Source organism: Phaseolus vulgaris, chromosome 2 (genome assembly GCF_051622355.1).
Source record: "Phaseolus vulgaris cultivar YP4 chromosome 2, ASM5162235v1, whole genome shotgun sequence".
NCBI lineage: Eukaryota > Viridiplantae > Streptophyta > Magnoliopsida > Fabales > Fabaceae > Phaseolus > Phaseolus vulgaris.
Window position 1 is genome coordinate 38,493,307 of NC_143499.1, and position 72,089 is coordinate 38,565,395.

The 72,089-nt window shown below is 30.4% G+C and overlaps 4 protein-coding genes across 4 annotated transcripts; 1 reads left to right on the top strand and 3 right to left on the bottom strand.

The window, feature by feature from the left end:
* Nucleotides 1-28,966: 28,966 nt before the first annotated feature.
* On the bottom strand, nt 28,967-32,639 carry LOC137809456 (uncharacterized). The gene is made up of 2 exons (XM_068610565.2): nt 31,059-32,639; nt 28,967-29,101 (listed from the first exon to the last, which is right to left on the bottom strand). Exons 1-2 carry the CDS (start codon nt 32,637-32,639, stop codon nt 28,967-28,969), a joined length of 1,716 nt encoding a protein of 571 aa, XP_068466666.2.
* A 102-nt stretch (nt 32,640-32,741) lies between these two features.
* LOC137809457 (uncharacterized) lies at nt 32,742-34,882 on the bottom strand. Its single transcript, XM_068610566.1, has 5 exons — nt 34,688-34,882; nt 34,368-34,551; nt 34,192-34,293; nt 33,362-34,104; nt 32,742-33,143 (listed from the first exon to the last, which is right to left on the bottom strand). The coding sequence occupies exons 1-5, from the start codon at nt 34,880-34,882 to the stop codon at nt 32,742-32,744; spliced, it is 1,626 nt and encodes a 541-aa protein (XP_068466667.1).
* Nucleotides 34,883-39,299: 4,417 nt separating this feature from the next.
* On the bottom strand, nt 39,300-40,755 carry LOC150029158 (uncharacterized). Its single transcript, XM_090298765.1, has one exon. The coding sequence runs from the start codon at nt 40,681-40,683 to the stop codon at nt 39,649-39,651; it is 1,035 nt and encodes a 344-aa protein (XP_090154891.1). The 5' UTR covers nt 40,684-40,755; the 3' UTR covers nt 39,300-39,648.
* Nucleotides 40,756-65,727: 24,972 nt separating this feature from the next.
* On the top strand, nt 65,728-66,933 carry LOC150029159 (uncharacterized). The gene has a single exon (XM_090298766.1). It carries the CDS (start codon nt 65,802-65,804, stop codon nt 66,582-66,584), a length of 783 nt encoding a protein of 260 aa, XP_090154892.1. The 5' UTR covers nt 65,728-65,801; the 3' UTR covers nt 66,585-66,933.
* Nucleotides 66,934-72,089: the final 5,156 nt, after the last annotated feature.

Consider the following 72,089-nt stretch of genomic DNA (forward strand, 5'->3'; position numbering starts at 1 on the left):
ATTATTTATTTTCACAAATGTTGATTCCATATTAAGTATTAGGTTGTTGGCTCCTCAAACAACCACTAGTACGGAAAGTTAATTAACGATGCTTAAAAAGATTATATAAAGACTATTATTATAAATTAGTTTTTTATAACGACGAATCTAGAATCGTCACTATAAAACACATTAATGACACTTAAAAACCGTCATTATTTTGCAAAGTGATTTTTAAAAAAAAATAGATTTTTAACGATGGTTCTAGTTGGGAACCGTCGTTATAAATACTTTTTAACGATGATTCAAGTGGGGAACCATCGTTATAAGTGTAATTTTTTTAAAAAAAATAATATTATTATATTTATTATACTCTAATCCTGCATAAAATATCAAATTTATAGAATAATATTGCATGTAATATCATAATATAAATAGAAAAGTCTACAAAAGTTCTATAAATATATGAATTTTTTTTGTCATTCTAACATGTTATACATGGTTACCTAAGTGCATCCAAGTGAATTTCTTTGCATTTTCACTTGCACTTCTCCTCCCACTCAACATGTTATATTCAGAATAAATACTGAAATAATAATATTTCATGTTAGAACACACACATAACATTATGTAATGTAATGTATGAGTAATAAATTTGTGAATGTAATATAATAATAATGGTTTGATAAATCTCTAATTTATACTAGAAAAATCAGACAAAATTTCAAAATTTTCTAACAAGTGTAAGTATGAGAGCTAAAACCTCAAAATACTTAAATAATACTTATAAATAAATAAAAAAAAGAGTAAAACGATGGATTTTTTGAATTTTAGTGGACCCCAATCCCCTTCGAATATTGGTCACGCGATTTGTTACCTCGTTTCGAGCATTTACGTGTCTTCATTTGACTTCTCTATCAAAAGTTATGATTATTACACTAGTGCAAAAAGAAGAAAAAGATACGCTTTATTTAGTTCGGCTTTTGCGCTACCCGCTTTCGGAAAAAATGCAGTGGCATTTTTTAAATTATTTTGATTTACGAATGCGGCTATTTGAATAACTGCATTCATAAATCAAAGCACTTGATTTACGAATGCGGCTATTTGTATAACCGCACTTGTAAATCAAAGCGCTTGATTTACGAATGCGGCTATTTGTATAGCTGCACTTGTAAATCAAAGCGCTTGATTTACGAATGCGGCTATTTGTATAGCCACATTTGTAAATCAAAATTCTTTGATTTACGAATGCGGTTTTACCTTTAGCCGCATTCGTAAATCCTTTTTTACCCTAAATTTTGAAGCGCGCCACACACAATTTCAAACTTTCTTTCTCGTCTTTGCCTTCGTTTCGCGTTCGCACTCTGAGTTCGTCTCCTTCTGCTGCATTTGCATTCCATTTGTGCAATGTAAGTTTCTTGAACTCTCTTTCTTCCTCTTCATCTTCACAAATATATGCATAAATGTTTTCGTTTTTCTTATATATGTTTTTTCCTTGCATTGGTGGTCTCGAAGCACTGTTTCGTTGACTGACATTCGTTTTTCTTACATTGTTTGGTTTCTTGCATTGCTCAGTACTCTTTCATTGTCTTCGTGGTTTCTTGTGGATTTTTTGGTTTGCTCCGTTGCTGCTTTCCTGTCCGCTGTCGCTTCTGCTGCCACCACCGTTGTTGGTGCTCCCGTGACTCTTCGTCAACGTTGCCTTCACACAAGATTGACGATGTTTTAAAATTATTAATTTTTTTTTAATGATTTGGCATATACAAGTTCGATTAAAGCAAATAACCGCACTTGTAAATGGTATTTATAAATGCGGCTATATAACCGCATTTATATTTCTTGATTTACAAGTGCGTGTTGATCAAATGCGGCTATAAAGCCGCATTTATAAATTCGAAATAGCCGCATTTGTTTTATGTTTCTGCACTAGTGTTAAATGTTATGCTAATTTTTGCCGACTCCAAATTTATCACTCTTCTATTCAATTTTAGGACTCCTCCATCAACTATCCAGTAAGTGAAGTTACCACAAACCCTAATACTAACTAATCAACACATACATGCAAATATTTATTATCAAATTAATTACAAATTTTAGGGTTTAGGGAGGCAACGTGCACCAGTCCTGGCAGTGTGTGTGTGGTGGAGGTTTTTGCGGCGTGTGTAGGAGAGGAGGAGAGATGCGCGCAGGGGTTTTCAAGCGGCACTGGTAGTGACAAGAAGGAACAGTGCCAGTGGCGATGGAGAGAAGGAGCGAGCAGTGGGAGAAGGATCCTGGCAGTGAGGTGCACGTGAAGAACTTAGGGCGCCCGAAGGGGGTTGGTCGAAGTGCTGTAACGCGCGAAGGAAGCTAACAACTAGTGGTGCACGAAAGGCAGTGCGATACGGTGGTCGCAAGCTGACGGCTGTTTGTGGTGCTCAATGTCGTGGTGCGATGGTGCGAGGAAGGATGACGATGAAGCTGGCACGAGCAAGATGAAATGGCGATGGCGCGACCAAGATGAAGGCGGCGCTAGCGTGGGAGGGGGACCTTTGGTTGGAAGTAGATGGCAATGAAGAAAAGAGTGAAGACGAAGAATGAAGTAAGTGAAGAAATATGTTAAAGAGTGTGCTTGCGGAAATAAAAAAAAAACACCAAAAGAACGACAATTCACACACAGATTGTCGCAATTTTTACTTTAATGCATATATAACGATGATTCGTGTAGGAAATCGTTGTTATTTTTCACATTTTTTTAATATAACAACGATTCGTTGGAGAACCATCGTTAAAATTACAATGTAATTACCTGTTTTTTAAACGATAATCTTATTATAATCTAATCCACTTTATATAGTATCATAGTATTAATAATTTGTACTAGTGAACAGTACTTTATTACCATTTACTGATCTGTTTGATATTGACATGGGGTTGCCTTGGTTAACTATAAGCATTACAACTCATAATTACTTCACCATAGAGTAGTGTGGTGCCTTTATTCCATATTAATCTTGGATTGCCAAACACGTAACAAAGCATATTGATAATTAATTGAATATTCAATAATATTAAGCACATATGTATATGTTTATAATTAATTTCCATAAAATGCTTGGTTAATTCTTTTTAATAGAATATTCTTTTTTAAATTTATTTTCCTCATAAAACTAGAATATAAAACTTAATACAAAAACATGCAAATAATATCAGTTTACCAACGTTGATAATTCATTTCATTATTTTACGTTTTGGAGAAAAAAAAATATTGATTTAGAAAACCAACAAGTGCAATAAATATTTATTGAGAGAGTACTCTTAATAAATATTCCATTAAGAGGGAGTTTAGCATATATATATATATATATATATATATATAAAGTAATATTTAATTGATTAATTTGTGTATAAAAGGGAAGGTGGAAGAGTGTGGAATATGCAGAGTTTGTGAAGTGTAATAATAAGTAAAACTTAGAATTGAAGGAGGTATTGCCATGGGTTCCGACTGTAATAGATGGATATTTTGTGGTTTGTGATTGCTATTTCGTTCTCAGGCCTGATGGAGAGAGCAGTAGCAGCACGACATCTCATGCAGACTCCTACTCTCCCACCACTGCCACAACTTCCACCCAGTCTCCAATCAACCCTACTCTCAGCCCTACTCCCAGGCGTACTCCCACCACTCATACCCCTAAACTAAAGGATACTCTACTTTCCGTTCAACTCTCCCTCTCATCACCTTCTTTCCTTCATATCTAATAAATCATTGGGGGCAATGTAATAAATAATATATATTTCACTCTTACTTTATCTTCTATTCTCTTTCTTTTCTCTTCCACATGCTTTTTTTCTTTTCTCCAATTCCACTCTACCTCTCTATCTTCTGCTTTACCTTCATCTGCTATTTTTAACATTTCCCAACTTAATTTACCATGCAACCATTTATTAGTAACGTCAACACACTAAATTATATTGTTTCATCCTATTATTCTACCGTAGAAAAAATAAAACAAGTTCACCCAAAATATGTTAGAATAGTATACTGTAGGATGTCGATATTGTATGTGGAAGCATGATAATTTCAACCAAAGATTATGTTACATTGCTTGAAGGAAACCACTATATATAGTGGTTGTAGGAGACAACAACAATAAAAACAATTAATGATAAATAATCTCCCTTTAATAATAATTAATTGTCAACGATAAGTAACCTCCTCATTATTAAAAAAAACTGAAAAGGTCAGTCATAACCCAAATATGCAATATAAAATTGAATGATTAATAGTTTACGTTTTAACGTAAACTAACCATAATTAAATATAGGAAAATAAAAATGATTATAAAATATTGAGAATTTTAAGCTAACTTATATTTACTAATATCTATTAAGAAGATATTAAAATTACAAAATTTATATTTCTTAAAATTTTATTTTTTAAAATAATTTAATTCATTTTATGCAGATATAATTAATTTAACTCTTACATAATTTAATTAATTTTTTTATTTATATTAATCAAGGTTTATAATCACTGCTATCAGAAAAAACAACAACGGATGTTTACTTATCTTATCAATAGAGAAATTTGTATTACAGTAAAATCTATCCATCGGTAAAACTGCTTTATCTGCGTGATATTAATTTTGTCTTTCATCATTACTTACATTAAAAAAAATTATAAAATAAAAATTAATTTAAAAAAAAAAAATTTGTTAATCTATTTCCGAATATTAAATGGGAAGCTAACCACCAGACAAGTTATATTACAAATTTTATTATAATTATTATTAATATAATTTATATTTATTATTATTAATAATAATTATATTAATAAAAATAAAAATTATATTAATAATAATAAAAATTATATTAATAATAATAAAAAATATATTAATAATAATAAAAATTATATTAATAATAATAAAAAATATATTAATAATAATAAAAATTATATTAATAATAATAAAAAATATATTAATAATAATAAAAAATATATTAATAATAAAAAAATTATATTAATAATAATAAAAATTATATTAATAATAATAAAATTTATATTAATAATAATAAAATTTATATTAATCATAATAAAATTTATATTAATAATAATAAAATTATATTAATAATAATAAAAATTATATTAATAATAATAAAAATTATATTAATAATAATAAAAATTATATTAATAATTATTATTATAATAATAATAATATTAATTATATTAATAATAATAATATAAATTATATTCATATTATTAATATTATATTCATATTATTAATATTAATATTATATTCATATTGTTCATATTAATAATATTATTAATATTAATAATAATAATAAGTATAATAAAAATCATAATAATATTAAATAATTTGTCTCGTGTAGTGGTTAAAGTTTCTTTGGTCATTGAAGGAACTTGATTTCGAATCTCATCCCCTTATCTGTCATTTACATACGAAAAAATTCGTATGCAATACCTGTTTGCATACAGAATTTAATTCGTGCTTCATGGCGCCAAAATTACATACGGATTTAATAATCCGTATATAATTCGCGTTTTTCTTGTAGTGTGGATAGACTACCGACAAAAACTAATCTAGCAAGGATAGGAGTGGTAGTTAGCACAAATATTTGTGTGTTATGCCACGAAGCGGAAAAATCTTCTCAACATTTGTTCATCGAATGTGCCTTTGCACAACGTGTGTGGTGCTTATGCTTTAGATGGATAGGCATTCTTTCCGTTCAACATAAGGTTGTGGATTGTCACTTTGAGCACTTTCACTTACCATTTTTTAGTACCAAACAAAATCAGGTGTGGAAAGGTTTGTGAGCGGCAGTCGTAAGGAGTATATGGGAGCAACGAAATGAGGTGATTTTTAAGCAAGGGATCCCGAATGTGGAAGAGATTTTCCAAAAAACGCAACTTAAGTCATGGTTTTGGTTGAAATATAGGGCACAAGCTTTCTGTTATTCTTTCTCGGATTGGATTTTGAATCCTATATTATGCATTAAAAGTTATGTTTAAAAAGGTAAAGAACCTTAAAGTGCTCAGTTTGGATCCGAGTGAATACTATTCACTCGGATTGAAAGGCACTGATTTGTAAAAAAAAAATCACGTTTGTTTCAGTTCATTTGTGAAGAGAGAAAGGCGTTGATTTGCGGGAGAAGAGGAAAGTGGCTCCCTGCAACAATGCGAAGAAAGGCAATGAATTGTGAATAAGTTAGATAATATAATATAATAATAATAATAAACTAATATATTTATATAATAATAATATAAATGTATTTATATAATAAATAATAATAAATTAATAATAATATTAACAATAATTTTTTATTTTTTATTTATAAAAACAATTTTTTATATGTATCTATAATAAAAATAAAATATTAAATATTAAATAAATTAAAGCAATAAAAATATTTAATAATATTATTAATAAATATAAATACTAATAATTAATAATAATAATAAAATTATTTATAAAAAATAAAAATAAGTATACAAAATTTTAATTACTAAAAATTATTTTTCCTTCTTAAAGATTAGAATAAATTTACTTTTAATATTTTAAAAATTTAAAAATCTCCTAACATACATCACATCACTCACCAATCACATCACTCACCAACTTCAATAAACTTTCTTCACAAATCCACTCTATATATACCTTAATCCAAACAACTTAACTTTCCTCACACTTTCCTCTCAAATCACTTCAAATCCACTCCCTTAAATCCTCTCCTTTCTCCTCCCTAATCCAAACACACCCTAATGCTCCGTTTGCTTCAGGGTGTTTACTATTCACGCGGATGGATTTGGAAGAACCATTCTTGTTTGTATCTAATGATTTGTGGTGAAATGGAAGCGTGGAAAGGTGAAGAAACTCAAAAAGGCTTTCTTCACTCCATAGACATGAATTGCAGAGAAATCCAACTAAGACCCGCTAAATTACATAATTACCCTGTCAAAAAAATATTCAATAATTAATTATATTATAAAATACAAATATTAAATATTTATAATAAAAATAAAATGTTATATATATTTATAAAATTAATAATAATATTATTAATTAAAATAAGGATAATAAATATAAATTAAAATATATATAATAATAATTTTATTTGAATCAAATATTTAATAATATAATTAATAATAATAAAATTAGATATTATTATTTAATAAAAATAAATATTATTATTTAATAAAAATAAATATTATTATTTAATAAAAATAAATATTATTATTTAATAAAAATTAAACTTATAACAGTAATAATAATATTATTATTATAAAAAAAAATAATTTTGTTTTATTATTATTATTTAATTGTTTTTAAAAATCAGGATAAATTTGTAAATTTACCTTTTGTACATTTTATAAAAAATAAAAATTTTCTTATAACCATCACATCACTCACAAACTTTAATAAACTTTCTTCACAAATCCACTCTAACATACCTTAATCCAAACAACGTCACTTTCTTCACACTTTCCTCTTAAATCACTACAAATTCACTCCCCAATCCAAACACACCCTAAAGGATATTGTTGAGGTTGTTTTGGAAGGCAGTTTAGGAATGTGGAGGTGGAAAACAAAATGGCAGTTTTGGGTTGTGCAGATGGGGGTGATTGTAGGTCTGATATGATATTTGTAGGTATGCAGAGGTAATAGAAGGTGCCAGCAGGTCTGTGATGCTGGTGTAGCGTAGTTGCTAGAAAGGTGCAGAAAAGTGGGAGGTAGGTTTATAGGATTATGGTTCGCTCAACTAGGTATGCAAAGCTTGAAATTTGTGTTGTTAGGAGTGGAAGGATCCTGTTCTGGTTTCAGCTTTTCTTCTCTTCTTTGTGTAAATAGAAAGATGATCATCCTAGGTATCTCTGTCTTATGAACCCAAAGGAGAATAGTCATAAATGCAATCGTAAAGTGCAGCTCAACGACTTAGATGTTCAGGTGAGCATAGAGTTGAAAGGTCAACTGCAACATATGGATGTTGTTCTGGCGCAGGCTTAGTCGAGAAACAATGTTTATACGTGAGATTGAGTGATCAAGCAACCGAGACCTAAAAAAGTAGCAGGAAGATTGAAAGAGCAAGTTGAAGGGTAGGTCGACCAACCGATAGGAAGGAGGAAGACAAAGTTACTCAATAGTTCTCTAGGTCCATCTCCCTACCAGAATTAGAATACGGTAGCATGGATTAATAATATCTTTATAAATAGATTATAATAGGAATTTTGTCAGTGTATAAAATCACTACTAGAAAAATTAAATTTATCTACATAAGAATTTCGTAGGTAACAGCCAAAATCCGTAGGTAAATCAGTATTACCTATTGATAACCCACAAAACAAAATTCGTATATAATCTGAGTGTAGGTAATTTACCTATGGACAGTCTGCGTCCATGGGTAACGAAAACTGTACTTACCCACCAACTCCAGTTCGTAATGTGTCATAGGTAATTTAACTTTATTTTTAAATTTTTAATTATTATTTGAATCTTCATTTTTTTATTTTAACCATTACACCAGTCAAGTTTTGTTGTGATACTATGATTATTATTATATTTATTAGTATGATTATCAATATTAATATAATTAATAATATAAAAACTAATAACATTATTAATTATTATAATAATTTTATTAATATTATTAAATAATATTAATATTATTAATATTATTATACATTATTAATATCATTAAATATTATTAAATATTATTAATATTATTAATATTATTAAATATTATTAATATTATATCTAATTTTAACAATTTAACTTTATAATTGTTAGTTTTATTAACTTTCACAAAGTTATATAAAAATCTAATTCCATAACAAATTCAAGACAATATACAATAATCCTTGTACTAAAAAAATATTAACCTGTATCAACTCTTACAACTTAAGAGGATATATAATTTTATCAACTTTTAATCATTAAGTACAACAAAATTATTAGAGCAATCCAGATACAACACAAAATAAAACAAAGAAAGATGTTATTGCTCACAACAACAAAAGTAGTCTCAAGATCAATACAATTAAACAATCTTTAGTTTCAAATCTTTGTAGTACAAAAGTGGGTTTAAGAAAATATTTAAGATTTGTAGAAAAAAAATTCTTTGCATACTTGTTAATTCGTGTATGAAAACATAGAGTAAAATGATACATTTAAAGATTTGAAGTTACAGATTGAAAATAACATTTGAGACATTTAATCAATTATATTAAGTATTAATCGATTATTCTTTACAAACTAATTGAAAACAATTTTTGCTTTAATTGATTAAATCAACTATTCTTTTAATTTTAAAACACATTTTATTGATTCTGAAATATTAATTAGTTATTATACAAAGAACTCTCAAAACATTAAAATTGGTTATTTGATTTAATAAATTATTAACGAGATAATCGATTATCATGTTCTGAATCTCACCAATAAATGTTTAATCAATTAAACAAGAATGTTATTAATTATTTTTTTCTAAAAACCTTTGACAATTTTTCCATTTTTAAAAATAATTTAACTTATTTTAAAACTATTGTGTGTCCATCTTAAGAATACATTTGTGTGAGAGACTTCTTTTGGACACATCTTCATTCTTCATCATAAAAAATTATCTTTTTTTTGGAGCTTGAGCAAGTCTTCAAGTCTAATAATTCCCCTTTTTTTATGAGGACTCACTTGATGTGAAGTTGGGTTCCTAAACCCTTTAGATATATACATGTACATGAATAGGGGATTCAGGGAGGTAGTAAAAAATTGTTGGGATAGTCTAGGTATATATGGAAATGAAACCTAACTTCGAAAAGAAAAGTTGAAATCACTTAAGGAAATAAGTATATGGAATAAAGAAGTATTGGAACACTTACATATAAATATGGAGGGATTTCTACTGAAAATTAGAGAGCTAGACATAAAGAAAGAACAATTTGGATTGGATGAAGATGATATGACCCAAAGAAAGAAATTGTTTGTTGAACTTAAAAGTATAAAGTTTAAAATTGAAATGCTTGTAAAGCAGAAATCTAGAGCAAATTGGTTGCATGATGGTGACATGAACACGCAAACGCAATATTTATATAAGATAGTAAAATGACACTAAAAAAATTATGAAATATTTTAAGAAAAAAAAATAGTAACTATAGTGACTAAACTAGAAATCAATTTAAAAATTATTTAAAAATAATAGAAATTAATTTAGAAACTAAATATTTTTAGTCTATAATTTAATTATTATAATAATTAATTATTTTTTTCTTTCTAAAAATTGATTTTTATTTATGATTTTTTTTAATGTTGAGATGAAATAAAAATATGTTGAAAGGAATGTAGGTGTTGATTGGAGTGAAGAACCGTGTAGGGTTAAAGGGGAAGTACTCAGATTTTATGAGGATAGGTTTTCAACCTCTCAAGAAGGTTTGAAAACCTATATAAAGTTGTTGCCAAAATTCTCTTTATTTTATTTTTTTAATCATGAGTTTTAACTTAATCACACATTATATTTTTTTTATTGGTTCATTATGTTCTTTTTTTTACATTAATCTTACATTAAAAAAAACATAAGAATCGAGATAATAATAATAATAATACTTTTTTATTATTAACCTTATTTATATTAGTGAAGTATTAATTAAATTATATATGTAACGATAACCTTGCTATATATGCATATAATAGATTCATTTATCTTCAAAAAGTTAAAAGTTAAAAAATATTAATCTTATCTTAAAATACCATCGTTGAAAAAGGTAAACAAATTCTAATAAAACAAAAAGGAAAAAAAAAGTTTTGTAAGTATTGATGAAAGAGTCAAAAATTAATATTACAGTGAAAATAATTATCAGTTTTATTTTTGTTGCAATACGTCCAAAAAATTCTTTAACTTTTATGAAATTATTTTGTATAAAGCTTTTACCCATCACGACTTGACTTACCATGGAATACATCTTACGGTATTACTAATTTACCTACAAATCACTAAGTAAATATCCGTTGTTTCTTAGTAGTGATTATAAGTCTTGATTAATATTAATTAAATTATGCAACAGTCAAGTTAATTATAAGTAAATGAAATGAATTCATGTGGAAGAGAAAGGAAAGAGCATATGAGATACATTGAAAGTAGGAGTGAAATATATATTATTTATTAGATTGCACTAATGATTTATTAAGAATAGCAGATAGTGCGTGTGCAGTGTTAACAAAAGTTTATTAAAGATGAAGAAAAGAAGGTGATGAGAGGATAAGGGCATAAGTATCCTTTAGTTTATGGGGTAGTGGTGGTTGAAGAGGGCGGTGGTGGAGAACACTGGGGCAGGAAGGGGATGAGGTCGCAAGTAAAAGAGAGTGGTAATGACTGATGTTGAATATTATTAGAAGATGACAAAGGACCACTCTCCTCCATCACATGTCTTCCTGCTAATGCTCCATTCATCATCCCTGATAACCAAATACCAATCACAAAACACAAAACCATCAATCTCTCACACCTACAACCCATCTTTATGCTTCCTTCAATTCCAATTTTTACTTTTGATTGATTACACTTCACAACTTCTGCATATTCCAAACACTTCCACCTTCCCTTTTATACACACATTAATCAATCAAATATTACTCTGTAGGTTTCTTTAATCAATTACTCATTTATATCTATTATAATATATATAACATTCTCATCAAACATAATAAACTCCCTCTTAATGGAATACCAATTACGAGTATTCTTTCAATCAATGCTTAATGCAGATGTTGATACTGTCTCTATCTCTTTCCATATATGTCTTCCAATAGTTTCTCATGATAACGGTGTTATAATAATAAAAACACATGATTATGAATCATAAAGGTAACAATATTATAGTTAAGATTCACTTTTGATACAATCAATAGTAAATTTAAGGGTTTAATATATTTTTTTTTTTTATACTTTGACGGGATATTGATTTTTGTCTCTAGATATTCTAAATACTTGTATAATAAAAAAACTATTGGAATGAAGGTTGGTAAAATTTGTTTTACTTAACAAATGTATTTTCAATTTAAATTAAAATGTTAATTTATTATCAATATTAATTTTACCAAACAAATGTATTTTCAATTTAAATTAAAATGTTAATTTATTATCAATATTATAATATTATAATACATTCAATATATAAATTTGTTTGTTAAAAAAAAATATTATTAAAAATTTATTCTAATAGTTTTTTACTATAAGTATTTAGAAGTATAAAATTTAGATTATGATAAAAGACGAAAGACATATTTAATCCTAATTTCAATAAAAAAGATTACATTGATTTGTTTTATAAATTGAGATAAACATTAATTTTTTTACCTTACACTTGAACATTCTTCTTTATCAATATTTGAATAATCTTTCCAATATGTTCCAGTAATAGTGACAGAAGAAAAAAATATGTTTAAGTGCAAGAAAATTTAAATCTTATTTATTTTATAAAATTATAGATTGAATCGAAGGGTGATGTTTTAATTAGAATTATTTTAGCTTATAACATTTTTTTCATTATAATGTTTAAGATCCTTATCTACTAGATAGAAAGATGGAAAATACAGTAAATTATTAAATGGATGGAAATATAGGTTTACGGCAAATAATAATAATAACAGAAAACTGAGAATCATCATCGATATCACCAAATTAGAATCAACATTTGCATAACTTATGTATTTATCAATTTTTAAAATTCTAAGATACTGAAACAGATATATATAAGAGGTCTGATCATATGCACCAGGTGCACAGATTAACAAAATTAATAAAAAAAATCCAAATAAGAATTGTTTATTTGAAATATGGTGGCTCTAGAGTGTTAATCTCAAGTAAAAATTTCCTTACATAAATTAAGATTCATGCATTTTAATCATTTATTCCTCCAGAAGCTGAGTAGTTTAATTTTAAGAAGTTGTTATGCTAAGTTGCTTAACCGATGCGTATTGAGCAATGACGTTAAATAACATTGCTTAATTTTTTTAATTAACATTAACTAATTTTAAATAATTTCATTGAAAAGAATATTATAAGTAACTAGTCATTTTTTTTAAAATATTAATTTTTACATTTTAGCAAGACTTTAAATAATTTTTTGGTTTATGTGAATTTTGTATAGTTGTTTTCTAGCTAATATATGTTGTTGTGTCCGACTCTCGAGAAGTAGAAGCAACCCCAAAATAGGCTAAGGAGTTTTAGATGATTAGGTATTAGATATTGAAGTGGTAGATACCATTAGAGGTATGTTTGAGGGTTATGGACAAAGCATAACTTCTTTTAATAGAATTAGAATATCTTTAAAATATTTTTATTATTTTTACTATAAGAAAATTATTAAATAAAAACTAATTTTAGAAATAAAAAATAATTAATTATTATATTGACTAAATTGGATATTATTTTAGAAAGTAAAAAAATTATTAATTTTTATACTAGTTTCTATTATTGATAAATAGTTTTTACATTGGTATTTAGTTAGCTACTAAGATTTTTGCTACCAAATTTAAAATCTAAATATTTGGTAGTTAAAACCTTAGTAGCCAACTAGATACCAATTTAGAAACTATTTATCAATAATAGAAATTAATTTAAAAATCAATAATTTTTTTAGTATCTAATTTAGTCAATATAACAACTAATTTTTTAATGTATAAAATTGGTTTCTATTTAATGATTGTCTAGACGTGTATATATTTTTTCCTTGATAAAAAAATAACATTTACATAAATACCTAATTTGATCTTGATACTTTCAAAATATGTTAAAAAAACCTTTTTAAATAGTGTAAAATTAACTTGAAAAAAAAAATAGGTAAAATTTAAAATACTATAAAAAAATAAGAAAAAGAGAGATGAAATTAAAAAAATATTTTTATTATAGAAAATATATGTACTGCCTTTTAACAATCCTTTAACACTCTTATTTCATGCTCTCATCACATGTATATTCTTTTTTCCACTAATACACTTTCCACCCAGAGAAAGATCTTTGTATCTTTTAGTAAGGCTCAACTCATTCTTTAATTGAGAAATCTGACATTTAAGTGAAAAAGAAGCAAGCTGCATGTTAGATATTTCACAACAATTCATATTTTTTTATAAGGTTAATTAAGACTTAAAATTAAGATTGTTTCAAGTCATTTAAAATTTATACTGTTGAATTTATAGTGCATATGTTATACTATTAAAAATCTCACATCGACTAGAAATAAAGATAATTTATAATATATAAGTGAGTAGAAACATCACTTTATATATTAATTTTATAAAATTAAATTAAACTTAAAATTTACTTTATTACTCTATTGTATAAGGAGATTATTTGAATTGTATTTATAATAGCCCTTCCTAATTACATCAAAATGGCAAAAGTCAGTATCCACTAATAACCTCTGAAGCTTTTGTTGAAAGCAAAGGCGTTAGCAAAGAAAAGGAAAGATTGGAAGGGGAGTGGAGGAGCAATTCTGAAATCAATAAATAGAGTTAAAGGTCACACCAAGAATTTTAGAAATGTTTTTAAAAATTTGAAGAAGGCAACAAAGGTCAAGAGCAAATGTAGGGAATGAGCAGTGGTGCAATGCAAAAAGACTTCTTTGGGACTGCTTCTGGTGTGGAGATCATCTATAAAACTAAAGGTACGATACTGTGGATGTAGCATGTTTTTTTGTGGCTACATTGTAAAATGTTTTATGGGAAACTGAATTCCGAATTAGGTTTTGTATTTTTCTTATTTTTAGTTTAAAAAGTAATTAAAGGAAGAAAAATTAGGAAAAGAAGTCATATATTAATAATTTTAAATGAAATAATTAAAAGAAGTTTTTTGGAATAAAAGTGTAAAAATGTAAAAATTTAAATTTTTAAAAAAAATAGAGAGAAGTAGTAACACTTAGTAATACACTCTTTTTTTGGAAGTTCGTGTTGTTGTCCAGGGATTCGGAAGGGGTGATACAGAAAGCTCTCGAAGAGAACAAGGAGTGGTTTGCAGATGTTTTTGAGTCAGTAGTCCCCTGGGATGACAACTTTGTGGTGGAGGACAAGATTGTGTGGGTGAGTTCTGGAGGAATACCTTTAAAGTTCTGGAGCAAACAATGTTTTGAACAAGTAGCTGCTCTCATAGGTCTCTAATAGAAGTTTATGCTGCTACCTTGGAGCAAGAGGTGCTTGAGTACGCAAGGCTACGAGTGAAGGTTCCGGTGGTCGGAGAATTACGCACGATGCAGAATGTGCGGTTCAACGAAACTCTGTGTAAGCTTGTTATTGAGGAGGAGACTCCCAGCTCGAGAGCTTGCGTTTGTGATCCTCAACATAAGTGGGGGGTGATGCATGGAAGGGAGTCTGATGCAGAGTCGGAGGAGAGGTTCAGAGAAGAATTTTTTGAGTCAGAAGGCTTCGACTATGGCGATCAGAATGAGGTGAGGGTGAATGCAGGTGAAGAGAAATCAATGTTTTTCCCGAAAGAGGGAGGCACAACCGTAAGAGGAGGCGCGTGCGTTGGAACCTCATCTGACGGTAGGGTTCGAGGTGTGGCGGTAGGGAATCAAGGTGTGGAGAAAGTCTCACTAAAATGGAGGGGTACGTAACTGCATGCGAAAAGAAAGCTTGGCGAGGGTATCTTTTAAGACAGTGTCAGTGCAGAAGGAGGCTAGTATGCATGTAGAAGGATTCATGGGTACGAGAAATAAGGAGGTTGACCTAATGGGTAATGGGCCTCTAAAGGCCCAGTAGAGAGAAGGGAGTACGTTTAGTGTTTTTTCTGATTTAGGCCCAAGGGAGGTGGAAGTTGATTAGCTCCAAGCAAATACTCTACCACTACAAGAAAATATGGAATTATATAAACCCTAAACCCTAAACATTATATACCGATCCTATTCCGGATGTAAAGAGACATTACTATAGACGAATTAATATTAAAAAAAAACTACAATATATGAGATTCAAAGCCAAATTCCTTCGGTTACCAAATAAACATTAACCAATACACCACACAAATTCTTTTATCATATTAAGATTTTTATTATACTTATTATTATTATTAATATAAATAATATTAATATTATTCATAAAAATATAAATAAAAACAATAAAAAAATTGAAAAATATATTAGAAAATATTATTGTGTTAAATATAAATAAATTTATTAATTATACTAAATAATATTAACCATATTTAATAATATTAATAATATTTATAATATTAAAATATTATTATTATTAATATCATTTATATTATTAATATTATTCATAATATAAATATTATTAAATATTGTTAATATTATTTAATATAGTTAATAAATTTATTTATATTTAATACAATAATATTTTCTATTATATTTTTTACTTTTTTATTTTTTTTATTTATATTTTTATTAATAATATTTCTAATATTTTTAATATTTATATTATGAATAATATTAATAATAATAAGTATAATAAAAATTGTAATATGACAAAAGAACTTATTTGGTGTAGTGGTTTCTGTGTAGTGGTTAAAGTTTTTCTGGTCACCTAATTTATTCTTTTTAGGATTGATTATGACTGACTTTATAAAAAAACTTATAGAAAAAAATGTTTTAAAAAGACAATTTTTTTAATAATATATAGAATTAAACTGTTATAACGATACACCTTTTATATTTTATGGATTAAATATTTTGTTTCTAAAATTTTCAAGCGTTACATTGTTGATAAATTAAAAATCATATTTTTACAAATTTATAATCATTTATTGAGTTGTATACCGATTTACTAAATTCAACCCAACTATTTATGATGATTTTGGTTTTGATTGAAATTTAGTAAAAAAAAACAACAGACTAGATTCATTCAAAACTAATTCAAACTATTTTAATGATCAAATTTCGAGTTTCATAAAACTCAACCCAAACTCTACTCATAAAGATTGCATATATATGTAATTTTAAATTTCTTTTATATAATTGTAGATGTTAAAACTATTAAATATATTACATTAGATTTTATTTTTATGTAATTTTAAAATACGAATTCACAAAATATTTTAATTATTTTACAAAAAAAGTGATATAAAAAGAAAATGCACTATATAGATTCAATAGATGAAATTAACAGGTGAATAAAAAAATGTTCTTTTCATGAGAATGTGACACTTTTTTTATTCAATGATTCTTAATTTTTTTTTATTATATATAGCATATAGCTTATAGGTTAGTGTGATCCCTTTTTTGCCATTTATTTTTTTAAGTGGACCTAGCCTTCAATAAACAGAAAGTTATTACCCTATTTGGACCATTGTGTTTAACGCACTGGTTGGGTATTTTTACCAAAGAAAACAACAAAGTAATTTATTACTTATTGTTCTTGTTTACTACGCGTTTGGCAGTCCAACATTGCCGTGGTGAGTGGGAATGAAACCAGCATTATTATTGTTAATTAATTATTAGTTTTGATTTTGGTCCTAATTACCCAAAGCCACACATTCCATGTCAACAAACTTCATTTTTACATCTTTACAAAAGTATTTTAAGCAAAAAATGGTGGGTGGGCGGGAGCTTACTTAGAGTACTACCTTTTTAATAAATTTTAAAACTAAAAGGGGAAGATTTGGTATGAAATTATAAACATAAATTAATAATATTAAAAGCGTAAAGAAAACAAATATCAAATATTAAAATTTGAATTAGAAAAACAAAAATTTAAATGAAGCTATAATCTCATCTTCGGTGGAAGTTATTTGTTGGAAAACAAATTGAGACTAAGCTAAATCAAGAAGGATGGTGAATTGATTTTTAAAAATATATTGAGGAATTAAAATTGATAAAGATTTTACCCAAAATACAAAAACATGAAGAATAATATACAAATATTAAAAAATATTAGAAAGATTACACAGTTTTATATCAAAACAAATCTTATATCAAGTTTTAGTTATTCAACTTTAAAATAGCTAGAATCTACTATCTTTATATTTCAATTACAACACATGTGAAACATATACAAGACAATAATAGAAAAATGATAGTTTGCTAACTTTGGAGTTGTATACAATCCTTGATGTGATAAGTTTAGAAATAAATATATATAGTAAAGGGTAATTTTGTAATTAAATGATATAAAAAAGTATTAAAATAATAGTATCGAGAGTTGTAATGTGATTGTATAAAAAATTGGAGTTGTTCATATATCATTGCCCAAAAAACAAGTAAATCAACTCCTAAACACACTCAATGAGTGTGTACCCTTGGATCACACAAAGAGAAATAAAAAAAAACAAATCTTAAAAAACCTTCAAAAGTGTAGCAATTCAATCCTTGAAAACTTAAGAGGAATCAATATGGGATTAACCCAACAAATTTATCATGTCACTATAGAAGCAACTAAAAGTGAAGTTTCAACATTAACACACAACTGTATTGAATTCTTTGAGAAAACCATTCGGGCTAGAAGATTTCTTGAAGGATTCTTGGAATAAAGAGATAAGAATTCAATTTTTTATCACTATAAACATTTAAGAACGCATTTTGTAATGTTTAAAAAAAATAATCAAAGGTTCAATTTATAAAGTTTTTGAAATGTTGTTTAAAAACTGATTCTAATATATTTACTCAATTATCTTAAGTTGTTAATTGATTTCTCTCATAAATAAGAAAGTGAATTTTATTGAAATACGCTCTTTGTTTTAACAGATTATGTTATCATTTAATCAATTTCTCGTTCTTCATAATTTTTTTAAAAGCTTAAAAATTAGTCAACTATTAAGCTTGTTAATAAATTATTCTTACGAATAATTTTGTTTCTAATATGTTTTTATCCATTATCAAATTTGATAATCAATTATTTTGTTCTTATTGACCTAGAGATACATTAAGAAAAAAATTAATCGATTACATAAAAATTTAATTGATTAATTAAAATTTTATTTAAAATATTTTAATCTTTAAAAATATGTTTTTTTCTATGATTAAGATTGTGTATAAAACCGAAACATTTATGATTTACTTTGTATGCAAAACTCACAAACATATGCTATGAAAGTTATAACAAGGAATACATTTTCAACACCATCCTCTTCTAACATTATTATCAAAATCGACTTATTTCTTAGCTCTTCTTAGAATATGACCAAACTTTATTCTTAAAATCCATAATTATTATTGGTTGAAATATACTTAATTTTTTATTAAACATAGGTTTACACTTTTCAACTTGTCAGTTCATTCTGATTCGTCGGCTTGGTCGCTAATCCAACATTTATGAGACAGGTTGTGACTAACTAACCCATTGATCATTTCTGTAATTAAAAATAAAAACAAAAATAGTTTAAAATATTAATTTTTTGTATTGTATCATTTGAAAGATAAAAATATATAATATTCTTAAAAGTTAAATCATTAACACTTATAAATTAAAATATAATTATTAATTATTTCGGTACATCCAATAGTTTTATATCGCTTAATAGTTGAGATTAAAAACAATTTAAATAAAACTTCTCTACTTAATCATCTGATACGTCCTTTGAAGACAATATCACAAATATAACGATTAACTACCATCTCAAAAGATTTGAGGTTGAAATATGAATTATAATAGATTAATTTAAGATAAGTATTCTTTTAATTTATCTTACTATATACATTAATTAAATAATTAAAAACTTAGAAAATATTTTTATAGTTAAATATACGTTATATATATTGACGAGTTGTCGGCCCACTCTAAGACTTTGTTTGGATTAGAGGGTGTGGGGGAGTGGAAAGTTGAGAGTGTGAAGGAGTGGAAGTGTGAAGAAAATGTGAAGAAAGTTGAGGGTGTTTGGATTGAGGTATGTTAGAGTGGATGTGTGAAGAAAGTTTATGAAATATGTGAGTGATGTGATTGTTGTAAAGATATTTTGAATTATTTTTAATATTGTAAATTATAAGATTACAAATTTATCCTTATGTATATAAAAAAGAAAAAAAAATTGTGTATATTTTAGTTAATTAAAATAATATGTAAAATTATAATATAAAAATAAAATAAATAAATAAAATTAAAAATTTAAATATAATTATATTATTTTTCATTTTATTAATTTAAAATTAATTTTGTTAGTTAAATTAATGTATTTAGATAGTTTTAATATTATTTATGATTATTTAATGTATATTATTTTAAATTATGTTATTATATATTATATATTAAACAAAATCAAAATTAATAACATAAATAAATGTATTCCATGTTCAATTTCAGAGGCTTCAACAAACTGGAGGTGCATAGCAAAATGTGAAAATGTGAGGGTAAATTAGTATTTCACCTGCTGCTTACATGGACTTTCCTCCTCTCCCCCATCCATCTTCGCATCCCATAGAGGATCCCAAAATTAACCTTTCCACAAATCCGCGCTTCCAATTCTTCGCACATCTGCGGATGCAAACACGCTTGATTTCTAACTTCTTCGCTCTCCTACCCTTCCATCTGCGGATCCAAACACAGCCTAAGGGTCAGTGAGAGCATTCAAGCAGTCTAATTTTGGATCTTAATACATCCCCCACCCTATTTTTAGCATATCAAATATCAACTGAATCAAAACATGTCAAACTAGCTCATTTCACCATTTTTAATAAAATAAATTAATTTGAGATTTTAATAAGTTTTAATATCTAATTTCTCCCTCTTCCCTCCAAAACTTAAGACAAGTTCATTTATTATCTTTCTTAAAGAAATATACTCTTACCATTAGTAATTAACTCTTCGAGAGAGTTGAATATACTCAACAAACACTTAAACTCAGTTTAATTAAAGTAGACTAGGTTATTTACTTACACAAACATTGTGGCTTACCATTACCATTAATTAAAGAAGAGTAAATGATAGTTATGATTCAACCAAAAAACATTTTTTTTGGTTTCGGTTTTATTTGTGTCTATATATATATATAGATATGTTACAAAAGTAGTTGAACAGTAAAGTAGAACAATAATTTGATTTAACAAATTTTATAAAATAAATAAAATTAAAATATTCTTGTGATTTTGTGATAGTTAAGAATTGGTAAATTTTAAGAATAAATAGAATAATAATGCAAATTTTACAATTTCATATTGTACGTTAAATGCAAATATTACAAGAACATACTTTGTGATAATTTTTAATTTTTAAAATGTAAATAAAAGAGAAACAAATTTTCCAGCTTTTCAATAGCCAGTAAATACTTTCTATTTTCTAGCCAAAAATTTCAGAATTAGATTAAAGTTTTTCTTTATACGCACAACTTTTAGCTGTTAGAAATAGGTAATTGTACACCAGTGCTTTTCTGTCTTCATTTATATAGTTTATTATAAGAAACTATTATGACAAGTCTACGAATGATTTTGATAAATTACAAATAAATATAAAAAAACATTTTTTTTTATCAGCAAAAAGGATTAAATAACAAGAACCACTCAAGGGGTAGTTCAACCTTATACATACCTAAAAACTATGAGACAATTTTTCTGGTCTCTCAAACCAACAAAATAGAGAGAGAAACAAATCTACAACTAAAAACCCATACAGCTCGTTCATTTTCAAGACTAACCCGTACCAATTCAAAACTAACCTGTACAAATTCAAATCTAACCCGTACAAACTCAAAACCAAACCCAATACAATCTCTTTGCAACCACAACAAGGGCAAAAAGAACAACTAAGAACAACAAATAACCCAACCGAAGGAGTAACTCTTATAAAAGCTCACTTTATTGAAAACATACCAGCCTTAGGATCAATGCACCAGTAAGTAAACCTAGCAAAGTTTTAGAAGTTACCCAAAACCAAGCCTTTAATTGTGCCAAAGTGAACACTTCCGAAGGATCGATCACCCCTCCTTGGAAAATATGTTTATTCCTGTGCTTCCATAATTCACTAACTACAGCTATACAAACACAATTCAAAACTACATTAACCTGGACAGGAGCATTTAGCAAAATAAAATGCAAGAAGTGAGTTGTTGGGACAACATGGTCAACCGACGCAATCCCTAACCATGTATAGCACTGATTCCAAACTAACCAAGCTATCCTTAACCATGTATAGCACTGATTCCAGACTAACTACATGTATAGCTTCCGAAGGATCGATCACCCCTCCTTGGAAAATATGTTTATTCCTGTGCTTCCATAATTCACTAACTACAGCTATACAAACACAATTCAAAACTACATTAACCTGGACAGGAGCATTTAGCAAAATAAAATGCAAGAAGTGAGTTGTTGGGACAACATGGTCAACCGACGCAATCCCTAACCATGTATAGCACTGATTCCAAACTAACCAAGCTATCCTTAACCATGTATAGCACTGATTCCAGACTAACCAAGCTATCCTGCAGTCAAAAACATGTGTTTTGTCGACTCCACAACCATCCTGCAAAAACTACATAGATTGGTATCCACCAAAACCCCACGTCTCTCCAAGTTAGCTTTTGTGGCAATCGAATTAATCAACACGATCATCTGTGTTGAGGGCACTTTTTCCCTCAACAGGGCCTCTTAAAAGATCATAGGCAGATTTTACCGAGAAACCACTATCCTTACCAGCCTTCCAAACTCGACTATCTGCAGAATTCAAGATAGGGGTCTTTCCATGCACTTCTTGTAACAGCTGGACTTCCTGGCATATTTCCCGATCAAACAGACCTCTCCTCCAAATTAACTTCCACTCCCATCTATCATTAACCCACTCCCCACAAGACTGTAAACTACCTTCTTTATTACCACAAAGATAACAATCTTGGGAATTTACTTCTCAAATCTTCGTTGCCCACCCAAACATCTTTCCAAAACAAAATATCCTTCCCGTCTCCCACTCTCCACTCGCAACAATTCTCATTTACCCCAATCCTCCATCCCCAAACCCCCTTCAAGTCTCTCCACCAGCTGGAATCCTTAGCATTACTCCTTTGTTCTTGCAAATTTCTCCAGCCTCCGTATTTAGATTCAAGAATTTCTTTCCACAGACCATCCTTCTCAGTCTCCAGACGCCAAATCCACTTTCCCAGCAGTGCTGCATTGAAAAACCTTAAATTCAAAATTCCAAGACCACCAGCTTCTCTAGGCTCGCACACCTTTCTCCACGAGACCCACGCTACTTTCCTTCCTTCATCTTCCCATCCCCACAAAAACCTTCTCTGTACCTTTTCAAACTCCTTTAAGACAGCAACAGGCAGTTTGTACATGGATAAATAAAACAACGGAATGACAGAAAACACCGACTTAATAAGACACACTCTCCCAATATAAAAAAACATTATGAACAACTAAATTATAAAAATTATGCTGCCGCTAAAAGAAATAAAAATAGAAAATAAAGAAGTAATTGTTGCTCTCTTTAAAATAACAAAAGAAAAATAGAAAAATATTAAAGATGTGTAAAATATGCATTATCAATTGAATTACAAAAACTAACTACTGCATCATATTGATGCGCGTAAAATATTCATTATTGTCAGTTGAATTACAGAAACTAATTATTCTATCAGGTTGATGATAATAAAAAAATACTTAAAAAAATAAATTTGAAGAGAAGAACAAAATCGTTAATAAAACTATTTAAATTTTCAAAAGCATAATTAAAAAGATTTTAAAATAGGTAAAATGTTAATGCCTCCTTAACAAAATAAATAAAAATTTGATTAGATAATAATACAAAGTGGACTTTAAGCCGTTGAGGTTTGCACCCACCCTCACGCCGAGATTTCCAACTCCTGCATGAGATTATATATTATGGGTGGTCCGATAGAGGGTGGTCTGATAAACCCAACAAATACTCGCTAGGATCCCATAAAACCAACTCATAGGGTTGAGGTTTACACCCACTTATATACAATTAAATGTCCTTATCTCTAGTCGATGTGAGATCTCCAACAGATAAAAATATCAAAAGTAAATACTATAAAAAAAAAGTGTCTAAAAAAGTCAGAGGAAAAAGATAAATTAGAAGAGTTATTTGAAAATAATTTATATAAAATAACTAAGGGAAAAAACTAGCCTAATCTTATAATAATCACATTACTTTTAACCACACAATTTATAGAAGATCAACCTTTTTCAACATTTAGTTTGAAGAATGGGATCAAAGAATAAACTATAAAATTAATTACTGTAGGCTTCCTCGAAAGAGAGTGAGACACTTATTTAAGTTTTAATAAATATATATTGTGTTAAACTAGAGGAAAGTTAGATACTCATAATGAAAGAAACCTTAGTTATAGCAATATTATATAACTTTATCAGATAAATATGATTTAAGAATTTAAAAAACAAATAATCAAAATACTATTAATAGAGTTGTCTGAAGGAGAAAAAGGTATTAAAATTCTTAATATAACAAGCTCTAACGAAGAATTGGAATCATGACCATTGAAGAAAATTATATATAGTGTATTGGTATAATATAAACAGAAACAAAATTAACTTTAGAAATGATAAATAAAATAGAAAATGAAAGAAAAAAATATAAATATTTATCTAGGATAAAAGACATGATATTAAGTAGCGAAGGAACTAGATATTAAAATTTAAAAGATATGATTTTGCTAAAATAGTTATAAAATAGTTGAACAACAAGAAAGAAACTAACCATATAGATTTACGTAGAAAAGTACAATATTTAAAAGAAGAAATAAAATAATGAAATTGAATTAAAAGAATAAAATAAAATAAAACAATGCAAAACTAATAAAATTAGAAGAATAAAAGGGTAAGGTATATGTTTCTTCTTCAGGTTCTTACCCTTTTTCATGTTCTTCTTGTTTCTGATGTTTGTATTAGCCAATTTTGTAGTTTTTAATGCTCAACAGATACACATCTCACTACCTACCCTCCAGTACCTTGCCCTTCCGAATCTTTTATATTATGTCTTTTATCTTAGATAAATAGTTATATTTTTCTTTCATTTTCTATTTTATTTATCATTTCTAAAGTTAATTTTATTTCTGTTTATAATTTTTTGTCAGCAAAAAATAAATTAAATTTAAAAAATTCATATGCAAACCAAACCTACATTCCAAAACCAAAATAAATCAGTTATGAACGATAAAAAGAGACCAAAAATTGACTACCGATAACTCCTTCCGAATCTTTTATATTATGTCTTTTATCTTAGATAAATAGTTATATTTTTCTTTCATTTTCTATTTTATTTATCATTTCTAAAGTTAATTTTATTTCTGTTTATAATTTTTTGTCAGCAAAAAATAAATTAAATTTAAAAAATTCATATGCAAACCAAACCTACATTCCAAAACCAAAATAAATCAGTTATGAACGATAAAAAGAGACCAAAAATTGACTACCGATAACTCCTTCCACGGTTAACCAAAACGAAAATACATCAAACGAATTATTTACATACAAATTATCTACATACAAATTTCTTTTTAATTAAAAAAAAAAATCCTCCATATTAATTACATGTGAATTTTTCTCCATGGAAAATTATTGATGAGTAAATGTGTAGGTAATCTATAGTTTTCATACCTACAAATAATATTTTCATAGATAAACATATTCATGATATTACATACGTCATCTGACCGTAGATAATACGACCAGTTATTATCTACAGATTATTCATACATAATGTTTCCCACACAAAATATTGTATGTAAATTTACCTACACCCCATTTACACATGAATTTATTTTCGTATTTGGCAATAGTATCCAATTTATAACAAATTTGAGATTTTACCTACAAATTTCTTTCATCCGTAAAAATGAATTATTTTAGGAACTAATTGAAGAAAATAAGAGAAGGCAAAAGGTTGTAGCAATTTACTCAATCATATATATAATTATATAATAAAATTACAATTACTGGAAGCTATAAAATAGAAATACTAATAGGATTGTAAATTAACCACTAATGCAATATAACGGTAAAATAGTTTAAGGGTAACAAAATCTGAATTAATAACCAACGTCTTCCCTTAATTTTTTGATTTGGAACAACCTTCCCAATTTAAACAATGATATTGTTTTTCTCAATCGCCATCAATTCTTCATTCATAGCCTTTTGCATTTGGGGTGTTGAATGACATCTGCAAGTCTTACAGGTTATTCTGCAAGAAAAGCAAAGTGAACTAAATCTCCATTATCATCAACTTCATCATCAAGATTTACTTCGCAATCTTGAAGGTGTACAGGTTGTCGTTGTTGCCTTCTTGGTCGCCCCATTATAGTTGCAATTGGAGCTGCAACTTCAGGTTGAATTACAGCTTCAGGTTGAACTACAACTTCAGGTTGAACTGTAGGTGCTTCAAGAGTGACTCCATCTTCCACATCATCGTTCAAAACGTAAATATATCATTTTTTCGAATCCATTTCAGTTGTTGCATTCCATTGACATTCCTCATCTTCGACAAATGTAACATCACGACTAATAATCACCTTCTTTGTCATTGGATTGTACAGTTTGTATCCTCCATGCTTATATCTAATGAAAATGGTCTTCACTGCCTTATCATCCAACTTCGATCTTGCTGCCTTGGGAACACGAGCATAAGTAATTGACCCAAATACCTTCAAGTGTTGCACATTGGGTTTGAATCCACTCCATGCCTCAATCGGAGTTGTGTTAGGAACACTCAGAGTGGGTGATCTGTTTATCAAATATACCTTACATGTAACGGCCTCAGCCCAAAAATAATTTGACATACCTTTCGCTTTAAGCATGCTCCTCGCCATGTCCATGATTGTTCTATTCTTTCTCTCGGCAGCTCCATTGTGTTGAGGTGTGCAGGGACAAGTTATGTTATGTTGCAACCCAAGTTCTTCACAGTGCTTCTTGAACTCATTAGACTTGTACTCACCTCCTCCATCACTACGCACCATCTTTATTTGTCTACCACTCTCTCTTTCAACAAATGCTTTAAATATTTTAAAGCAGTGGAATACCTCATCCTTGCTTTTCAATACATAAATCTAGGTTTTCCTTGAAAAATCATCAATAAAAGTTAAAAAATACTTATTACCTCCAACTGATGATATGTTCATCGGGCCACAAACATCTGTATGAACAAGCTCCAAAGAAAATTTTGCACGCTAAGACTCTTTAACAAATGGTATCCTGTGATTCTTTCCAAAAATGCAAGCCCCACACAATTGATCAGGGTGATGAATATGGGGTAAACCATTCACTAAATTTCTTTTGAAAAGATTTTCCAAACTCTGAAAATTTAAGTGCCCAAAGCGTAAATGCCACAACCACGATTCATTATTCACTATTGCATTCAAGCACTTGAAATTACCCATATGAATATCTACTGAAAACATGCGGTTTTTTGATAAAAAGGTTTTAAGAATCAAATTACATTTTTTATCAAAAATTGAGAATTTATTTTCAACTATGTGCATCACGTAACCCTTTTCGCCCAGTTGTCCCACACTCAACAGATTACTTTTTATGTCAGGTACATAGAAAACATCATAGATGTACCTGTGATCACCATTCTTCAATGTAATAAGAATTCGCCCTTTTCCAATCACTGGAACAAACCTGCCATCACCGAATTTCACTTTTGTACGAAATGAGTCATCCAAATATGCAAACAGCTCCTTATGACCACACATATGATTCGTGCAACCTGTATCTAAATACCAAGTTTAGTTGTTTGGAGTTTCATTTGATGTGGTTGTCATTAATACTTCATGATCCTCTTCATCTTGTTCGTGATTACCATCTTCTTGAGCACAATTGGAAGCATAATTATCACCTTTTGATCTGCACTCATTCGCATAATGGCCATGTATATGGCAATTATAACACTCAACATTTGATTTATTATAAATGTCTCCTCGTCCTCCGCGACCACGTTCCCCGCGCCAAGCGCCTCCATGATTCTGGTCACCACGACCTTTGCTGAAATAGCTACCATGTTTATGATATGAGCTATCAATTGAGGCTTGTGCTTCTAAAGCTGCTCAATTGGTTTTTCGATCTTATTGTCATTCATCCGTTGCTCATGCGTTCGTAGAGAACCGGACAATAACCTTACTGTCATTTTTGAAATGTCATTGGCCTCTTCAATTGCGGCAACAACATGTTCAAATCTTGGAGTTAAAGATCTCAAAAAAATTTCCAACTTTGCTTGCTCCAAATGTGTTTCACCATTGCTCTTCATCTGATTTGTCAAGGCAAGAACTTTGTTTATATAGACATCAATAGTCTTTGTGGTTTCCATCTACAACAATTCATATTGGCGTCTTAGGGTTTGAAGATGCACCCTTTTGATCTTATCATCACCTTTATAATTGGTTGACAAAATTGTCCAAGCCTCACTGGCAGTTGTTGTTCCTTCTATATGCTCAAACGTCTCGTCAGTCATCCCTTGATGGATGAGATACAAAGCCTTATTGTCCTTCTTCTTCTGATCACGGTGCGCTACTCATTGCGCCTCATTTGGATTAGCAGCTAATGCAGACACTCCACTCTCAACGACATCCCATAACCCATGATAATCAAACAAAACTCTCATTTGCACACACCACCAATTGTAATATTTTCCATCAAGGATAGGGACTGATAATTGGGTAGAGTTCATGATAACATACTAGCTCTGATACCAGTTGTAAGAACTAATTGAAGGAAATAAGAGAAGGCAAAAGGTTGTAGCAACTGATTGAACGTAATTGCACAAAATTGCAAAACTGATCTTATTCATTTTGATTTACTTAATCATATATATAATATATATAATAAAATTACAATTACTGGAAGCTATAAAATAAGAATAATAACAGACCTGTAAATTGACCATTAATGCAATATAATGGTAAAATAGTTTAAGGGTAATAAAATCTGAATTAATAACCAACATTTTTTAGTGTGCATTAAAAGCTTCAAAGAAAAGTGCCTTTGAGGTGGGCTTTGACCTCCATGGGCGTCCTCCATTTGAGCCTCTACCTTTTCTTGATCTTGGTGATTGGCCTCCATGTCCACTTGAGCTTGATCTCCATCAAGTATGGTAATAGGCATCTATAAAAGCAACATCACTGGGATTTGCTTCTCAAAAAAATGTATGCGTAATACCTTTTGTGATACTATTCCACCATTAACTTGGATCTTCATCAAATGTGATTTCTTTTGTTTCAGACCCCTCAACTTCCTTATCTAAAGTAAAAACATAAAAAATCATTACATTCCAATAATACTAAATACCTAGTCAATTTGTTGACAAAAAAAAAACCTAGTATCATCATATAACCATAAATCTTCCTAGTTTCTCACCTCTTGTCACTAAATGTTAGTGATTTATATAAGATGCATAGTAAGCTTCCCAATCTTAGCACATAAGGTTTGAAGGGTCCAAATAGAACAATGAGAAATGTACAAGAAATGAGATGTAACAAATGAATATAAGGGCAAAATTAAGAATACAACCTAGTTTTCTCGAGTTTTCATAAATGAAGATACAAAGTTCTGGGCAGGTTTCATGAGGTTGAAGGTAGGGGAAGGAGGATCGGCGACGGTATTAACCTAAAAGCTAACCCAACGACTGGAGGCAGAGCTGACGATGGAAGCATCAGACTCGTTGCACTCAAGGATGGTGGAAGTGGCGACATGTTGGTAGCGCGAGAGATTGGAGGGGGCAGAAGGAGGGTTGGGAGAGGGAATTGAAGTTGGGGTGACAGGTGCTATTGAATATCTTGAGAGGGGGAAGGTTGGCGGGGATTGACGAATGGGATGAGAAAAGAAGGGGGTATGGGCGTGGTTGCATAGGTTTCACGATTATAGAGTGAGGGTTTGTGTGAGGGTTTCGAAAGAGAAGAAATGATAGGGTTTCATAGGGTTCAAAGATTTGTCAAATACAATGTTTTAGGGGAGAAATTACACTACAAGAAAAATTGGAATTACATATAGCCAAAATCTGTATGTAAGGCTCAAAATCCGTATGTAAAACAGGTTTACATAGGGATTACATACGGGCAAAAATCCGCATGTAAAACTGTCGTAGGTAAGCGTTACATACGGATCCAGAAAAAAAAAATAAAAAAAATCAGCGTTACATACGGATCCAGAAAAAAAAATAAAAAAAAAAAATCAGCGTTACATACGGATCTAGAAAAAAAAAATCAGTGTTACATACGGATCCAGAAAAAAAAATTAAAAAAAATCTTTATCATTATCTTTTTTAAATATTTATTATTATTATTATTATTGGAAGTCATTTACACTTCAGAGACTAAGGAAGCATTAACCACTAGACCAAACAAGTTCTTTGGTCATATTACCATTTTTATTATACTTATTATTATTAATACAATTTATACATATTATTATTAATACAATTTATACATATTATTATTATTATTAATATAGTTTATATTATTATTATTAATAAAACTTATAAATATTATTATTAATATAATTTATACATATTATTATTAATATAATTTATACATATTATTAATATAATTTAAACTTATTATTATTAATATAATTTATACAATTTATAATAATATAAATTATATTCATTATATTAATATTATATTCAATATTCATATTCTTAATATTATATTCATATTATTAACACTAGCGGAAACACAGGCGCGTCGCGCCTGTGTATCCGCATTTTTTATTTTTTTCATTTATATGTATTTATATTTAATATTCAAATTAAAATTAAAAATTAAAAAATATTATTATTTGTACACTTATTTATAACACTATAAATTTATAGTACATTGAATGAAAAAATGTCATTATCATCATCATTATGCAAAATCATTATACCTTGATGTCAATTGGCTTAATCAATGCGAGTGATTGATCATCCTTCTAATTGTTCCAGTCTTTACAAATTTTGTTTCCTATGAAAGAATGTCAATTATGAATTAATTGAAAAATACACACACATATATATGCAATATACATATATTGATAATTACCTGTTTGTGTAGATAAATGTGTGAATGCTTTGTTTTGATATCTTCATTCAACTGTAAGGGCTCCTTGTATATTATGTTAACTTGGATATATATATATATATATATATAAGAAATAATGTCAGTAGAATAATCACCTATACTTATATTTATGCGTCACACATAAATAAAACGAACAATACCTGATTTTGTGATAATAAAATATCTTTATAAACAACATTTTTGGTAAAATTTCCATCTTCTCCTTCAAGGTATCCTTCTTTAATAAGAATTTTTGTTGAAGCTTGAGAAACACCTCTTGATAGTGCAACATATAATTGACCATGACTAAAAACGTGTCGTGGAAGGTAAATTCCAACATTAGGTATAGTTTGCCCCTGTGATTTATTTATAGTAATGGCAAAACTTAATTTCACAGGAAATTGTTTCCTAATAAGCACAAATGGGAGACCTGCACTTTCTGTTGTTTTATGTTTAATTCTTGGTAAGAAAGATCTTTTTCTAGCATGTTGACCTATCAAGATTTCAACATCCAACATGTTCATGTAGAACCCACGACACAATAATCTCGTCCCATTACATAACCCAGATTTAGGGTCTATGTTTCGCAACAACATTAATGGTGAACCTGGAGCAATGGAGTGCAAGTACTCTTGTTGATATAGACTATGTGTGTCTCCTTCAACTTCATCAAATGACAATAGATTATGTTGTTCTCCTGGAAAATGATCAATAATCATGTTATTAAGTATTTCAACATCTTCATTTTTGGGAGTCAATATGGCTCTCTGAACCATATAAGATGCATCCCATGTATGAAATTGCAATTGGGGAAATGTTTCTTGTATAAGTTTTTGAATTGAACTTTCTCCTTCCCATGGTATTGCTAGTTCATGGGGTATTTTCACCATATCATCAAGAATTGTAGGTTCAATACCATCTCCAATGCGCATGAGGTATTCTGCAAAATTGTGATCTTGCAATGATCGCATGTTTTGTTGTAAATGCAATACCTTTGTGTTACTCCATAAAGGAGACTTAACAATACATGCAGAAATCATTTGTGCCTTTGTACCTTTTTGGACAACTGGTAGTACCTGGCGAAAATCTCCTCCTAATATCATCACTTTCCCCCCAAATGGAGCATCACAATCTAGAATGTCCTTTAATGATCTATCTAATGCCTCTAAAGCATATCTATTGGTCATTGGTGCTTCATCCCAAATAATTGCTGTTGTTTCTCTTAGTAACTTTGCAAGATCAGATTGTTTGCTTATTGAACAAAAGGAACCAACTACTACATTAATAGGTATCTTAAATCGAGAATGTGCAATTCGACCACCAGGTAATAATGTTGCAGCTATACCAGAGGAGGCTGTCACTAAAATAATTTTTCCTTTACTTTTATAATATGCAATTAATGTACGATAAAGGAATGTTTTACCGGTTCCTCCTGGTCCGTCCACAAAAAATACTTGACTTTGCTTACAATGAATTACATCTAAAATGGTATTGAAAGCAATCAACTGATCAATATTCAATCTGTGTACATTGTCAACATCTTCATTAGGTATTTGTATTGATAACTCTTCTTGTATAATTCTTGGTACTGAAGTATTTTCAAATGCATCCAATGTTAATGCTGGTAAATCAAAATTATTGATTGTTTTACCATGCTGAATAAGAAGATCATTCAAATCCCTCAATAGCATATTAATGTTGATGCCCATAGAAGTGCTTCTTGAAGTATAATCTTCTGCCATAAAGATATAAAACTCATTCCAAAGACTTCGAACATCAGTTGGTTCACAAAAAATTAATATGGTCACAAACAACCTCCTTAAAGCATAAGGCATCTGTAAACTTCATGCTTCGACTAAGCATTCATGAATGCTATTATCACTTTCTAAAAATCCCCATTTTTCAGCTGCTTTTTTAAATGTGGGGCAATATGTTTGATTCGGTGATAATAGGTATTCCCAACTGGTTGGCCCTCTTATATGGGATAACAAAATACGCAAGAAGAATTTTTCTCCTTCTGAAGGAGATACAGTATAAATTCGACCAATAACTTTCTTCCTTGACCTTCTTGGGTACCATTCTTTTTGTCTGTTATGCCAACAATAATGTTGTGTAATTTCTCTATACAAATAACTTCTAGAATGTGGATCTCGAAAATTTAGTGAAAAGAATTCTGTGAGCATGGTTTTGGAAGTGTTGTCATCATTTAATACATCACTTATGTTTTGATGCTTATAGAAGCACACCTGAAATAGAAAGTAAAAAACAGAGATGATGAATTGAAATATTGCACCACTTTGATCTCTTCATCTTCTCTCTCTAAAACTACAGAAGGACAAATAGATAAAATAAAAACCAACAAAGAAAGTTTCAAATCTGAGGTGCAACTTCAGTTTACATGAATTTATACTATACATTACGAAAACATTTATTTCTTTTATAGAAAAATAAAATAGAAGCGCACCTGATGACGATTTGGTAAATGAATTTGTAATCTTTCTACACTTGGATTCATTCGATAAAGTGTAAATCTGAATATTTTCCATAAAGCCTCCGGAGCACAAATCCATCTAGCATCAATATATTGTTGAACTTCATCTACAATTGATCCTCTATGAACCTCCATTGCTACTCGATCTGGACCTTTGTAGACATACTTGTATAAATATTTAATACTTTTGATGCTACTGCACACCTCAACATTTATATGACAATCATATTTTAACAACAACCAAGGGTTATAAGGAACCACCCATCTGTTGTCAACAGTCACATTTCTATTTATAGATACTGGTGCATTGAAACGTTTTTTGTATTGTGGATATGAATCATTACCTTGACGTGTTTCTTCCAAGAACTCTTTAGGATATTTTTTCTTGCATTGATTTTGCTTCATACATGGTGATCTTGGATTAAGAGTTCCGCAAGGCCCGTGTATCATTTGTTTCAGTACAGATTCGTGCAACTGTGGCTCTTCTTCACTCTTTGGTATTTTTGCTCTAACAATGCTATCATAATCTTCTGGATCACGTAATTTATCATTATCTTGTAAGATAAGTAACATATGCACATGGGGTAGTCCATGTTTTTGAAATTCAATCACATACATGTAACTTTTAACTTTTCCAAGAACTCCTTTATCAATCACATCTTCCTTCAATTGTTCAAATTTTGCTCGAAATATTCTTGTGAGCAAGTCAGGACGATCTTATGGAGTTTGAAAATGTTTAAGCTCTGAAGAAATTTCACTCCAAGAAGGATTGCATGTCATTGTAAGGAAAATATCAGGTTTACCATCATGAGCAACAATTGCCATGCCATCTTCATATCGTTGTGTCAAGTCTCGACGACTACCAATAAATGATGATGGTAATATTGTCCTCTGTCCAACATTTCCTTGAATAAAAAAATAGTATGAGTTTTGATATATTTAAATGTAATAGATGTAGTATGTTACATACATTATGTACCTGTGTGAGTTTGTCCTTCATGCAAAGCATCTTGCAAACCTTGATACACTTCAGCACGAATATTATTTTGATGATTTCGAATCCATCGTAACCTTCCTGCTTCAATCTTCACATAGTTGTCTACAACATATTGTTGTAAAAGTCGTCCTGCTTGTAATATTGTAGAGTGATCATTGGGACGAATCTACATTGAAGTAATGATGTATGTGTATTAATTTTATAACACAACATTGGTATGTAAATTGTTGGAAATGATATATATATATATATATATATATATATATATATATATATATATATATAATTATGTTGGAAGTTACCTGAACCATGTAGCTATAATATTCTCGGCATGAGATATTTTGGCCAGTATGATTTTTTGTGTTGAGATCCCAACCATATGTTCCAAAAGGAAATAATAGTGGATATTGTAAAGGGTCATAATATCCCACAGTTTCTTGAATGTTTATTAAGTTCCCATCATGACTTACAACTTTAATGTCTCGTCCACGTGCCATTGATTCTGTGTCTCCAGTAACAATTATTGCTGCTACTTGAGATGCAGTTGGAAGAATATATTGTGGTTGATTGACAGGACACTCTTTAATGAGTAAAGTACATTCATGTATATTTTGTTCTTGAGCAAGTTGTTTGAATACATGCACAAAAGGATTGCACCGATGTAGTATTTGTTGCAACTTATTAACAATAGTTTGATGGAGATGAGGACTTTCCAACATCCTATTTTGTAATTCATGTTCAGTGTCATAAATGTACAATTGCAAAAAAACGTGGCCTAGACCCCTCATTTGAAAACTAAAATATAAATCAAAACTAAAAGTAAAACAAATTATGAAAATACTTTCATAAACAATTAAAAAACATCAAATAATAGTATTATAGTACACATCAAAAGCAAGTGTTACTAATTTTAATGACAAATCACTAATGGAAAACAAACATACAACAAGAATTATAGTTGACCTTTTTTATATGAGTGGTAAACAAAAACAATCCAAAGCACCAAACAATATTGATTTATGAAATAAAAATATAAAATAAATAATAAGTATGTGACAAAAAATTAGATAGCATAAATAAAAAGTATCTTCAGAAAATAAATATGTATGTAAAATATGATAATATTTTAAAAATACATATTTTTAAGTATAATTTAAATATATTTTTAATTTATGTGATTTTTTATTATTTAAATACAAAAAATTAATTTTGGTTCTTGAAATTAAGTATTGGGAGTCGCTACTGTTAATAATTTAAGTAAGTATTGAAAACCGTTACAGTTAATTTTTTTTATTTTTTATTAAATATAATTTAATTATGTTTTTATTTTATGCCATCAATGAGTAACAGAGTCTTAACCGTCAACTCGGTAACGATTTCGTCCATTCGAATACAACCCCGAACCATCTATTATTTTCTTTTTGCAATCTAATGGATTTCGTTGGCTTCCAACTTTGATTTCTTTCTACCCAACAAAATCCCAAATAACTAAATCCCAAATTTCAAATCAGAACCCATGTACACAAAGTGATATTTTTCATGAATTAAAGGCAAAGTTTTATCGAGGGTTCAGATTCGAAAATCCAAAGGGGATTCCAAGACTCATATAATTAGAAAAGCTATTTAAAAAATGGTGCTACCCTCCTCCATCAGTATCAGTTGAAAATTCAAGAACGAAGTTTGAATCTTTGGAAAATTCAAGAACAGACAGTACACACCAACATGCAGACTGCTTATGATCATTTCTCAATGATGCACTTTTATCCGGTAAGTTTTTTTTCTGTTAAAACCCTAAACTTTTTTTATGGTGTTATTGTCATCATACATTGCATGAAAGAACAAAACTCTGAATCTAAATGAATGCATAAATGAATAAAAAAAAAAGTAAATTCACATATTGCATTTTTATCTTCTACTTTATGTATTTTATAATTGAAAAAAAAAAGACTTACTGGTTGATTTTGTGAATCTGGAACGATATTACAGAACATAGAAGAGACGTTTGAAAAATGTGTTTGATGATATAAAAGATGAAAAAAAAAATATGCAATTTTGAAATGTTCCCGAGCAAGTCTCATCTTGTAATGTTTAATTTTAAATTTAAGATATAAAATAAAATTAAAACAGTTTTTAAAATAAAATAAAATAAAAATATAAGGATAAAATTAGAAAAAATAAAATAACAATTAAAAGGGGAATCCCCTTTATATATAGTTATAGATTATATTTATATTATTAATATTATTAATATTATTAGTATTATTAATATTATTAGTATTATAAAATATTATTAGTATTATTAATATTATTAGTATTATAAAATATTATTAGTATTATAAAATATTATTAGTATTATTAATATTATTAGTATTATTAATATTATTAGTATTATTAATACTAGCGGGCAAACAGGCGCTCTCGCGCCTGAGTATCCGCATTTTTTATTTTTTCATTTATATATATTTATATTTAATATTAAAATTAAAATAAAAAAATGTTATTATTCACACACTTTTATTAACAATATAAATTTATAATACATTATGAATTAAAAAATGACATTATCATCATCATTATGTAAAATCATTATACTTCGATGTCAATTGGCTTAACTAATGCGAGTGATTGATCATCCTTATAATTGTTCTCGTCTTTACATATTTTGTTTTGTACGAAAGAATGTCAATTATGAATAAATTGCAAAATACATACATATATATGCAATATACATATATTGATAATTACCTGTTTGTGTAGATAAAGGTGTGAATGCCCTGTTTTGTTATCTTCATTCAACTCTAAGGGTTTCTTGTATATTATGTTACCTTTGATATATATATATATATATATATATATGTATATATATATATATATATATGTATATATGTATATATGTGTATATATGTATATATGTATATATGTGTATATATGTATATATGTATATATATATGTATATATGTATATATGTATATATGTATATATGTATATATGTATATATGTATATATATATATGTGTGTAATAATTTGCGTTTTTCTTGTAGTGTTATTTTTTGGGGGGAAATTATTTTTGGGGAAAAAGAGTAATGTTATGGAAGAAATGTGGAAGGAACAAAAATGTGAAAGAATAGTCTACTATCATAAAATAACGATTGTAAATGACATATTTTAAAGGAAAAATGTGACCCTGGTTAACTTCGTATTATAATGATAATTGAGGCGTTTTTTAATAATCATATTAAAATAGCTACAATTTACATGTTTTTTTCGTAGTGCTTGTGGTTAAACATAATTTAGAACGAAATATGATTATTTATTATTTATTTGTATATGAAACTTCATCTCATTAAAACATTATTCTTGTAACAGTTCATGAACTAATTAATAAAATAAATTTGTTGATATATGCAAAAATATTGAAAATGAATTTTGATAAAATTAAATAAAATTTAAATAGAAATAGTTATAAAAGATTTAAGTAGAAATAGTTATAAATTTGTAAAACTTAATAAAATAAAACAAAAATAGTGTAAAATTCAACGCCTAATCAACATTAAACGTAGAACCGTACAATATAAAATACGGTGGAAGAAGAGAATTCAATTAAATAATCAAGCGCAAAATAAAATTAGGATGACTTGATTAAAGCAGTATTCTCTTACAATTCACGAACCCAACTGAAAAAGAAAAACTACAAATTATCTTAACATAATACATCTAAAAATGTATTAAAAATTTCATAAAAAAATATAAAAAAATTGATATTGTTAATATTATTATTATAAATTTATAAATTTATTTTGATTATTGTTATGATTATTTTTGTTATTATTACTTTTATAATTATTATTTTATAATTTCATTATTTTTTATTATTGTAATTATTATTTTTATATAATTTATTTTGATTATTATTATTTTATAAGTTTAGGTTTATTATTTATGTTAGTAATATTTTATTATTATTATTATTATTATATTATAATAACATAATTTCTATTTTATATATTATTATTATTATTTAAAATATTATTGTTATTATTATTATTATTATTATAAATCGATTATGGTATATTTCCTCTTTAAAAAGTGATTTTTTTGACTATGATAAAGTTTTTTTTTTTTTTACCAAAATGGGGTTCGTTTAAAAAAAATTACAAATTTAAGCAAGTCGTACCTAATTAACACGACTTTATATGCAGAAGTCGTCCCAATTAGGCACGACTTCTGCTATGTCATACTAAAGTCGTGCCAACTTGGTACGACTTCTACCCTGTCATACTGAAGTCGTGCCAACTTGTAGATCCGTGGGTAAAAATCTGTAGATAATATTGATTTTTTTTAGTGAAATTAACATAATACATCTAAAAATGTATTAAAAATATTCAAAAAATTAAAATTAAAATTAATTCGATATTGTTAATATTATTATTATAATTTTATAAAATTATTTTGATTATTTTATTTATTATTATTTTATAATTTCATTATTTTTATTATTGTAATTGTTATTTTTATATTATTATTATTTTATAAGTTTAGGTTTATTATTTATGTTAGTAATATTTTATTATTATTATATTATAATAACATAATTTTTATTTTATATATTATTATTATTATTATTTAAAGTATTATTGTTATTATTATAAACCGATTATGGTATATTTCCTCTTTGAAAAGTAGTTAGTTTTGTATTAATGTCCAATTAGCGTTCCTTGTCTTTCTTTATTCATCACCGAGACACTTTTTCTACATTTTTCTTAGAAATCCAAGCTTCCGTTTCTTCGTTAATATATACAAATAACATCTGATATAACAGTCCGATTCAATTTTAACTATAACACTTTACGAAGTTAGGGTATTAAGAATTAGCTATACACATGATATTGTGGGAAAGAGAAGAAGAAAGAAAAATTTATGATAAAATAGATTCATTCTATGGTAATGAGTCTATCGACTCTAGGCACATACACTACATAGAGTAATGCAGAAGTGCAACAGAAATACAAGTATTCAAAGGCGAAAAGGAAATGGAACACTAAAAAAGAAAAACTGTCTCCAACAACAGAAAACAGACAACACACAAGTTACATAATTTATGTGATCATTATAAAATCACTTATTAAACTTGACTGAAAGCATGCAGAATGACAGGAACCCTAAATCCAAATCCAAAGTAGAATGTTGGTTGAAGGTGGTGGAGAAAGGAATGGGATGTAAAGTGGTTGGATATTAGGAAGAGTGCGCGAAGATGGCTATGCCCTTAAGAAAGAGGTGGCAAAACTGGAAGAGGTGGTAGAGATGGCAAAACCGGTGGTAGAGATGGCAAACCTGGAACAGGTGGAAGAGGTGGCAATGTGACTGGAGGTAGAGGTGGCAATGAGACTGGAGGTAGAGTTGGCAATGTGACTGAAGGTAGAGGTGGTACTCTTAGAGGTGGCAATGAGACTGGAGGTAGAGTTGGCAATGTGACTGAAGGTAGAGGTGGTACTCTTAGAGGTGGCAATGAGACTGGAGGTAGAGTTGGCAATGTGACTGAAGGTAGAGGTGGTACTCTTAGAGGTGGCAATGAGACTGGAGGTAGAGTTGGCAATGTGACTGAAGGTAGAGGTGGTACTCTTAGAGGTGGCAATGAGACTGGAGGTAGAGTTGGCAATGTGACTGAAGGTAGAGGTGGTACTCTTAGAGGTGGCAATGAGACTGGAGGTAGAGTTGGCAATGTGACTGAAGGTAGAGGTGGTACTCTTAGAGGTGGCAATGAGACTGGAGGTAGAGTTGGCAATGTGACTGAAGGTAGAGGTGGTACTCTTAGAGGTGGCAATGAGACTGGAGGTAGAGTTGGCAATGTGACTGAAGGTAGAGGTGGTACTCTTAGAGGTGGCAATGAGACTGGAGGTAGAGTTGGCAATGTGACTGAAGGTAGAGGTGGTACTCTTAGAGGTGGCAATGAGACTGGAGGTAGAGTTGGCAATGTGACTGAAGGTAGAGGTGGTACTCTTAGAGGTGGCAATGAGACTGGAGGTAGAGTTGGCAATGTGACTGAAGGTAGAGGTGGTACTCTTAGAGGTGGCAATGAGACTGGAGGTAGAGTTGGCAATGTGACTGAAGGTAGAGGTGGTACTCTTAGATGTGGCAATGAGACTGGAGGTAGAGTTGGCAATGTGACTGAAGGTAGAGGTGGTAATTCAGGTAAAGTTAATCCAGGTAGCCGAATTGCTCGTGCTGGTAATGCTATGTCCATGGTTGAAAAGGAAATAGCAATGATTAAAGCAAAACTGGTGCAGCAGTAAGAGGCCATGGCTGGTAGAATTTCAATTAGTTGCTGATATACTGAAGTGAAGACCAAATGTGCATATGTTCCAATGAAGAGTGTTGCCTTTTATAGACAATGAACGTGACCATTTTGCCATTTGTTTTTCTAAGTTGACCTTCTCTTAGTTAAATAACATGTTTTGTAGGTACTTATGTTGTTGGAAATGGTTGGTTAATACCAACAATTGAGATTCAAAACTACAATATTATGCCCTCGCTCTCCTTTTCAATCATTCAATACACTAATTATTACTCATTATTATGGGTTTCTAAAATTGCAAGTGGTGACAGCAAACTTATTCCTATTAACTAATTATTTTTCATCCTACACTTCTCCCAAGGTACCAGAATATACACGGCGCCAAATTTGTCGGACATAAATTCATCCATTTTTAATCTTAGTTATTTTTTTTATAAATTAATTGATGAATAGGGTGGAATTTATATGGATTGTCATTATTTATTAAATAAAATAAACTATAAAGGAGCGAAAGTAATTGGAATTAAAATTTTAATATATGTTCTTGTACGTGATTAGGGAGAGTCTCTTTGCCTCTAGTTTAGGATGATTTTTCAATGTTTTCAAGATGATCTACTCATCTTATTTGATAGCTTCTTCTTGAATCTTATTAAATTAGAGAGTATTTGTAAAAAGTTCTTCAATGCTCAAGTCAATTTTTAGCGGTTGAAGTAATTAATGTTATCAAAACATAAATTTTACTTTGGTGTTGTCAACCTATTTATACATACATGAGTGAGATTATTGTGTAGGTAATCATAATTTAACATGACTTTCAAGGTTAATCTTCGTTTACTTTGATGGACTGATTAGCGTATTTTAATTAATTTTATTCATTATCCAGTGTTGTGTGGTAGACTTCATTCTCTAGGATAGGGGAATGTCGGGAACAAGTTAAGAATCTTGCTACTAAGTAAGCCAAGAGTGCCCTCCCTCTTTGGTTCGGTTATGAGTAAGTTATCCAATATTTTTCAAAATGTACCGGTGGACGTCAATGATAAAATCATATGCCACGAGCGTCCCCATGGTCGGGAGGTGACATCATCCAAGTCCTTTTACTACCAGGGGCAGCTAGTTCTTGTTGAAGACATTCCTGCTCGTGAAGAGAATGCCAAGGTTAGTCCTACCAAGAAGGGCTTGAGGATTGTCGCGGGGGCAAAGTAACTAAGTTTTCTTGTTTGTATTCCAATTTGCGCATCCTTTGTAATTGGCTATAGAATGATACTTTTTTGTAAGTGAATGCCAACCGACACATTTGTATATCTTCTGTAATAAATTTTCGAGATTAATCCTTATTAATCATAATTCTAATTTTTATTTTTTGTCCATATGTTATTTTTTTTCCCGTTTAATTGAATGTGTTGAGGTGTGAAGGTTGATTCATTTGTGTTCTTATGTCGATTTATCTTTAAGCTTAAGGTAATTGAGAGGGTTTGTTCCCTTGCGAAAACTTCCATGGTCGTTTTCTTTTATTTTTATGTTTAATGAGATCGCTCTGTTGCAAAACTTCCTTAATGAATCCTTCAAATTCGAAAGGGATCAATGTAAATCATTATATATCGAGAGTGATTACATTGAAACTTCCTTAGTCGAATTTGATTGCAAATTGAACTGAATAAGAGATGAATAGTTTTATTTGTGCATAATTAAAATCTTCTCGGCTGAAACCATCCTTAGGAAACAATAAAGTGATGAAAGAGTGCACTTAAAGTATCAATATATTACAATTTAACTAAACTAAAACTTGAGATGTGTCACATTCCATGTTCTTTGAATTATTTTTCCCGAGAGATGTTCTAACCGACATGCCTCGTTCTTTGCCTTGCTTTGTATCAGAATAGTCCTCCATAGTTGGTCAAGAACTTGTCTTCGGTTTTTCTTGCATGAATTTGGTCTAATCTCCCATGTTTGTTCTTTCTTTCTTTTTTCTTTGTTGGATTTATGGTATGTTTCGTGTGACAACACATGATTGTTGAAATTTGGGGTGTGAGTTGAACTGAGATGTCAAGTTTTATAGTGATGTCTAGTATGGGTTTTATAAAAAAAAAATACAAGCAAAGATTAAATTTTGTCTAAGAAAGTTGTATATGTTTAATCTCAATTCTAGTCTTTAGAATCGATGTATAACTGGTTGAGAGATTAAAGTTCAATGTACAACACCGTTCTTCTCTTCTTTTCATCCAATTTCTCTCCACAATTTCAATTGTATGTTTCAGTCGTTCAACCTACAAAATATACAACACCTCTCTCGTTTGGTTTCTATGAACAATGGCAAATGCTTGTGCATTTATAATCTCTCTTGTGCATATTATAAGACTAACATGTATATATAAAAAAATGAGCAACAATGGAGAAAGCAAGTTTCCTTAATGTATTTTATTACGCTTCGAAATAGATTCATGAATGGTGGTTTTGTAAATACATAATAAATAGATTTAAATGCATTTATGATTTCCTTCACGTTAGGTAATATAGATTGTTCCATTTAATATAATAACATAGTTAAAAGATATTCTTTTAAATATTTCAAATGTTTTGTCAACTAAGAATACAAAATTTAATTTACCAAGCGATTCTCTACTTTCTCAATAAATAAATTTCTTTATATATTTATGTAAATACTATATTGTAAAATCTAAGTTAATATTGCCTTATTTTTTTATATTCAATTTTATATATAATTTTATTTTTTATTACTTTAAAATATGGTCTACGAAAATAATATTTAAAAGTAATTAATTTATATGTATAATGAAATTTATATAAATTAAGAGAAGCAATTAATATTAGTATTGTATATTTAATCTTTTTTTAATTTATTTAAAATGTCACTACAAGAAAATCATTAAATAGAAATTAATTTTAAAGAGAAAAATAATGAGTTGCTATAGTGACTAAATTAGAAACCATTTTAGAGATTAAAACAATTATTGGTTTCTAAATTAGTTTCTATTATTGATAGATAGTTTTTAAATTAGTATCTAATTAGCCACTAAGATTTTAACTATCAATTATTTAAATTCTAAATTTGGTAGCAAAAACTTTGATAGCTAATTATATACCGATTTATAAACTATTTATCAATAATAGAAATTAATTTAAAAATAAATTTTTTTTAAACTCTAAAATTTTCTTTAATTTAAACAACTAATTATTTTTTTTCTAAAATTAGTTTGTATTCAATAATTTTCTTAAATATTAATTTGTTTCTACTATATATAAAGAGAAAGAATAGAGAAGAGAGAGAAAGGTGTATTGCACTGTTGTGAGGGTAGTATGTATTTTAATACAAGAAAATGAACAACGTGTCACACTTTTCATTCTTATGAAAAGAATAAATAAACAGTAATTTAAACCAAGTTGGAAATCTGTAGTTAAAGAAGAATAATATATATATATATAACTAGGGATTATTAAAAACTAATGGATAAAAAATACTACAAACTCATCTAAATGATTGGTTCACAATTTCAATTTTTAAAGTTTTTTTTTTTATCAGCAAAGAATGAAATTAAATTAAGAGGGATACAAAAGGGTATCTCAACCCTTTATAACTCCAAACCTTGTTTTAGGATCTCCAAAAGGAACACCCTCAAAACAGGAAGAGAATAACCACTACTGCATAAATAAAACTACTGCATAATATATCTTTATTTTTTATTATTATTCATATATTTCAATTTAAATTTGATTGTAAAGTTGTTTTTATTCTTCTTTCACATATATAATAAATACTGTTTTTAAAAAAAATTAAGAAAGTACTGTAATTTGTGAAACTTATCACAAATTCACGACGGACATATAAAATTAATAAATTTTACTTGTAATTTTGAATCTTAAAAAATGTAATATCTATTTTATAAAAATATATTCTCTATTAAGTATTATTTAATTACTTTAAAAATTATAAATTTTTTATCTTACATCTTTATTAAATTTGGACTCCACTCACTTTATTCTTAGCTAGGATGCCTCCCACAACAATTTGTATAGAAAAAGTTGAAATTATCAAGAAGTAATTAATACTTCTAATTACTGTTTGAAACTTATCTTGTGGAAATTATTAATTGCCTAGAAACTAATCTTACTCCATGCAAAAACAAATGTTAGAATTTAAATAAATATATAAATAATGTCACGCAGATGTCATTTATCCCAAACTGTATTTAATTGTAGCCAAATTGTGTCCACTTCACCCTGGGCAGGAATATAACCTGTTTGAATTTTTTATTTATTTCATAATTTAGTTTACCAAGTTATTTTCTACTTTCGTATCGTATCTTTTATTTATTTATTTATTATTATTATTATATATATATATATATATATATATTTTGACATTATCCAACAAAACGAAGAAAACACAAAAAAGAAAATGAAAATAAATCATATAATACAGAATAAGATTACAATATAATGTATATCATATTTTTTTTTATCAGCAATGAATAAATAAAATTAAAGGGATACTTCAGGGGTATCCCAACCCATTACAATAACCAGAAGTGAACTTCCTATCATCTACAAAAGAAACTCTCCTTTATGGTTGGAGCAGAACAACCTTAAAGTGAGAAGACCATATCCAAAAATATAACCAACAGGTTACCTCAAAGCAACATTCAACTTTATCGAAACACCCATAACCGAGGCCACCTACATTCACCTTGCCGAGCGACGATTTACCCGTGCACATTGCATAACTTCGGTGACCACCGACTACACACATATGGAGAATGCCGCTTCCTCGACCGGCAATCTTGTTGACCTTTGCATAACTTCGACGACCACCGACTACACACGCATGGAGATCGCCGTTACATTGACAGGCGATCATGTTGATCTGTGGAGAACGCCGCTTCATCAACTGGCGATCATGTTGACCTTTGCATACCTTCGGCGATCGCCGACTACGCACACATGGAAATCTTCATTTCATCGACCGACGATCCTGTTGACCTAACTTCGACGACCACCGACTACGCATGTATGGAGATCGCCGTTTCATCGACCGGCGATCATGTTAACCTTATATAACTTCGGCGACTACCGCCTACACATATGGAGAACGCCGCTTCATCGATCGGCGATCATGTTGACCTATGGAAAACGCCGCTTCATCGACCGGCGATCATGTTGACCTTATATAACATCGGCGACTATCGCCTACACATATGTAGAACGCCGCTTCATCGATCGGCGATCGTGTTGACCTATGGAGAACGCCGCTTCATCGACCGACGATCATGTTGACCTTATATAACTTCGGCGACTACCGCCTACACATATGGAGAACTCCGCTTCATCGATCGGCGATCGTGTTGACCTATGGAGAACGCTGCTTCATCGACCGGCGATCATGTTGACCTTGCATATCTTCGGCGACCACCGACTACTCACAACTGGAGAACACCGCTTTATCAACCCAGTCTCAGCTCGAAGCAGCACCTTCCTCGGACCTCAACTCATTATGTCAGCAAGATCTCCCTTTCCTTTCTCTATTCCGCCACCAGCCAGCAAACTTTAAACCTTCCACTGCAGCACAAAAACTACTTATAACTACTAATGCAAATCATTGGGTTCAACACCCAATCAGATAAAGAGTAGGTAAATTTATTTCCTTTATGTTTTAACCATAACCATGACTTTATCTGGGCCTGTTGAAAGACTTCTTCTGCATCCACAACACTTTTATTAAAAACCACTGAATTCCTATGATTCCACAGGCACCGAATGATGGTAGCCCAAACCCCTCTCTAGATCTGATTTTGTTTATTACTGTCGTGGGTCGATATAAAACTCTCGAAATGGTTCCTAACGTCGTTATGTTGGACGTAGAGAATTCCAATCCATCTGAGGCATAGATCCCATACACGGCTGGCGACCTTGCACTCCAGGAAGAGATGTTGGCAGGACTCCTCCTTAAGTTCACAAAGGGCACATACATATGTGTCTAGTGGGATCCCTCTCCTTCTCAAGCACATCCTAGTTGGAATTTTGTTCAGCAACACCCTCCAGGCAGTGAATATAACATTGGGGAACGTCTTCGTCTTCCATAGGTGTTTGAAGACATCGATTTGAGGTCCCCTAGTCGCCCTGACTAAGCACTCGTACGCGGAGCTCACTGTGAAGCACCCGTTAGCCTCACATATCCATTCAAGCGCATCCTTTTCATCCTTTCTTACTTTGGCCCTAGATATGAGGCCTTCCAGCTCAGCTTCTAAAGAGGTTTCCCACTCAAATCTACCTCTCCTCCATCTTAAGGACCACCTCCATACCGATCCATCCCAATCTCCCACTTCTTCCAGCTTGTGGCCTTGGTTTAACGACAGGGAGTACAGTCTCGGGAACAAAGATTTCAACTTTGAGTTTCCTACCCACACATCCTCCCAGAAACGAATTTTATCTTCACTCCCTATTCTCCATCCAATTTCATCTTGGAACCATCCGTCTCCTCCTCCCTCCTTATATAATCTCGTAAAATCTCTCCACCACCATGACTGATATTTAATAGGCACGGAATCACTTTTAATACCCAGACCATACTTCGATTCAATCACTTCCTTCCACCTCCCTTTCTCGTCAGTGCTGTATCGCCACATCCACTTTGCCATAAGAGCATAATTGAACTTCCGAATATCTCTGATTCCCAAACCACCTTCCTCTTTTGTTCTGCACAAGTCTCTCCAGCTAACCCAAGATATAGACCTCTTCTCCTTTCCCCACCCCTATAGAAACCTCCTTTGAATGCTAATGATACTTTTGCAGACCACCTCTGGTGCTTTGAAGATAGACAGGTAGTAGAGCGGTGTAGCGAATAACACAGATTTGATTAAGCACAATCTGCCTGCCGTTGAGAGAAACCTCCCTTTCCACACACTAAGTCTTGACTTTAGTTTGTTTAGGACAGGTTCCCAGAATTTTTTCTTCCTCGGATTACCCCCCACTTCTAAGCCTAGATAGTTGAAAGGTACAACCATCTGGCCACAGTTCAGATTCTTTGCATAGCAGTCTAACTTGCTTTCCAAGACATTTATGCCTACTAGTTTTGACTTATGGAAGTTAACCTTCAACCCTGAGGCTAGCTCAAACCCCCTAAGAATAGGCTTCAAGGTGATAACATTACTAAAGGAGTCATGGCATAGAAAAAGGGTGTCATCTGCGTACTGGAGGATGGTAATTTCTACCTCTTTTCTTCCTACTTTTATCCCAGACAGGAGATTTGCCTTCACACCTTGCCTTACCAGCCCAGCCAGCTCTTCCGCAACCACTAAAAACAGCAGAGGAGCTAAAGGATCGCCCTGCCTTAACCCTCTTGACGACTTGAATTCCTCGGTAGGGCTACCATTGACAAGCACAGACACCGTTGCGCTTTCCAGGCAGCCTTTGATCCACCTGACCCATCTGTTGTCGAACCCCATCCTGTTTAACATTTCATATAAGAACTCCCATCTGACAGAGTCATAGGCTTTTTCAAAATCCACCTTAAAACACAAACCACTCTTTCCACCCCTCCTCAGATCCTCTACCACCTCGTCGGCCAAGAGCACACTGTCCAGTATCCCTCTATTCTTTAAGAAAGCCGATTGGCATTCATCAATGACAGAGCCTATGACTTTCTTCATCCTTCCCGCCAGAACTTTCGAAATAATCTTATAAACTGCACCTATTAGGGAGATAGGTCTGTAATGCTCCAGCATAACTGGATCTTTTATCTTGGGTATAAGAGCTACAAAGGAGGCATTACAACATTTTGGGATGTGCCCATTTTCATGAAAAAAAGCCGCCGCTGCCACTATGTCTCTTTTTAGAACCCCCCAGCTTTTCTTGATAAAGTTCATATTAAAACCATCTGGCCCTGGGCTTTTAGAACCATCACATAGCCACACCACATCTCTAATCTCTCTCTCGGAAAAAGCAGCTGTAAGGGAAATATTGTCCTCCCTGGATAGAGACTTAAAATCAACCATATCCAGTCTAACACCAAAGTCCTTCGTAGCCGTAAATTTGTTTTCAAAAAGTTTCTTGGCTTCTTGACGCACTGTACAAGGTTCCTCGCACCAGATACCACCCACCTCAACCCCTTTCACCTCATTCCTGAGTCTTCTCCACCTCAAAGATGAGTGAAAAAACTTGGTACACGTATCCCCATACTTGTACCATTTTCCTCTAGCTTTTTGACAAATGAGGGAGTCTAGTTTCTTTTCAGTTTCCTTCAAGCGAACTACTAACTCATACCTTTTCAGCCTATCATCTTCCCCAAGGTCATTGATGCAATCCTGGAAATCTAAGGCCTCCAATTCCTGCAGAATCCTCATCTTATTTGTTTGGATGTTACCAAACTCATCCCTATTCCAGACTTTTAGATCACCTTTCAAAGACTTCAATTTCTCCTTGATGTTTATGAAAGCATTCCTTTGCACAGGGTATGATGACCAGTTATTCTTGACCATCTCACTAAACCCCTTTTCCATAAACCACGCATCGATGGATCAGAAAGGTTTGGGCCCCCAATTCTTTTCCACATTCTTTACCACTATTGCACAGTGGTCCGAGACTTCCCTTCTCTGCACATATTGTTTACACATAGGCCATATCTCCATCCACGCTTCCGAAACAAGAACTCGGTCTAATATGCTCTTTGCCGATCCATTAGCCTTAAACCAAGTGAATTCTTACCTACTAAAGGCAATTCGAAGAGAGAGTTGGTATCAATGAAACTGTTAAATCCAGTAATCTCACCTGATTGACTAGCCCTCTCCCTTATACCTTTCCTCTCATTCCGGCTTCTGATGGCGTTGAAATCACCACACATGCACCATACCAACTCTTGTGAATCCGCTTTAAGGTTAGACAGATCCTCCCAAAGGGTCTTCTTCTCACTCAAGGAACAAGCAGCATAAACATTGATCACTACACAGCTAGTGTTGGTTTTAACATGGTTGCTGAAAACTGCAATGAATCCCTTCCCCATGACGTGGTTTGCATAGCTAAACGCTTCTTCGTGCCACATGGACAACAGACTGCCACTACCATTGACGCCTTCATAATGAACCCATCCTACTTTGTTATCCCCCTACAGAGAATAGCATCTTGCTGCCAAGAACTCCTTAGCCTTTGTTTCTTGCAGACACACAAACTCCGCCCCTCACAAGTGATAACTTGTCTCAAATACCTCGCTTTCGAGCTTCCCCCCACACCTCTAATATTTAAGTTCACAATAATCATTAAGACAAGATTTTATTACCCGTCTCAGAGTGTGAAACGACCTCTGAATCTCTGACTTCCATCTTCCCATACTCTCTTACAACCTCATCTTCTTCCTTGCGGCACCTAATCCCGACTTGTTTTCCCACTTCCCATAACTTGGATGGTCCCGCCCGATCAACGGGTTCATCTAATCGCGAATTACACATATAGATGTTATTGTTGGAAATTGAGGATGATGAGATTTCGTCTGTAGTGTGAGCCATCGCCCTTGCTTGAGGCATTCTTGCTTTAATCCTTCCAGACCGCCTCGGAAAAGGGCAAGAGTCCCCCAATTCCGATAACCCTTTCTTCTTACGATGGCGGGGTGGAGAGCTTGATTTACTTCTCTCAGCGATTCCAGCTTCGCCGTCTTCCAGATTAGAAATCTGCTCCACCGAACCCATTGCACCTGCAGCTTCATCATGTTCGCTACCTCCTTGCTTCTCAATGCAGATTTGCAGTCCCCTTTCCCCACTACTCGCATCATTTTGAATTTCATTTGCTTTTCTAGAACTTAGTCTTTCGCTATTAGTCTGCCATTCTTCTAAATTATCTCTCACTTCCGATCTCTCTACCTGCGTTCTTTGCATGTTATCTCCTTCCTTATGTGATTTCCCTATCTCAGAACCCTCAGACATTGACTGGACCACTAACTCTTCATTCCTTACGTTCTTTTGGGCTGATCCACAGGGCCCACCGCCACTCAATTGGGCCTCGCTCCTGCATACCCGGCCCAAGCCTTCAGAAAAATCCTTTTGGTTACTCAAACATTCTACTTCAACCACTACTTTAGCCAAGTCAGCTAGAGTAGGGTTGCTATAGCTGGTCCATACACAGAGATTATTTTCATTTGCCTCCTGACCCACACTTTCTCCATTCATGTAAGACATACCACCTTTGCCCTGATAGCCCTTACTTTTCGAAATAGACCCCTCAAAACGGAAGTTTGACTTTCCCTGGTATTGTTCATCGTCTCCCCCAATCTTCTCTTTGCCTTCTCCCCCTTCTGGCCAGCGATCCTCCCTGATCCTCATACTGCCCTTCTTCTCGCCATTCACCTCAGAGAAGTCGGTATCATCTACACATGTATCCATGGAGGACACACTATCAATGGAGTCTTCCACATATGGATTGCCATTATACCCTCGTCCTTCACATCCAGTGGCCTCCTCTTCTATGAAAATACTACATATATGTTTATTAATCCGCATTTTCCTTGCTAGCCTGACACTACCAAGATTCTGAACCCAGACTTTCAGCCTTGCGTATTCAAGGACCTCCCATGTTTACGTAGAGTTGTCGATGGACACTAGCTTAGTCGCCTTGGAAATCTCTCCGACCACTTTGGAAAAGCAAACCTTACTCCAGAACGGTAGTGGAACCCCATAACATCTCACCCAGACAGATTTATGACTTGCACCACTATCCAGCGACCATGGTTTGACATCTGTAAACACAGCGTCAAACCACTCTTTGTTATTCTTCATAATAACCTCCATCACCTCCCCCTCTCTTGGGGTTATCAGGACAAGATTATCACCTAAGGATCTCGCTCTTATCATTGACATTCCTCCCTTCATAATCTCCTCTCCTAACATGCCAAAATCCATGCCATCCTCAAGGGTTCCTACTACACTTCTTTTCAGCCAAGGTAGAGAAAGGTGTTGTGTTTCAAAAGCCACACCTTTCCACCCATCCTAGTATCCACCTGAAACAACTTCGGCATAGGTCCTCTTTCCACTCTTCTCCACCCAAATCTCCTTGCCTCCATGTTTCCTAACGGTCTCATCTTCCTTCGTATCGCTCCTCCTTGTTATCACCTGACGTTCTCTTGGCATTTCCCACGGCGCCCTCCTCTCCTCCTTCTTTGGACCAAACTGATTTCTATTATATTTCGGAATGTTTACATACAGTTTCCTACTTCCAAAGTAAATCTGGTCCAGATCTCTCTCCAGGATCCTTTCATCTCTAACACCGAAAAACCTCATGAAACCAAACCTCTTCCCCCATTTGTTTAACCTTCTTGAGATAAAAACATCCTTCACCCTTGCCCATTTTTGGAAAACCTTAATCATATCCTTCTCACCAAGCCCATGCGGAAAGTTAAAGAAGAAGAACGACAAGAAATCATTTCCACTTCCCTTACCCATGAATGCAACCCATAAAAAGATAAAATAACATATAATGTATATCATATATTGTATTTCAAATAGTATATATAGATTTACATAATTATATAATTAAAAATTATGATAATAAAAAAACGTTAGAACAAAACATATCTAATAAAGGTACTAGACAATCAAAACTCAATCAAAAACATTGAAATAACTTCATACTTTTAACATGTATAATTCAGTTACTATATTAGCTTCATATCCAAGAAAATTTTAAAAAAAATAAAATAGTTTTTTTGCATGTAATTTTTTATTCCAAAAAAATGTCAGGTCAAGCAGGAGAAATACTACAAAATCTAGAAACCTAGAGCAAGATATTCAAACATCACTAAATTTTAGTATGATCCTAACCAAATTGAGAACACCACTTTTTTCAACTAACCACACCAAGAATGATAACAAAATCATAAGGAAAATGAAAGAATAATGAATATTTAAAGTAAACAAAAATTTACTCTGTTTGAAAATTTAATCAGATATAAATGATCCCTGACTCCTCTGATGTTGCAAGATTTGATTAGGTTTTGAAAGAGGTGGGATATAGAAGGAGAAAATTAGAGAGAAGTGAGAAAAAAGTGAAATGAGAGAGAAAGAAGATGAAAGAGAAAAGGAGGGAGTTTGTTCACGGGATGAGAAAACTAAACACACTGATGTTAGACTACACTTTGTTAGAGACGTTATTGAGTGTGAGGAGTTCACGATTGATAACTTCAAATGAAACCTTCCAAATTGTGTTTACAAAGTCTCTACCAAGATCAAGATTTAAATGTTGATTGGAGTGAATTGATTTTTCTTTTGAGAATAAAGGAAGATGGTGAATAATGTTTTTTCATGATTTGGAGTCAAGGTAAAAAATTGTGATGTATTGATTCTAAATCATATTTTTTTTGGTGAAGAACATAAAAGATGTTTACTAGATAACATGTAGTAGTGTTAATATTAGTTAAATAATCATTTTCTTAATTATATATTTTTTATCAGCAATAAAAAATAAATAAATAAATATGAACCACTTAAGAAGTGATTCAACCCTTTTACAAAACCGCACAGAAACGAACAACACCCCCAAGAGACTTATCACTAACTCCCTATTATGACAAAAACTAGAACAAAAAATAAAGGCCAACAAAGACCAAAAAATAAGCTCAAAAATAGACAAACACCTCATCCCAACCTTCTAAAAAATACTACAAAATAAAAATCTCTTTATCTAATACATATAAGCCAAAGGATCAAGACACCAATCTGAATAAGAAAAGCAAGCAAAATCAAATTTAGAGGTAACCAAAAACCATACCTTTAGTTGGATCTAGGTAAAAATTTCATAATGATTTGTCACTCCACCTTTAAAAATGAGCTTATTCCTATGTCTCCAAATCTCACCAACAACTGCAATCGAAACACTTCCCCAAACAACGTTGACGTGAGCAGCAACATTGGAAAGTTTGAAATGCAAAAAGTGTGGAATAGAGTCGTGATGATCAACTAACACCAACCCTAACTAAGTATAACACCGATTCCAAACTAGCCAAGCAGTTCTACAAACAAAAAATAAATGTCTTGTTGTCTCCACTTCCAACCCGCAAAAACAACATAAATTACTAATAATTGCGGCTTCACGTATTTCCAAGTTATTCTTAGACGCAATCGAAGTTGTCAAATGAGTTGAAGGCAAGGCTTTAATCTTCCACAAGGATTTAAACAAATATGAGTTTTCCTCCCTCAAAATAACCACTTAAAATATTATAAGTTGATTTTACCGAATACCCACCAATCTTGTCATTCTTTCAAACCCAGCTATCAACGATTTCCGATACTAGATTCGTTTCTTGCATCACTTGAAGAAGCTGACCTTCCACTGCATTCTTCCATTCGAATAAACTCTTTCTCCAAGCAAACTTCCACTCCTAACTACCATTAAGCCACTCCCCAAAGGAACCTAAATTCACATCTTTACTCATACACAAGGAGAACAACCTTGGAAATTTGTTTTTCAAATCTATATTAGCTACCCAAAGATCTTTCCAGAATATAACTTCCTTCCCGTTTCCAACGCCCCACTCTAAGTAGTCCTCAAAGTTCCTACCCCACTCCTCCAACCCTCAAACCCCCTTCAGATCTTTCCACCAGAGAGACTCCTTGTGATTTTCCTCTGATCTTTCAAGCTTCTCCAACCTCCATACTTAGACTCAATAATCTCCTTCCATAAACCACCTTTGTCAGAGCTCAAATGTCAATCCATTTTCCCAACAAGGCATCATTGAATAACCTAAGATCCAATATTCCAAGACCACCAGCTTTTCGTGGCTCATAAACCTTTTTCCGGAAAACCCAAGTGATCTTCCTCCCTTTCGAACCCCAACCCCAGAGGAAGTTTCTCTATAATTTCACAATCTCCTTCAGCACCAAAGTAGGCACTTTATATAGAGAAATGTAAAACAACGGTATAAAAGAAAGAATCAACTTAATCAGACAAATCCTCCCAGCCACACTCAATGGCCTGAATCATAGATAATTGGACTATAATAATAAATAAATTCATTGTTTTAATTAATATTTTTCCAATTGAGTTTATTTGGGCCTTTATTATTATTTCTATTAATTTTGTATTTTTAACCTAAGTTGCTTCTTTTGGATCAAAACAAAAAAAAAAATCTAAAATAAAGAATTAGAGAATTAGATCTGCAAATTTCTACAATATCTCTCACAACAATATGGTAATCAATTACAATTAATGCACAAATCTGAAGAAAATTGGAAACAATATATTTGGAAGAGAAGCAAGAATAAAATTTGAGACTATTTGGGAATGAAGATATATGTTTAATAATTTGAAACAAGAAAGGAAACATCTGATAATTGTAAAACAATATCATAAGACAACTTTTTAATATGTTATTTGGGATCGCGTTTCATAGGAGCAAACACATTCTAGACCTAGTTTTCTTTTCTTCTTTGTAATTTTTTTTTGCCTCCGCATGGAAGGCTAAACCTTTTTTGGTTGATTCCTTTGTAATTGAGTTATGAGGTTTTAGCAAATAAAATTTTCGTTTTTTAATTCTCTATAACAGTTGTTCTAATATTCTAATACCTGAAAACAGGTTTTTGTGAGAGGTTGTACTTGAACGCATGATTGAGAGTCTTCCTTATCTTACACTTTGGTTTCATAGTTAGTTCCCATTTTTCTAATTAATTTCTTGGGCGCATGATTCAAGAGAGGGGATATAAACATTCTCATGGAGTATACGCATGGAACAAAGTGGGTATTGATTAAACCAGTAGACACATGCTTTGTTGATGAGTTCCAGTTGAATTAGATTTGCGCATGTTCAATCTGGTTTAACTCTGTTGGAGGATTGAGAAATGATTAATCTTTAGAGAACCTGTGGATAATTCAATGGTGGAAGAACTTGAGGATCAACCGCTTTTTAATTGCTATTTTAATCTCTTTTATATTTTCTGCACAACTATCTCAACCCCCCTTTTATTTTATTGTTATTGCTAACTTTTATTTCTTGCAAGTAGATTCTAAACACTGATTTACTAATTTCACTATTGAATTCGTTGGAGACGACTTGAGGTCATTGATGACTTTTTACGGCAAGTGCACCGCGTTTGTCAAAAGTAATAATTGTCCCTAAGGACGGATATCGATCCCACAAGGAACAGTGAATTATCGAGTACAATAATCGCTAAATATAAAAACATAACAATTAAAAGAGTTTTGAATTAATTGTGTTGGCACTGATCAAGAAGAAAACAAACAAAGAATTAGTTGTTTCAATTGGAAAAATAAGGATTAGTTTCATCTCTCCCACTCTCAAGTATTTTGATTAGCATGTCAATATTAAGTTTTTGATTGAAATTGATGCCTGTATAAAAATCATTTATATCGATTCCTCGTATATAAAATCCTTAAGAATGTCCCCTAACTATCGATCCCTCGCATAATTATAAGAACAACTTAGAACGAAGCTCAGACGTTTAATAGCAATTAACATTTTAAGTCTATTCCTAACACTCAAATATGTTAAGTATTGTTGTTTAGGTCCGAACCCTAAAAATACCTCCCGGTCAGATTTAAGATTCTCAATTTGTCACGGAAAATTAAAAGTAAAACAACAATACCAATAATCAATCAAGAACTGAATATTAATATATAAAATATCACCTCAATACATAAGAGTTTGAGCAGATTACTCCCAATCCCAAAGGGTAGAATTAGCCACGCATACTTCTATCACCTTCCATTCTCCCAATTGGGTTACAATTCACTCTATGGTGTTTTCCTCTCAATCTGGCACACTAAGGTTGAGCCTCTAGCCCTCTATTTATCCTAGTTTTCTAGGGTTAGGTTGTTTCCTATGTCGCGCTAATGGGCTAAATGATAAAACATAAAAAAAAAAAGCTCAATCTTTCTTTGCATCTTTTTCCATTCTGGGACCTTCTATCTTTATCTTTTTAGCTCAAATCATTCATCTTTAATCCAAATCTTCAATCTTCCTTAGAAATCTGCAATTAACACCAAATTTGAGAATAAAATACTCTTATTCAAATAAAGATCATAAAAAATGTAAAAAGGTATAAATTCATAAATTAGGAATTATTTTATATGTAAATTAGCAATAAATCCTCATAAGTGCCTATATTTTAATATGAAATATTACTGAAATTAGACACTTATCAGTCATTTGACCATAATTATACTATTCCTATATCTAGCGTTAGACATGTTTACGCTGGAATCAGTTTAATTTGACAACAAAACGACGACTATCAGGAATATACCTTTCCATCTATCCAATCTACTCCTGATTCTTTCTAACAGACCTTCCCATAACACACCTCTCTTGTGACACCCCCCAACTAACAACTCCAAGTATTTAAAAGGAGTTTTCATCATATCATAGCTGAGAATAGCTGCAAAACGTTAAATCAAAGACGGATCAACTCCCACCCCACCAATTCTACTCTTAAAAAAGTTTACTTTTAGGCCAGAGGCTAACTCAAAGCAGTTCAAAATAACTTTTAAGTTAAACACACTCTTGGTATTGACTTCATAAAAGAACAAAGTATGATCAACATATTGAAGAATATTTACCTTAATCTTCTTGTCAACTGCTTTCCTTGACACGCATGCCAAACCCTTAACCAATATAAGAAATAGAAAAGGCACTACAGGATCACCTTGACACAAACCCCTCTTCAGGTGGAACTCCTTGGTTGGGCTCTCATTTACAAGCACAAACACTAAGGAAGATCCCAAAAAGGATTTAATCCAACTAATCCACTTATCACATAATCTTAGCCTTCCAAGCATATAAAAGATAAACTCCCAACTTCTTGAATCATAAGCCTTCCGAAGATCAACTTTAAAGAGAACACAACTTTTCTTCTTTCTCCTCACCTCCTATAAAACCTTATTGGCCACGAGAACACTATCCAATAGCCCTTCTAAAAAAAGCATATTTTCAAAGGTCAATTACTTTATTTATAACCTTTTTCAACCTTAAAGATAGGATATTAGAGATGATTTTATATAAACAACCTACCAACAAGATAGGTCTAAACTCACTAAGTTGTTGAGGGTTGTCAACCTTGGGAATCAAACAAATGAACGACACATTGGACCCTCTTGGCCAATAACTTCTGATCGCAAACTCATTCATTGTCGTGATAATATCCTTTTTTAAGAAATCCCAGCAAAATTTCATAAAATCGAAATTAAAATCGTCTGGTCCAGGGCTCTTTGAACTATCGCAACTCCAGACAACTAGCTTTACTTCCTCTTTAGATATAACTCTTACCAACATCTCGTTATCTTCGTCAGAAATGGAATTGAAACATGCATTATCTAATCTCACAGGTACCCCAACCTCCTCATCAAAACAAAATTTGAAGAAGTCCTTAACCTTGTCCTTAACCACCTCTTTATCACCACATTGTTGACCATTCTCAAAAGCAGCCATTTAAATCGTTCTTCGCCCTCCTCCACTTAACAGTCGAGTGAAAAAGTTGTGTTTAGATCTCCCTGTTTCTACCACTTTTGTCAGGCTTTCTGTTTCAAAATAGCTTTTTGTCTGAAGAAATTCCTACTCTGATATACTAACAAAAACCTCCTCTCCTCCTAACTCACTATCGTCATCTCTTTCCTCCAACTCTGTATCTTCTTTTCTAACTCGTCCCCTAATTGGTTGACGTACTCAGAGACCTCTCTATTCCAAATTTTTAAATTTTCCTTCAACTTCTTCAACTTTTCTTTAAAGACAAACATCCCTCCCTACACCTCGTAGTTAAGCCACTTATTATGTACAAAATATTTAAACCTTCCATCGCGCTGCCAAACATTAGACTTCTAAACGAATTCGAGCCCCAATCTACGGGACAAGTCTTTTAACGTTAAAGCACAATGATCAGAAATTGATCTATTAATATAACAAACTGTTTGCTATCTGGCCAAACTTCCAACCGCTCCCTAAACACCAGAACCCTGTCAATTCTACTTTTGACGGAACCAGTCAATTTGTACCAAGTAAATTTTCTTCCAACCATTGGAATATCCACCAACTCGATTTTTTGCAGTAAAGTCATTAAACCCTCTAATATCTCTACTATAATCAGACACTGAAACCAGGCCTTTTCTCTCCTCTTGCCTTCAAACAAAATTAAAATACCCTACTACGCACCACTATTATTCTGCCTCCTTCTAAACTCATTGATCTCTTCCCATATTAACTTTTTTTCCCTTAACGAACCAGAACTATAAACATTCACAATAGTAACTTGAACCCCGACACCAACCTTCCACTCCCCTTCTATAAATGAGAAATTACTTCCTTTATAAGAACTTGATAATTGAAATCAATTTCTTCTCCACATTGTAATTATCCCTCCCACATTATTACTATAACTGACTTCAATCCATTTGATTTCATTAGAATCCCAAAGGAGGAAGCAACTCTTCCCACTAAGCTCAAAACATTTAGTCTCTTGTAAATCATATCTACCATCTTTTTTTAGTGATTAAATCTCTTAAATATTTTCTTTTAATATTTCCTCCTATCTTCCTTATATTCATTTTAACAATTTTCATATCATCTGAAACATAGTTATTCATCATGTTAAACCCCTGCTTACTGTTGTCCCTTTTCTCCATAGATTCCCTTTTCTCCATAGATTGTGATGTACTTATAAGTATATCATCCTCACCATTATAAGAGAAGTTTAGCTCCTTACCAATATTCCATATTTTAATAGTTTCGGCATTATCGTTTTTTAACCAAAACAATTTGTTATAGTTTTGATAACACCTCAGATATGGAATTATTTTATAATATTCTTTTGAAATTCTTATATACATTATATTGTATTTGTATTATATGATTTTTTTTGTGTTTTTTTAGTTTTATTGATAATGTCAAAGTGTATATATATATATATATATATATATATATATATAGAATGAGAAAAAGATATGATACGAAAGTAGAAAATAACTTGGTAAACTAAATTATAAAATAAAACAAATTCAAACAGGTTATATCCACCATGTTTTCCTGCCCAGGTTGAGGTGGACACAGTTTGGCAACAATTAAATACAGTTTGTGATAGTTGATATATGAGTGACATTATTTATATATTTATTTAAGTTGTAACTAGTAAACAACATTACATTTTGTTGCATGGCGAGTGAGATTAGTTTCTACGCAATTCATTTTTTCCACCAAGATAAGTTCCAAACAGTAATTATAAGTATTAATTACTTCATGACAAATTCAACTGTTTTTATACAAATTGCTGTGGGATCAGGCTGAGTTAGTGTGGAGGCATTCTAGCAAATCCAGGTAGGCACGGACGTAGCTAGGATAAAGTAACTGGAGTCCAAATTTAATAAATCACTACAAAATATTTTTTAAATAATAACAAAATTTTAAAATAAAAAATAATTAACCAATACATTAATTAAATTAAATATTAATTTAAAAATTAAAAAATTATTGATATTTAAAGTAATTTTTTATTATTAATAAAAATTTATAAAATAGTTTTTAATTGGTATCTAAATTAACTATTTGGTTACTAATATTTTAGATTCTAAATTATCTCTAAAAAGACTATTTAAAATATAAAAATTATAAAGTAAATCTAAAATCTTATAACTAAAGGAATAAATATCAATTTAAAAATTATTTTATAATATTTTATCAATATAATATTTTAATTTATATAATGGTATTTAATTTAGTAAAATAATAAATAATTATTTATGTCTCCAAAATTATTTTCTATTTAATAATTTTTTGATAATATATTAATAATATTAATTGAAAAAAGATTAAATATACAATAATAATATTAATTGCTTGTCTTAATTTATATAAATTTCATTATACATATAAAGTAATTACTTTTAAATAATATTTCTGTAGACCATAATTTAAAGTAATAAAAAATAAAATTATATATAAAATTGAACATAAAACAATAAGGCAATATTAACTTAGATTTTATAATATAGTATTTACATATATATATAAATTTACATTTTTTATATAGTAGTAATCATAATGCATTATTTATTTTGAATTTAGTTATATTTTAAAAAATATTTATTGAGAAAGTAGAGAATCGCTTGGTAAATTAAATTTTGTATTTTTAGTTGACAAAACATATGAAATATTTTAAAGAATATCTTTTAAACTATGTTATTATATTAAATGGAACAATCTATATTACCTAACGTGAAGGAAATCATAAATGCATTTAAATCTATTTATTATGTATTTCCTAGATCACCATTCATGAATCTATTTCGAAGCGTAATAAAATACTTTAAGGAAACTTGCTTTCTCCCTTGTTGCTCATTTTTTTATATATATACATGTTAGTCTTATAATATGCACAAGAGAAATTATATATGCACAAGCATTTGCCATTGTTCATAGAAACCAAACGAGAGAGGTGTTGTATATTTTGTAGGTTGAATGACTGAAACATACAATTGAAATTGTGGAGAGAAATTGGATGAAAAGAAGAGAAGAACGGTGTTGTAAATTGAACTTCAATCTCTCAACCAATTATACATCGATTCTAAGGACTAGAATTGAGATTATACATATACAACTTTTTAGATAATAAAATTTAATCTTTGTCATTTTTTTTTTATAAAACTCATATTAGACATCATTATAAAACTTGACATATCAGTTAAGCTTACACCCCAAATTTCAATAATCATGTGTCGTCACGCGAAACATACCATAAATCCAACAAAGAAAGCAAAAAGAAAGAACAAACATGGGGGATTATACCAAACTCATGCAAAAATAAATACAAAGACCTCCTAAGAACAACCTAAGAAAAATGATACATTATGAGTTTATACCTATTATGAAAAAAATCTAAATAAAGACTAGAACACAAACATTCATACCAAACAAACTCAAGTCTATTAAGTAGCCCTAAAGAGGCAAGTTTATCAGCACCGTGATTACTACATGTCATTCTAGTTACTATAACAAACAAAATTGTAAATGCTCAAAGGATTTACTATATACTTCAACTTTTACTAACGACCGTTAGATAATTTAAATCACATGTAAAACATATCATCCAAATAACAAATAAGACATTTAATCTGAATTTTATTATGCAATCTACCAGTCTTATCAGACTGTCTATCGTAAACACATGTAATAGACGCTTAGAGGCTCTATTGAAAATTGCAGTTGTACAAAACATTGTTAGAACAATAAAAATGATCTTTTTTATGTAGTGATCAAACCATAAAAATATAAACTCCACGTATGTGAGTTTTTCCTTTGATAATCCAAATATCATCTCGACAAAACCCATAATCTAATACCTCTTGATTTCGCAAGAAGTCGTTAGCGCGACACTCGTACAAGAGGTGAACAAGCAATAGAGACTCTAAGGTTGAAACTCGATATCAAATTATTGAAGAGATAAATCATAATCTAGTAATCACTACCCGAAGAGTGAGACCCTACTTTCAAAATCACCTTATAATTGTCATGTCCGACTACTCGGTCAATAAAATCCTCTTTTAACCCAATCTTGTTAGACAAATTATCATATAGTTGGTCAAATTATTTGAATACAACATAAAATACATATCAAGGGGACCCATAAAGTGTCAATGTCTAACCGACCTAATATCTGAGTTGATATCAGAACCCAAGCCAAAACATGACCAATAAACTCTTTATATAGATGGATCCTAAAACATACAAGGTTGTGGAGCTAAAATAGTCCTCGAAGGACAATGTGGACTCCTCCTTGAGCAATCACTTCAGTAAAACTTCAAGACATCGAACAACTAGGTTGAGTATGAAGCCCTCATAGTATGACCAGCCCTTGCTCAAGACATCAACACACAAAATGTAATTTGCAAAAAGTGACTCCCAAATGACAATCGACCACATGTCGAGAGAATTCCAAGTTAAAAACCCTTTGGTTTTGTGGTATTACCACAAGGTGTTTGATATGCTTGTGGAGTTAAAATAAACAAATGTCAAACATATCCAAAGAGAACACACTGACTGCATCAACTTGTTGTCCAAATTAGCTAGGACCAAGAAGAAAAGGCACCATCACCCAGTCATCCAACAAATGATTGTGGTATCAAGCATATAACAAATCGAATGCTTTTTTTACCTTGGGAAGCAAAATAAGGATGACCTCCATACAATAATTTCTAGTAGATAGCACATGCCTCGAAAGCAAGGAAAAATAAATGAAATAGAAGTATGTCTGATATGTATGTACTTATCGATCGCGGTCTTTCAGAAGAAGCTCCTCTTGACCCCTGTTGAAATATGTTACGAAAGACCAAGTCGAGTACGTAATGGAAAAGCCAGACTGAGGACTATGTGGGCTACATTCTAGAGGGAGGACTATGTCGACGAAAGTCCTCTGAGTAGGTTATTACTGGCCCACTATTTAGAACGATTGGGTCGAATACGTGAAAAAGTGCACAAAATGCCAAGAGCATAGGAACCTGGTGCAGGCTAGACCTGAGATGCTACACCAAATGAATTCCCCATGAACATTTGCAATGTGGAGAATGGACATCATAAGATACTTCCCTCTTGGCAAGGGACAATGTCCATTCTTGTTAGTATGAGTCAACTACTTCATAAAGTGGATTGAAGCAGAACGTTTAACCTTTGTCTTGGTAAAAAAAAGTTTAGAGATTTGTATTATATATTGTTATTTCATATCCCATTCAAAAATTACTGATAACAGGTGAATGTTCATCGACCGAGGACTCATCAAGTTTTATAAAGGGCTGGACATTCATCATGTCACTAACTCGATAGAGCACCCTCGAGTTATTAAGAATGTCATCATGAACGAGTTGAAGAAGCAATTAGGAATCACTAAATGAAAATGGAAAGAAGAGTTTTCCAAGATCTTCTGGTGTACAGGTGAACACCTTAGTCGTTAACACAAGAAACCCTTTATAGTTTAACATATGGAACTGAATCCATGATCTTTGTAGAGGTCGACCAACCCTCTTTAAGAAGACAACTTATTGACATGAACATCAACCACCAAAGCCTAGCCATCAACCTATACCTACTCAATGAATTTAGGGACAAAGATTGAATTAGGGAAGAGGCTAGAAAAAAATATAAGAGTAAGGAGGTATAACTCGAAGGTCAAACTCAGAATTTTTCATGAAGGTCTCATATGGATAATAGGAGTGATGCAAGAAAAACCGAAGACAAGTTCTTGACCAACTATAGAGGACTATTCTGATACAAAGCAAGGAAAAGAACGAGGCATGTCGACTAGAACATCTCTTGGGCAAAATAATTCAAAGAACATGGAATGCGACACATCTCAAGTTTTAGTTTAGTTAAATTGTAATATATTGATACTTTAAGTGCACTCTTTCATTACTTTATTGTTTCCTAAGGAGGGTTTCAGTCGAGAAGGTTTTAATGATGCACAAATAAAACTACTCATCTCTTATTCAAGTGTTCAATTTGCAATCAAATTCGACTAAGGAAGTTTCAATGTAATCACTCTCGATATATGTTAATTTACATTGATCCCTCTCGAATTTGAAGGATTCACTAAGGAAGTTTTGCAACAGAGCGATCTCTCCTGATTACCTTAAACATAAAAATAAAAGAAAACGACCATGGAAGTTTTCGCAAGGGAATAAACCCTCTCAATTACCTTAAGCTTAAAGATAAGTCGACATAAGAACACAAATGAATCAACGTTCACACCTCAACACATTCAATTAAACGGGAAAGAAAAATAACATATGGAATAAAAGTAAAAATTAGAATTATGATTAATAAGGATTGATCTCGAAAATTTATTACAGAAGATATACAAATGTGTCGGTTGGCATTCACTTACAAAAAAGTATCATTCTATAGCCAATTACAAAGGATGCGCAAATTGGAATACAAACAAGAAAACTTAGTTACTTTGCCCCCGCGACAATCCTCAAGCCCTTCTTGGTAGGACTAACCTTGGCATTCTCTTCACGAGCAGGAATGTCTTCAACAAGAACTAGCTGCCCCTGGTAGTAAAAGGACTTGGATGATGTCACCTCCCGACCATGGGGACGCTCGTGGCATATGATTTTATCATTGACGTCCACCGGTACATTTTGAAAAATATTGGATAACTTACTCATAACCGAACCAAAGAGGGAGGGCACTCTTGGCTTACTTAGTAGCAAGATTCTTAACTTGTTCCCGACATTCCCCTATCCTAGAGAATGAAGTCTACCACACAACACTGGATAATGAATAAAATTAATTAAAATACGCTAATCAGTCCATCAAAGTAAACGAAGATTAACCTTGAAAGTCATGTTAAATTATGATTACCTACACAATAATCTCACTCATGTATGTATAAATAGGTTGACAACACCAAAGTAAAATTTACGTTTTGATAACATTAATTACTTCAACCGCTAAAAATTGACTTGAGCATTGAAGAACTTTTTACAAATACTCTCTAATTTAATAAGATTCAAGAAGAAGCTATCAAATAAGATGAGTAGATCATCTTGAAAACATTGAAAAATCATCCTAAACTAGAGGCAAAAGACTCTCCCTAATCACGTACAAGAACATATATTAAAATTTTAATTCCAATTACTTTCGCTCCTTTATAGTTTATTTTATTTAATAAATAATGACAATCCATATAAATTCCACCCTATTCATCAATTAATTTATAAAAAAAATAACTAAGATTAAAAATGGATGAATTTATGTCCGACAAATTTGGCGCCGTGTATATTCTGGTACCTTGGGAGAAGTGTAGGATGAAAAATAATTAGTTAATAGGAATAAGTTTGCTGTCACCACTTGCAATTTTAGAAACCCATAATAATGAGTAATAATTAGTGTATTGAATGATTGAAAAGGAGAGCGAGGGCATAATATTGTAGTTTTGAATCTCAATTGTTGGTATTAACCAACCATTTCCAACAACATAAGTACCTACAAAACATGTTATTTAACTAAGAGAAGGTCAACTTAGAAAAACAAATGGCAAAATGGTCACGTTCATTGTCTATAAAAGGCAACACTCTTCATTGGAACATATGCACATTTGGTCTTCACTTCAGTATATCAGCAACTAATTGAAATTCTACCAGCCATGGCCTCTTACTGCTGCACCAGTTTTGCTTTAATCATTGCTATTTCCTTTTCAACCATGGACATAGCATTACCAGCACGAGCAATTCGGCTACCTGGATTAACTTTACCTGAATTACCACCTCTACCTTCAGTCACATTGCCAACTCTACCTCCAGTCTCATTGCCACATCTAAGAGTACCACCTCTACCTTCAGTCACATTGCCAACTCTACCTCCAGTCTCATTGCCACCTCTAAGAGTACCACCTCTACCTTCAGTCACATTGCCAACTCTACCTCCAGTCTCATTGCCACCTCTAAGAGTACCACCTCTACCTTCAGTCACATTGCCAACTCTACCTCCAGTCTCATTGCCACCTCTAAGAGTACCACCTCTACCTTCAGTCACATTGCCAACTCTACCTCCAGTCTCATTGCCACCTCTAAGAGTACCACCTCTACCTTCAGTCACATTGCCAACTCTACCTCCAGTCTCATTGCCACCTCTAAGAGTACCACCTCTACCTTCAGTCACATTGCCAACTCTACCTCCAGTCTCATTGCCACCTCTAAGAGTACCACCTCTACCTTCAGTCACATTGCCAACTCTACCTCCAGTCTCATTGCCACCTCTAAGAGTACCACCTCTACCTTCAGTCACATTGCCAACTCTACCTCCAGTCTCATTGCCACCTCTACCTCCAGTCACATTGCCACCTCTTCCACCTGTTCCAGGTTTGCCATCTCTACCACCGGTTTTGCCATCTCTACCACCTCTTCCAGTTTTGCCACCTCTTTCTTAAGGGCATAGCCATCTTCGCGCACTCTTCCTAATATCCAACCACTTTACATCCCATTCCTTTCTCCACCACCTTCAACCAACATTCTACTTTGGATTTGGATTTAGGGTTCCTGTCATTCTGCATGCTTTCAGTCAAGTTTAATAAGTGATTTTATAATGATCACATAAATTATGTAACTTGTGTGTTGTCTGTTTTCTGTTGTTGGAGACAGTTTTTCTTTTTTAGTGTTCCATTTCCTTTTCGCCTTTGAATACTTGTATTTCTGTTGCACTTCTGCATTACTCTATGTAGTGTATGTGCCTAGAGTCGATAGACTCATTACCATAGAATGAATCTATTTTATCATAAATTTTTCTTTCTTCTTCTCTTTCCCACAATATCATGTGTATAGCTAATTCTTAATACCCTAACTTCGTAAAGTGTTATAGTTAAAATTGAATCGGACTGTTATATCAGATGTTATTTGTATATATTAACGAAGAAACGGAAGCTTGGATTTCTAAGAAAAATGTAGAAAAAGTGTCTCGGTGATGAATAAAGAAAGACAAGGAACGCTAATTGGACATTAATACAAAACTAACTACTTTTCAAAGAGGAAATATACCATAATCGGTTTATAATAATAACAATAATACTTTAAATAATAATAATAATAATATATAAAATAAAAATTATGTTATTATAATATAATAATAATAAAATATTACTAACATAAATAATAAACCTAAACTTATAAAATAATAATAATATAAAAATAACAATTACAATAATAAAAATAATGAAATTATAAAATAATAATAAATAAAATAATCAAAATAATTTTATAAAATTATAATAATAATATTAACAATATCGAATTAATTTTAATTTTAATTTTTTGAATATTTTTAATACATTTTTAGATGTATTATGTTAATTTCACTAAAAAAAATCAATATTATCTACAGATTTTTACCCACGGATCTACAAGTTGGCACGACTTCAGTATGACAGGGTAGAAGTCGTACCAAGTTGGCACGACTTTAGTATGACATAGCAGAAGTCGTGCCTAATTGGGACGACTTCTGCATATAAAGTCGTGTTAATTAGGCACGACTTGCTTAAATTTGTAATTTTTTTTAAACGAACCCCATTTTGATAAAAAAAAAAAAAGAAACTTTATCATAGTCAAAAAAATCACTTTTTAAAGAGGAAATATACCATAATCGATTTATAATAATAATAATAATAACAATAATATTTTAAATAATAATAATAATATATAAAATAGAAATTATGTTATTATAATATAATAATAATAATAATAATAATAAAATATTACTAACATAAATAATAAACCTAAACTTATAAAATAATAATAATCAAAATAAATTATATAAAAATAATAATTACAATAATAAAAAATAATGAAATTATAAAATAATAATTATAAAAGTAATAATAACAAAAATAATCATAACAATAATCAAAATAAATTTATAAATTTATAATAATAATATTAACAATATCAATTTTTTTATATTTTTTTTATGAAATTTTTAATACATTTTTAGATGTATTATGTTAAGATAATTTGTAGTTTTTCTTTTTCAGTTGGGTTCGTGAATTGTAAGAGAATACTGCTTTAATCAAGTCATCCTAATTTTATTTTGCGCTTGATTATTTAATTGAATTCTCTTCTTCCACCGTATTTTATATTGTACGGTTCTACGTTTAATGTTGATTAGGCGTTGAATTTTACACTATTTTTGTTTTATTTTATTAAGTTTTACAAATTTATAACTATTTCTACTTAAATCTTTTATAACTATTTCTATTTAAATTTTATTTAATTTTATCAAAATTCATTTTCAATATTTTTGCATATATCAACAAATTTATTTTATTAATTAGTTCATGAACTGTTACAATAATAATGTTTTAATGAGATGAAGTTTCATATACAAATAAATAATCATATTTCGTTCTAAATTATGTTTAACCACAAGCACTACGAAAAAAACATGTAAATTGTAGCTATTTTAATATGATTATTAAAAAACGCCTCAATTATCATTATAATACGAAGTTAACAAGGGTCACATTTTTCCTTTAAAATATGTCATTTACAATCGTTATTTTATGATAGTAGACTATTCTTCCACATTTTTGTTCCTTCCACAGATCTGAGTCCGTAGGCAAATTCAGGATTATTTACAGATATTACTTACGAACAACATTACCTACAAACATATTGAAGGACAATTGGAAGACCCGGGGCTGCCACGGGATCCACATGAGCAAGCGCTACGCTTCTTGTGACCCACAGATTCTGAATCCGTAGGTAAATTCAGCATTACCTACTAACTATTACTCATGGATCTTATTACCTACCATTTTTACCTCTATTACATACCAACAATTATCATAATAATTATATACATAATATTAAAAATATTAATAGAATATGAAGAATTATAAAATCATAATTAATATTCATAAATAATAATAACCATAACTAATTTATACATATTATTAATATTATAAAATTAATAATATTAATATAATAATTTAAATAATAAAATTAGTATTATATTAATAATATGAATAATAATAATAATAATAATAATATTAATGATATTAGTAATATAACAAAATTAATAATATGAGTAATAATAACATTAATAATATAAATACTATTAATAAAAATATTTCTAAAATTAACATTATTTGTAATATTAATAATATTAACACTATTTATAATATTTAAAAATATTAATAATATTAATAAATATTTAATAATATTAATAATACATTTTTAATATTATTTAATTTATATTTATAATTTCATACTCAACCTTCCCCTTTTTTTAAAAAAAAATTATTAAAAAGGTAGTACTTTAAGTAAGCTCCCGCCCAGCCACCATTTTTTGCTTAAAATATTTTTGTAAAGATGTAAAAATGAAATTTGTTGACATGAAATGTGTGGCTTTGGGTAATTAGGACCAAAATCAAAACTAATAATTAATTAACAATAATAATGCTGGTTTCATTCCCACTCACCACGGCAATGTTGGATTGTCAAACGCGTAGTAAACAATAACAATAAGTAATAAATTACTCTGTCGTTTTATTTGGTAAAAATACCCAACCAGTGCGTTAAACACAATGGTCCAAATAGGGCAATAACTTTCTGTTTAATGAAGGCTAAGTCCACTTAAAAAAGTAAATCGCAAAAGGATCACACTAACCTATAAGCTATATGCTATATATAATAATAAAAAATTAAGAATCATTGAATAAAAAAAGTGTATGAAAAGAACATTTTTTATTCACCTGTTAATTTCATCTATTGAATATATAGTGCATTTTCTTTCTATATCACTTTTTTGTAAAATAATTAAAATATTTTGTGAATTCGTATTTTAAAATTACATAAAAATAAAATCTAACGTAATATATTTAATAGTTTTAACATCTACAATAATAGAAAAAAGACATTTAAAATTACATATATGCAATCTTTATGAGTAGAGTTTGGGTTGAGTTTTATGAAACTCGAAATTTGATCATTAAAATAGTTTGAATTAGTTTTGAATGAATCTAGGTTGTTGTTTTTTTTTACTAAATTCCAATCAAAACCAAAATCATCATAAATAGTTGGGTTGAATTTAGTAAATCGGTATACAAATCAATAAATGATCATTATTATTTTTACCTTATTTTTTCTTACAAAATTAACTTTTATTAATTTCTGCTCCTTACCTTTATCCCCCAAAAAAGTGTATTACTAAATATTACGACTTTTCTCTATGTTTTTAAATTTTTACACTTTTATTCCAAAAAAAATTCTTTTAATTATTTCATTTAAAATTATTAATATTTTACTTCTTCTTTTTCTAATTTTTCTTCTTTAATTATTTTTTAAATTAAAAATAAAATAAGTACAAAACCTAATTCGGAATTCAGTTTCCATAAAACATTTCAGCTGGTACTCTAGTGACCATGCATCCCATCCAATGTCAGAATTCAACTTCCCATACTTAAAAAATTCTAATGCTTTGTTTGAATCATACATTGGTTTCAGAGAGATTAAAATAATAGACTTCAGAGAAAAAAATTGTGTAGGATGAGTAGAAAAAATTCTCATAATATATAAAAAAAAAAAATAAAGGAAGTATAACAATATGTAATTCAAAATAGATAGTAAAATACACCTAAGTTTATTAAAATCAATATAAAAAAGTTCAATTCTCACTCACTTACACTCTGTTTTTTCTACAAAATTAATGTAAATGCGAATGATAAATGTATTTGTATCACCGCAGATTTAAGAGCGTAGAAATACAAATAAACAAAATTTCATTCCTAACCTACATAGGAAGAAAACCAATAAAACTACGTATATCAACCAAATTTACTCTATTACCTTTTTTATTTAAACTCAAATATATTTAAACTGAAATTACAATCTAAATATAAAAGAGTATAAAATAATTAATTATTAAAAAATAAAATAATTAATTATATTATATTATATATAAAATCACTACAAGAAAAAAAGTCTTAAAGAAAATTATTTAATAGAAATTAATATAATTCTAGATATTGATTTAATTAATCGAAGTTTTTTCAACATTCATTAAATTTCAAAAATTTATTTTAAAATTTTGGTGGAGATTTTTTCCACCATCATTAAATTTCAAAGATTTATTTTAAAACTTCAAAAAAAATAAAAGAGGTTTTTTTAACCTTAATTAAATATCAAAAAATTATTTTAAAATCTTAACAAACTAATTAATAATTTTTCTTAAATTTTAAAAGTTTATTCTAAAACTTCAAGAAAATAATTGAGATTCTTTTCTAACATTCATTAAGTTTCAAAAATTTATGATAAAAAATTAATAAAATATTTATATTTTTTATTTAGAAGTTCTAAAATTTATGGTATTTTATGGAAATCTTTAAACTCATAATATTTATGGTAGGTTTTGAAAGACCTTGAGATTTAAAAAAAACTCTGAATAACACGTTCTCCAAAGATAATTTAATAAAGAAAACTACAACTATAAATAAATAACTTAACAAAAATTTTAAACCTTAATAATATAAAAATAAATCTCCGATAAAATCACTTTTCTTATATTATATACTATATTATAATACGTAATCAATAATATATATAATTAATGATTAGTCATTATAATATAACATATATAATCGATATATATATATTATTGATGATGAATTATAATATAACGTATAATTAATTTTATATAATTAAATATAATATAATATAATAATATTTAAAAATTATAAATATTAAATTAAATTTATGTTATAAAAATATATAATAATTATTTATTAAAATAATAAAATTCTAATTAAAAATAATAATAGTAATATATATTTTTATAATAAAAAAATAATTTTCTATAATAATTATGTTAATTATAAAAAATAAAGATAAAAATATTAGTTATTTAATATAAAAATAATTTTGTATCAAATATTTAAATATTATTT

Bases quoted from the DNA above. Each gene is read 5' to 3' on its own strand.
- LOC137809456 (XM_068610565.2), bottom strand. From the start codon at position 32,639: ATGGCAGAAGATTATACTTCAAGAAGCACTTCTATGGGCATCAACATT. The intron at 29,102-31,058 runs GTATTGTTCGTT...TTTTTACTTTAG, and splicing joins TTTTATTATCACAAAATCAG to ATAAGGAAGTTGAGGGGTCT.
- LOC150029159 (XM_090298766.1), top strand. From the start codon at position 65,802: ATGGCCTCTTACTGCTGCACCAGTTTTGCTTTAATCATTGCTATTTCC.
- LOC137809457 (XM_068610566.1), bottom strand. From the start codon at position 34,882: ATGGCACGTGGACGAGACATTAAAGTTGTAAGTCATGATGGGAACTTA. The intron at 34,105-34,191 runs GTAAACCTGATA...AAACTCCATAAG, and splicing joins GGCAATTGTTGCTCATGATG to ATCGTCCTGACTTGCTCACA. The intron at 33,144-33,361 runs GTGCGCTTCTAT...TTTCTATTTCAG, and splicing joins ATTTACCAAATCGTCATCAG to GTGTGCTTCTATAAGCATCA.
- LOC150029158 (XM_090298765.1), bottom strand. From the start codon at position 40,683: ATGGCCTCTTACTGCTGCACCAGTTTTGCTTTAATCATTGCTATTTCC.